Source organism: Quercus robur, chromosome 1, assembly GCF_932294415.1.
Source record: "Quercus robur chromosome 1, dhQueRobu3.1, whole genome shotgun sequence".
Taxonomy (NCBI): domain Eukaryota; kingdom Viridiplantae; phylum Streptophyta; class Magnoliopsida; order Fagales; family Fagaceae; genus Quercus; species Quercus robur.
This window is the reverse complement of record NC_065534.1, coordinates 44,253,066-44,325,154: the sequence shown is the minus strand read 5'-3', so window position 1 is coordinate 44,325,154 and position 72,089 is coordinate 44,253,066. Positions and strand designations below refer to the sequence as shown.

Below are 72,089 nucleotides of genomic sequence, written 5' to 3'. Positions count from 1 at the left end.
CCTTTTTCTTTTCTAGCTTCCCGGATTCCGCTACTAGACCGTAGCATCAACCAATGAAGATTGGTTCCTTCCTAACTGCTTCCCAGAAATCCAAACAGCCCTCTCACAGTGATGAATATGGTGAGAACAGGGTTTGGTAATATGCCTCTTAAGTATTTGACAATGGAGAGGAAGAGAGTTGAGGAATTTGAAAAGACTCTAATGTATAGATTGTGGGTGAATCAATCTTGTTTTTCTTTAGGGTTTCTCTCTTAAAATTCTCTTTGGAAGCTCTCTTACATTTGTAGGTAAAAGGGGTATTTATACTGGAGTGAGAGAGGAATGTGAAACGTTAGGATTTACAAAACAGGGGTGGCTCGCGGCTTGACCTCGCGACTTGACTGAGTCGCAAGATCCAGTCGCGAGATAACCGTATGGCCAGTTGTCCTGTTTTGTCCTGTAGTGCTCCAGCTAGCATGATTGTTCACCTTCCGGCATGCTTGGCACGTGTGCTGCGTCTGGCGGCTTGCAGCCGCGAGTCACCCGCGAGGCCAAGCCGCGAGTCTCTGTTTTCTTGCACACTCTTGAGCAAACTTCACTCTATCTCACTCACTACCCTTACAACAAGCCCACCTAAATACATGGTTACTAAATGCTGAAATACAAGCAAATTTGGCACGGAATAAAGCCAATAAAATGGTTGATTAAATTCAACCTTACACCTTTCATGGTTCAGCTACACGCCCTACGAAAATGCTTTCATTCGAGGAAGGAACATTTTTGACAATATTTTGATTGCCCATCAAATCTTCGACCTTCTTGGTAAAAAGGAATGAAGAACTATTTTAGGGCTATGAGTAAGGCCTATAACAGGATAGATTGGAAACTTTTGAAAGCGGTGCTAGTGGCTATGAATTTTAGTCCTAGGTGGATAGGTTGGATTATGGAGTGCATTTCAACTGTTCAATATACACTACTGGTGAATGGTAGTATGACTCATACCTTCAATCCTTCTAAAGGACTTAGATAAGGGGATCCTATGTCCCCACACCTCTTCCTTATGTGTTCAAATGTTTTATCCTTCTCTCTCTTAAAAGCCGAACACAATAAGGATATTCAAGGGATTAAGGTAGGTGGAAATGGTTGTTCCTTTACTCATTTAGTTTTTACTGATGACTCCCTACTTTTCTTCAAAAAAGACAACAGATCCCTCCTTAATATCCAACATATCTTGAATTGGTATTGTACCTTATCAGGGCAGAGAATTAATCTATCAAAATCCTAACCTTTTTTGTTCTCCCAAAATGCCTAGAGATGAACAAAATTCCCTTGCTAGATCCCTCAAGGTTAACTTGGTTCAAACCCCTAGTAAATAAATATCTGGGTCTCGATTTTAAGTTAAGGGGAAAGAGAGTTGTTGATTTCCAATTTTTGGTAGATAAGTTAAAATATAAGTTTCAAGGTTGGAAAGCAAGACTACTCTCCCAGGCAGGTAGAAGCACACTTATTTCCTCTATCCTCCAAACTATCCCCCTTTACACCTTCTCTTGCTTCAAAGTTCCTAAAACTACTTGCAAGAATTTCAACTCAGTAATTAGAAATTTTTGGTGGTGGCATAACCAAGGTGTTAAAAAACTGCATTTGGTTCATTGGGATAAATTGTGCCAAAGTAGAAAGGAGGGTGGTATTGGTCTCAAGAAATTCAGCTCCATGAACCAAGCAATGCTTGCAAAGAAATTTTGGAGGATAAGCAAGAATCCGCATTCCTTAATGGCTAAAACTTTCAAAGCTAAGTACTTCCTAAGATGCTTCATTCATGAATGTGAGCCTAAACCCCATCATTCTTGGTTCTAGAGGAGTATAATTAAGCAGGGTAACCCAAAGCTTAAAGAGGGAAGATGGTGGATAGGGAAAGGATGGGACATTTCTCTACAACACCCTGATTGGTTCCAATGCCCTACTCAAAACCTACAAAACCCAAATCTTGTTACTGGTACTGTTGCTGACCTCATTGACCAAAATACTGGTTTGTGGAAAGCTGATCTGGTTAGAGTCGTTTACCCAGCCCCTTAATTTTTTGAAATTTTGAGCATCCCTATATCTAAGAATGGTGCTGTATCATATAAGCTCCTCTGGAAACATTCCAACTTTGGAGAGTATAAAGTCGGGAATGCATACAACATTCTCCTTAAGGATGATGTTCTAAAGTCACCTATTCAGCTCAAACCTCCGCAAATTCCAACTGAGGTGTGGAAACTCATTTGGAAGGTGAAAGTTCCACACAAAGTTAATTTCTTTGTGTGGAAACTCATGCAAGATAGCATACCTACCTTCCTTACATTGAAAAACAGGGGAATTAGTACTACTAGCACATGCCCCTTCTGTAATGAGAAGGATGAATCTAGATTATACTTGTTTCTCTATTGCACCTTTGCTAGAGCTTGTTGGCATGGATCTGCTCTAGCCATTCATACATCAGATTTTTGCAATACAGGGTTACAGATCTGGCTTAGCAACATCACGATGAGATTCAAATAGATGGATCAAGAAAAGATGGACTATCTATAATCCATTTTCACATTCCTTTGGACAATCTGGAATCATAGGAACATGGTGACACATGATGGCTAAACCCCTAATCCCATTGAAGTCATGTAGACACCGCATTTTGTACCCTTTACGACTCGGGCCCCGTTCCCAAACTCTAAGGCCCAAAGCAAATTTAGAGCCCAATTAGATATCAAATTGACTTGAGGAGTGTTAAAATGGAATATATAATCTTTTAAATGAACAAAAATCTATTTTTGGAAATAAAATGACCAAAGTGGCCCTTGGCTCACATATGTGGGTAGTAACCTGCATACGTGGCCCAAAGCATGTGTACGCAGTTAGGGTTTCAGAGACATAAAAAGGCAAGTTTTCAGCAATAATGGTTGAGGTTTTGAATGAATCCCACATCGTCTGGGAGCCATTCCAAACTCCATTTTTTCCATTATAAAAAGCCTTACATGGTATATTTTTAAAGGAGATAGAAATCCCACAAGGAGAAATACAAGATTCACTAGAAAATAGTGACTCAAAAGGAAACTTTTCACGAAACACCCTTAAGTCAATTTTGTTTAATTGGGACCTCTTCTGGCCCCAATCCTTTTAGTTTAACGTTGCTAATCACACTTTTATTGAATTGTGATAGATTTGACTAAGGGTAACGATCAAAATCAGCTTATAAGGCTTCTCATGTGAGGTATTGAGTCTAACTCTTTCTTTTTATTCATTTTTATTTTTTGCCTTTCTTTTATGTTTTAATCTTATTTTTTTTCTTTATTTGTGCTTATATATGTTTGCTTAGGTTAGTTTTATAGTTTTCTTTATATCTTGAGCATGTTTGGTTGTTAAAATTAGGGTTTTTATTTGTGTTCTGTTTTTCGACTTTGCTATTTCTGGGTTAGGGTTCTGAGAAGACCTACGCACACATGCCTTATGCATGCATACGAGGGCCTCCTCCTGCATACGCAGGTCTTGGCTTGCGTACACAGCCTTCAATATGCTTACGTAGGCCGTTGCCTAGAAACCTTAGTTTAGTCTTCTACTTCTGTCTCATTTTATTTTCTTGTCTCACATTTTCCTATTTAAGTTTCTTTTTATGTATATGTGTATCTGATGCCATTGTTTCACATGTTATATTGTTATTTACAATTGATATGCTAGATTAGGGTTTCATCTCTTGTTTCTTATTTTGATATCATGAACATGCATTCACATGCCCATGCATGATGCCATAGGTGCTGAGTTGTTGCAAGGTGAATAAAGGTAAGTCATTCATTCACATTCATATGCATATGTGTTGTTATGTTTTGTTTGATGAACATGTACATGTGTTGTTTTGTTGGGTTTTGTGTTTAATTGATAAATGATGTACTAGTTGGCATGATTAAGTTGTTGCCTCATATATGACATGATAGGGTTTTCACATGTTAGATGAATGTTAAGGTTGTATATGTGTGGTTTGGTTTCTTATGCTTTACGGATGGATTTGTATGTGTTTTAGGATGATGATGCCATATTGTATGCTTAGATGTATGCTAGTGTGTGTGTAAGTTTAGGACTTGTTGAACATGATTTTATCGAGTTTAAGACGTAAAACACAATGATGGGAGGCCAACCTTAGGGTTGGGCGGTTTTGGGTGCCTAACACCTTCCCAAAAACGTACCTAAAATCCGAACCCATATCTCTAGTAGTAAGATCAATGGTTCTTCCTCGAAAGGATGCTATATTCTTGGTTCCTAGGCCATTGCAAAACTAGGTGGCGACTCGTTCGTTGTGTCCATAGTGGCAACTCTGTTGGGGATGATGACTTTAATTCCTATGTGTCTTATTTCTTAACCTTGATAAAAACTATTTCAATACTTGTTTGCACACACATCACTTGGTTTCTTTTGTCCCTTAACCTCGGTTGGTGATGAGTGGGAAGATGGAAGGCTCTATTCGGGCCAAAATCTTCCGGAGTTCATCCCACCAACTCACAATCGGTGCCATTGCCTATAATAGGCTTCGAGTACGTTAAATGTTTGCTACCAATCCACTATGGGGTCCATTTAGGCCTTCGGTTGGAATCATAGCCCACCAAGTTGTGAGTAACCTACTTGTCTATCCCTTTAGCCTTAGGGAGCCTAACCACACAAGAGAGATCCTAGACCCTACCACAAAGGATACCTTTTATATTTCTTGTTTGTTTAACCATATATCATGTGTTCACCTAATTCTAAAGAACAAATAAAAGATGTAAAAATGGAAGGGTGACCCTAAAGTTATGGTATACCCTAAAATGTAAAAATGGAAGCTTGTCCCTAAATCCAAAGGGCAAGCCTGCAAATGGAAACTGGACACTTTCCCCTTGACTCATTTTGAAAAAAATCCTATGAAGGATATCCTACCCTAGGCTGGGATGTTCACTCGGATTTGGCTCTTTCTAGTCCTCACGGGTTTTGACTTAGTCTAGGCCAACTATATGAGACAAAGCTTAACTGGTAAGTTGGTCCTATTCTTAGGAAGGACCTCGATCATCTAATCCATCCATTCATAAAAGTTATGGGATAGAGCGGATCAAGGGGGCCTTTTCAGCATAATCCTGTCCACCCATGGACCCAAGAAAGCCTACAATTCGGCATCTAGTAACTATCTACGGTATATGCATCCAGCATTTGCCTTCAACGCTTAGTCCAGGTTCAACCCAATATGAGGGGTGATGTCATGCATTTTGAAATGAAAGGGGAAAGACTTTCCAAGCACAACAGATATATGCACAGATAAAGGTGTAGCAGAAATTAAGTCTACTACCCTAGGTTCGCATATGTGAAGGAGAGCTGTAAAGCATGCTTTAGGAAAGCAATTAAGCTTCACACATACGAAAATACCTCAAAGCCGGTTTTTGGAAAACCATTTGAAAACAATTTTGGAAAATATTTTTGAGTTTTGAAAATAGTTTACGAGGATATAGTAAAAGCATTTTTCAAAACGGAAAGCCTCAGATGCTAATGCCAATTTCAATGTTTTTGAAAGCCAATATCCAAAGATTTTTTTTTTTTTATCAAAAGCTCAAAAGGCTAAACTCTTTAAGTATCCCGAGTCCCCAATTTGTCGATGCCTCGCAGCCGCCCCATTACGGCAATGCTTGAGCGCTTTCTCAGTGTGAGAGTATGGAGGTGTGTTGTACCTCGAGTGTGTGATTGGAATATGAGTCGATTTTAAGGAAATTACCAAGGGTACTACAAGTCGCCACCAATCATTGGGTTTTTTTAAGGTGTGATTGGTCAACCAACTCTATTTGATTTTATTGCCAATCCTAGGTTAAGAAAAATGTCATTTTTCCTAATCTAATGTGGATGGATAAAATATCTTGATTCTTGAGTTTGGAAGTCTAGTTACATGTAGGGAAGGTGTTAGGCACCCCACAACGATGCTTTCTCAGTGCGTTTGGAATCGATGCCAATTTTTGGGGTGATTTTGTTGTTGTTTTTTTTGGGATGCTTTTCTTAGGTTGAAGATGTAGGACAAAAGGGAGAAAAATGAGAGAGAGGGATAGAGAGGATTTCTCTTTTCTGCCTAAACCGTGGATCTCAAAGCCATTCTTTTTGTGTGGTCCTCCCTCTTGAAAATGAGGAATGTGTGTGGGTATAGAGCACTAAGTGATGCTGGGGAGTGAAGCTAGAGGTTTCTACTCTCCAAACATGAATTACATGTTAGCCAAGTATGAGCTAGTAGCAGATATGTCCAAAATTGGCTACTTGGGAAATACTGTAGAACCAAATACAAGCCATCTCTCATCAATCTGCCATTCATTCTTTAACAATCATCAATAATCAATGGACTTTAAGCACACTCAATAAAATGTTAGGATAGTTAGATAAATTTATCAAGAGATAAACATCATGGGACCAAATTAAAATAAATGTGAAACTGTTGGACCCAATTAAAACTAGTGACATGCATTTCTTGATAAATCTTACTAACTTCTTTCATCAAATGGTAATTTCGAGCATGTACCAAGATTAATTTCTATCCTAAATGCAACTCACTAGAGCAATCCTGCAAACTCTAGTAATATGTTAGATATGATCTTTAATGTATCTCAAGGGAAAAAAATTGTTAATTTAAGAAATAAAACACATTTTAATGGCAAACCCAAAACTAGCAAATTTCTCACTTTCACAACAATTCGATCAACTCAAGCCTGATTTCTTTTGCCTTTGGATATGAAAATAAAGAGAATTCTAATATGTTTAATGCCATGTCAACATAAACCCCTAAGACCATTGATTTAAAACTCGAGTTCCAAACCAAATATGAGGTCGGACAAAATATGGTATCTACAAGAGAGTTTGAGAGAGAAGTTGAGATTGAAGGAGATGAGGGTCAGATCGTGAGGGAATGAGAAAGAGGCAAAAGGGTTGTAAGGTTGAATTTATTCAACCATCTAATTGGCTTTATTCCGTGCCAAATTTGCTTGTAATTCAGCATTTAGTAACCCTGTATTTAGGTGGGATTGTTGTAAGGGTAGTGAGTGAGATAGTGTGAAGATTGCTCAAGAGTGTGCAAGAAAACAGAGTGTCGCGACTGGACTCGCGGCTTCAACCCGCCAGAAGATGCACACGTGCCAAGCATGCTGGAAGATGAACAGTCATGCTAGCTGGAGCACTACAGGACAAAACAGGACAACTGGCCATACGGTTAACTCGCGACTGGAACTCGCGACTTAGTCAAGCCGCGAGGTCAAGCCGCGAGCCACCCCTGTTTTGGAAAAACCTGACGTTTCGCATTCCACTCCTCTTCAGTATAAATACCCTTTTAACCCACGATTGAAAGAGAGCTTCCAGAGAGAATTTTGAGAGAGAAACCCTAAAGAAAAACCAGATTGTTTTACCCACAATCTCTACCTTAGAGTCTCATCAAAATCCCTCACTCTCTTCCTCTCCATTGTCAAATCCTTGAGAGGCCATTATACCAAACCTGGTTCTCACCATTATCATCTTTGTGAGACAGTCGTTTGGAGTTCTGGGAAGCAGTTAGGAAGGAGCCAATATTCATTGGTTGATGCTACGGTGTAGTAGCGGAATCCGGAAAGCTAGAAAAGAAAAAGGTTCGGCGCAACCTCGTTGGAGCAAGAAGCTTGGAGGGCTTAGGTGCATTGGGTAGATTAGGCTTGGAGGGTCTATTGCTGTCCTTGTATCCCAACTGTATTTTCTAGTGGATTGATTACCGCTTGGAGGGCGGCGGAGAGGTTTTTCGCCGAGGTCTTCGGTTTCCTCTTCGATAACATATCTGGTGTTATCGCTGTGTTTGCATCTTCCTTCCTCTCTATCTCTGCCTTTACATTATCTGCTGTGGTTTATTTTGTTGTGGCTTAGATAGTTGTTTAATCAATACCATGTTATAGCATATGTTATGAAAGTTCAAAAACGTGTACAAAAACACTTTTGAACGTTTAGACCCCCAAAAACCAATTTAATCAACACACGCAATATGTTAAACAATAGTGTGCGGAAACTTAACATATGCTATAACATGGTATTGATTAAACAACTATCTAAGCCACAACAAAATAAACCACAGCAGATAATGTAAAGGCAGAGATAGAGAGGAAGGAAGATGCAAACACAGCGATAACACCAGATATGTTATCGAAGAGGAAACCGAAGACCTCGGCGAAAAACCTCTCCGCCGCCCTCCAAGCGGTAATCAATCCACTAGAAAATACAGTTGGGATACAAGGACAGCAATAGACCCTCCAAGCCTAATCTACCCAATGCACCTAAGCCCTCCAAGCTTCTTGCTCCAACGAGGTTGCGCCGAACCTTTTTCTTTTCTAGCTTTCCGGATTCCGCTACTTCACCGTAGCATCAACCAATAAAGATTGGCTCCTTCCTAACTGCTTCCCAGAACTCCAAACAACTGTCTCACAGAGATGATAATGGTGAGAACCAGGTTTGGTATAAAGGCCTCTCAAGGATTTGACAATGGAGAGGAAGAGAGTGAGGGATTTTGATGAGACTCTAAGGTAGAGATTGTGGGTAAAACAATCTGGTTTTTCTTTAGGGTTTCTCTCTCAAAATTCTCTCTGGAAGCTCTCTTTCAATCGTGGGTTAAAAGGGTATTTATACTGAAGAGGAGTGGAATGCGAAACGTCAGGTTTTTCCAAAACAGGGGTGGCTCGCGGCTTGACCTCGCGGCTTGACTAAGTCGCGAGTTCCAGTCGCGAGTTAACCGTATGGCCAGTTGTCCTGTTTTGTCCTGTAGTGCTCCAGCTAGCATGACTGTTCATCTTCCAGCATGCTTGGCACGTGTGCAGATTCTGGCGGGTTGAAGCCGCGAGTCCAGTCGCGAGTCCCAGCCGCGACTCTCTGTTTTCTTGCACACTCTTGAGCAATCTTCACACTATCTCACTCACTACCCTTACAACAATCCCACCTAAATACAGGGTTACTAAATGCTGAATTACAAGCAAATTTGGCACGGAATAAAGCCAATTAGATGGTTGAATAAATTCAACCTTACATGTTAAGTTTCCGCACACTAGTTGTTTAACATATTGCTTGTGTTGATTAATTTGGTTTTTGGGGGTCTAAACGTTCAAAAGTGTTTTTGTACACGTTTTTGAACTTTCAATTGGTATCAGAGCGGGTACACATCTGTTTGGTTTCATTACCATTGTGTGATCCTTGACCCCCTTTCTTTTTGAGATGGATAGGTCTCAATCCCTTAATGCACCTCCATATTTTGATGGAAGTAATTATGCATTTTGGAAGGTTCGTATGAGAGCCTTTTTATGCTCTATTGATGAATCCGTGTGGGATGCTGTTGAGATGGGTTGGACCAAACCTGAAGCAGCCAAATCCACATGGGATAAGGCAGCACTTACTGCATCTAATGCTAACAGTAAAGCACTAAATGCTATTTTCTGTGGTGTGTCTCCAGATGAATTTCACAGGATTTCTCACATTATTATTGCCAAAGATGCATGGGAGATTCTGGAAACAACTTATGAAGGCACGAAGAAGGTGAAAGATACCAAGTTACAAATGCTGACCACTCGGTTTGAGGAGCTCAAGATGAGTGAGGATGAGTCTTTCGACTCGTTCTATGGGAAGTTAAATGAAGTAGTTGTCAGCAAGTTTAACTTGGGGGAGAAGATGGAGGATTCTAAGATTGTAAGGAAGATCCTTCGATCATTGCCGGAAAGCTTCCGTGCCAAAGTAACAGCCATTGAAGAGAGCAAGGATCTTGACGACATCAAGGTTCAGGAGCTGGTTGGTTCTCTACAAACCTATGAAATGTCGCTGCCAAATCAACGGAAGGGTAAATCCATTGCTCTAAAGACTGTTAATGAGAAGGTGGAAGATCAAGGCTCTTCGGGAGAAGATATGGTGGACAAGGATGTAGCCTATCTTGTTAAAAATTTCAAGAAGTTTTTGAAATTCAAAAACAATGGAAAATTTGATGATAAGAGAAAATTCCAAAATTCTGGAAGGGAGAAGAGGGATTTCCAAAGGAAAGATGGAAAAGAATCCCAATCCACACAAGGTGTTACTTGTTTTGAATGCAACGGGCATGGACACTTCAAGAGGGAATGTCCTAACTATTTGAAATCAAAAGGCAAGGTGTATGCCACGACCTTGAGTGATTCAGACTCGTCCGACTCAGAATCTGAAGAGAGCTGTGATGGAGAAGGGAACTACTCAGCTTTCATGACTATTGCTCATGTTGAGTCTTCGGATGAATTGAATTTGCTTGTTCAAGACCTTGGAGAACATAGTGAGGATGACTCACACTAGGAATTGTTGAAGAATCGGAAGCTGAAGAAGAAGAAAGCACAGCAACTCTTCAAGAAAATTACAACTCACTCTTGGAGAAGTCGGGTGAATACACAAGGGTAGCCAAGGCTGCTGTGAGAAAGATGAAGAAGGCTGAGGAGGACTACAAAAGTCTCCTAATCCGGTATAGGGAGGCCAAATGCGAGATTGAAACTCTTAATGGTGAGCTGTCCGAAGCCTACACTAAAGTGAGATTCCTTGAGAATGAGGTTGTTCAAGCAAATGCAAAAATAGAGAGGGTCACCACCAAGAAGCTTGATGATGTTATATCATCTCAAAAGAGCTTCTCAGACAAATCCGGACTGGGATATACCGGAGGAAGTAGCTCAACTGAAAATGTCACTAAAGAAGTGAAGTTTGTGAAGTCCAAAGATTCAGTTGTAGCTGACTCTACTAGTGTGAACCTCGATGTGGAGGAGAAGAAGAATGTGGTGGACCAACGGATGCTGAATCATCATAATCAGTATGTGGGCAGGTCTGAGTCTCGTGCCAAGTCACGTCCTCGACCACAAAGAGGTCCTAGAGGAATGTATGTGTGCCATTACTGTGGACTTCAAGGGCACACTCGACCAAATTGCCAAAAGCTGAGAGCAAAGAACAGTGCTACTCCTCAAAGGTCAGGAGGACCAAGAGTTGATAGGAGGACGTGGGCAGGGGATCAACCTAGAGAGCAAATTGGAGATCCCGGAATGGTGAACGTGATGAAGATGATTGGTGCATTCACCAACTGCTTGGAAAGCTTCTCACGAAGGTTTGAAAGCCCTAACTCACGTACCCAATCCTCTGAGGAAATCACCCCAAACGCAAGTGTCGTGTGGGTGAAAAGGGGTACTCATGCATAAGCATTACAACATGTCCATGCATTAATACTTCCTATGCTTTGTGATTATGTTTGTTTGGTATGCTTGTTGGTTTTGATTTCGTTTGTTTGTCTGTCTTTTTGTGAATATTTCTTAATTGTGTTTTATCAGTCTTTTTGTTTCTTGAGTCAAAAATCCAAAAATTACATAAAACTTTGAAAATCAAAAGGCTTGATTGACTGTGTTGAGTTCTGTCTTAAAACTCGTTTTGCCGTGTACCTTTGTGCTAATGGCTTTGTGCATTTTCGAACATTACTTGCTTTCATGCACTCATATCACTATGGGAAAAATCTTGAAATCTATGTGATTGTTGTAAATAGATCTTCAAACTTGTCATGAACGATTAGTGAATGGTTATGTTGATCTTGAAACATGCATAGACTTGTGTCTATATCTCTTCCCATTTTTTATTTTTTTTTTGCTAAAAAGAGCTCACTAAATGTAAATCTCCAAATGAAAAGAGATATTGAGCTGCAAAAGCCTGTCGCACATTCTAGTATTTGACTAGGAAAAAGGGTAAGCGACCTTATATCAAAAGTGAAATTTCTTTCAAAAAGGCCAAAGGCCTGTTCTTCAAAGAAAAATGTTGCCTATACCTCTCACAATGAGAGAGGATTGCCTCAAAAGATCAGATGTTATGGCTGAAAGTGGAGTCAAATGAAAGGCTCCAAGTTATGTTATCAAGTTGTGTGGGAAGTCATATATTCATATTTCTATAATTGAGATTGGTCACATGATCTAGTGCTAATTGTGTATGCCTTGGTTGAATTGATCATTGAAGCTTCACATTAGACAAAGGACTATTTCATTGTTGATATCCACACACAACACACAAGTTTATGTTTGATAAATGCCGTATTCATTTGTGTGATTGTACTTGATAAAATGTGTTTTCACATGCTCAATCTTTGTTAATTCGAGCACAAAAAGATTTTTGAGTGTTTTAGGTGTTTTTGGAAAGTATTTTGCTGGAAAATTCTGAAAATTTCAAAAATACAGTTTTGCCCTGTTTTGGCGGCTCAGTCGCGGGTATGTCAAGTCGCGAGCCTCAGTCGCATCTTCGCTGGTCAGTTTTGGCGACTTGTTCGCGAGTGGAAGGTCCAGTCGCGAGATTCACTCAGAGATTTTCGCGGCTCAGCTCGCGACTCACTCGCGGGTAGACCTTCCAGTCGCGAAAAACACTTAGAAAAATTTTTCAAAATTTTCTTCTTGAGTGCTTTGGCGGCTTGAGCTGGCGACTGTGTGGCGACTTGAACCAGTCGCGAAAATCGCGTGTTTTGCAGAAACAGGAGCAGTTTTTAAACCTCTTTCAGTTTTCCCTCGAACTTTTGTAACTGTTCATCTTTTCTTAAAACTGCTGTTTTCTCCCAAAACTCTTCGTGAATCCATTTTTCAAAACCTTTTGGTGCTTCATCTCTTCTCCAAATCATCAAGAAAAGGTATGGGTTTTTGCTTTCTCAATCTCAGTTTCTTTTTCCTGCATATTTCTGTTACTGTTTGGACTGGTATTATATTCTTTATTCTTTTCTCTATGTGTAATGGGTATGGAGTATCCTGTTTTTGTTATTGTTCTCACCCGTTTTCATGCTGAGCAGTCAATGTGTTTTTCATTGTTCTGAAAGTTTGCTGATTATTGAATCTGAGAATCTTTTCTGAAATGGGTTTGGTGTCCATGTGACTTACTCATTACTCTTACATGAATATTGATGTGTGAATGATTGGTTTCTTCATGATTGCAATATTTTCCCCATGTTCATGTCTCTGATGGAGTGATTCATGTTATCTGTTCTAAATGTTCATATGCTGTTTCTTATTGCATATCCTGGTCATGTTAACGTGTCTCATTGACAGTTGTGATGCCTTTCTTTGTCTTGGTGCACTTTCACCAAGTTTGATGCACGTATTAGTTTGTGCGTCTTTTGTTGGAAGGATTGTTTGGGTCTGCACTATATTCAGTTTTTTTTTATATTGACATATTGGTTATACTGACTCTTGTTGACAATCTTTTGTGGGGTATTGTTGCTTGGTTCTTTTCTGTTGGCCTGTTTTCTTGCAGATGTCTCGTCGATCTTCCAGGGGTAAAGACATTGTTTCTGACGAACCAGCAACCCCAGTTGCTAAAAGGACTCGTCTTTCATCTCAAGCATCTCAAGATCCCAATGAGGATAGATTCAGAGTTCCCCTGAACTCACACGCCTACTCAAATGTGTTTGACAAGACAACAACTATAGTGGAGCGGGTAGTAGAGTTCAACACCTTAGGGACTACTTTCATCCCTCGAATCTTTGAGAAACGAGACTGGGCAAACTTGTTCGGAAACTTTGATGATCCAATGGATGAGCTGGTCAAGGAATGCTTCTCCAATGCATCTGATCTTGGACCTATCCTCATTTTCTGGGTCAGAGGAACAGAGTTTAGTGTTACCCCAGACTCCATCGCAGATCTTCTCGGCATCACCAGACCTCAGAATGTGAACTTAACTCCCTATGATGAACGAAATCCAGAGGTTGGGGAAATTCTACAAATCCTAGGACACGATCATGAGGTGTCTAGTGCAGGAACTTCCATCAGCACCGCAAAGTTTGCACCTGAGTTGACCACACTGAAGTTGATCATGTTCACCAATCTCTACCCACTGTCCAACACTACATTCATCAATCTTGGGAGAGCTATATTTCTGTGTGATCTCATTACCGGAGCCCCCATTGATATATGTGCTCACATCTACTACAACTTGAGGAAGACCGCTTGTCGATCTACAGCTCGAGGAATCATTCCATTTTGCAGTCTCGTCATGCAACTCATCCTTAGTGCTGGCATTACTCCTCCTGCAGATGGTAAAATGTTGACTCGTCAACGTCCCATTTCTTTGTTAACTCTTCAAGCGAGCAGAAGTCACTCCTCCAAATCACTAAGACATGCTCACATCTCTCCGGGTCCTTCATTTGCTCCTGACTCAGAGACACCTGCATATACCACATCTGCATCTCGTGATGTTCCTGAAGCTTCACCGGCTGGTATTCCGCAAGCACAAACTGCTTCTCCTACTGACAGAGTTGGCAGTTTTCTTGAGCATATTCAGAAACGGGTTGATGAGCTTGTGGCACTTCTCTACTCCACAAACAACCATGTCCAAATGCGACTCGAGACTATGGAGAATCAGCTAGATGAGATTCAACGAAAGTTGGACGAGAGTCTTTAGCTATTCGTGACAAAAAGGGGGAGAGCATAGTAAGGGGGAGAAAAGTTCAAAGGGAAGTGTGCATAGTGATAGGGGGAGTACACACACACACATATTTTTGTCTTTCGTCTTATCTTCAAAACTTATGGTTATTTTGGTTTTGATACACTGTGTTTTGGTGTATAACTGTTTCTAACTTTCTTCATATACTCTTGGATAAACTTTTATATATGTTTGATGATGTTATTCAGGTATTTGTTGGTTTGTACCCATATGCTTTTGTAAGCTTTGAGGGTTTATGTTTTATGCATAGTTTGTAGGCCTTGTGGTATGTACCATGCTTAAGTGCAGCCTTTATGCTATGTGAAATCAGTATTTTAAATCTAAATGTTCTACATTGTGGTTTATGTACTGTCACTCTTGTGCCCTTGTAGGATTGTTCCTAGATGCATTTGCCATGTGTGCTATGCATTGGTTGAGTGTTGAACATACAAGTGTCTTGCTTTGTGCTTGTTAGCTTGTATGTCCTTGTGTTCATTCCAAGTGTGAATGAACACTGTGATCACTACCTTGTGGTGTTCACTTGGTTGATCAAGCCATGGTTTGTTTATTAACTCCATCTTATGCTTGATCTCATATTGCCTGTTTCATATGCATTTATAATTTTCTGCTTACAATGATCATGGTGTATTGTTGTGTTTCAGGAGTTTATGTTCATATGATTCAAGTGCTTCACAGCTTCTAGAATTAGGTGTGAGTGAGTTTTGATCAACTGTTCCCAACTCACATGTTAAGTCTAGAGTCTGTTTTAGGGTTTTGTCACGGAATAGCCAAAGGGGGAGATTGTAAGGTTGAATTTATTCAACCATCTAATTGGCTTTATTCCGTGCCAAATTTGCTTGTAATTCAGCATTTAGTAACCCTGTATTTAGGTGGGATTGTTGTAAGGGTAGTGAGTGAGATAGTGTGAAGATTGCTCAAGAGTGTGCAAGAAAACAGAGTGTCGCGGCTGGGACTCGCGACTGGACTCGCGGCTTCAACCCGCCAGAAGATGCACACGTGCCAAGCATGCTGGAAGATGAACAGTCATGCTAGCTGGAGCACTATAGGACAAAACAGGACAACTGGCCATACGGTTAACTCGCGACTGGAACTCGCGACTTAGTCAAGCCGCGAGGTCAAGCCGCGAGCCACCCCTGTTTTGGAAAAACCTGACGTTTCGCATTCCACTCCTCTTCAGTATAAATACCCTTTTAACCCACGATTGAAAGAGAGCTTCCAGAGAGAATTTTGAGAGAGAAACCCTAAAGAAAAACCAGATTGTTTTACCCACAATCTCTACCTTAGAGTCTCATCAAAATCCCTCACTCTCTTCCTCTCCATTGTCAAATCCTTGAGAGGCCATTATACCAAACCTGGTTCTCACCATTATCATCTTTGTGAGACAGTCGTTTGGAGTTCTGGGAAGCAGTTAGGAAGGAGCCAATATTCATTGGTTGATGCTACGGTGTAGTAGCGGAATCCGGAAAGCTAGAAAAGAAAAAGGTTCGGTGCAACCTCGTTGGAGCAAGAAGCTTGGAGGGCTTAGGTGCATTGGGTAGATTAGGCTTGGAGGGTTTATTGCTGTCCTTGTATCCCAACTGTATTTTCTAGTGGATTGATTACCGCTTGGAGGGCGGCGGAGAGGTTTTTCGCCGAGGTCTTCGGTTTCCTCTTCGATAACATATCTGGTGTTATCGCTGTGTTTGCATCTTCCTTCCTCTCTATCTCTGCCTTTACATTATCTGCTGTGGTTTATTTTGTTGTGGCTTAGATAGTTGTTTAATCAATACCATGTTATAGCATATGTTAAGTTTCCGCACACTAGTTGTTTAACATATTGCTTGTGTTGATTAATTTGGTTTTTGGGGGTCTAAACGTTCAAAAGTGTTTTTGTACACGTTTTTGAACTTTCAAGGGTTTTGTAGAGAGAGTTAGAGAATGTGAAGAGATGAGGGAGATGAAGAAAATGAAAATAGAAAAAAAAACATTTGGTAACTGTTGGAGAAAAAAAAAGATGAAATGGCGGGAACATACCCGATGGCTAAACTACATGACTACATGTAGTTTAGGCCTCCCAGCTAAACTATGTGTAGTTTAGCACTCAAAAAAAAAAAAAAAAATTTAGGGAGGTGCCCTCAATAGACAAAGAACACAAAGACCCTAAAAGAGCATCCCTAGTGGATCGAAAGCATTCAAAGTATCCCCAGTGGATCGAAAGCATAAAAAATGTCCCTTAGTGAATCAGAAGCTTTAAGAACATCCCTCAATGGATCAGAAATCATCATGAAAACCCCTTTGTGAGTTAAGATCATCAACCAAATACCCAAGCAAGTTTCAGTATCATAAGAGGACTCCCTTGTATGTCCAAGGCATATGAGTAACCCCTTCGAGAGTTGCAAAATTAGGTTTCCTCAACGGAGTTTGATAAAACCCCCTTGAGGGTAAAGTCAGCATCAATTCCAAGTGAGTCATAGGAAAGAAGAAGATAATTTTTCCTCAGTGAAAGAAAGTTTCCCCAATAAGCAACACACCATCAATAAAATCCCCAGTAAGCTACCCATCCCTAGTGGGTCGTACACCATCAAGACTTCATGGTAGGTTAGAATCATCACCAAAACACTTCTCAGTAGATTACACTCCCCAGTAAGTTCTTCAGCATCCCTAATGGATCTTTCATCCATTAAATAGTCAAGCAAGTCAGAATACAAAGTTTAATCACATATCTTTTAAGAATTGAACATGCAGGCACGAGCCACAAACCATACAAATCATAAAGGAACTACCCATAATCTGTGCACGTATCCCGAGGGAATTGAACATGTAGGTACACCATACAGAACTTGTGCACACATCCTGAGCGAATTGAATATTTAGGCATAGTGGAAAAGGTAGAGATAAAGATAGAGACGAAGGTCACCCCGAGGCAAAAGCCTCACTAGAACAGGTAGAGATAAAGATGGAGAAGACAAGTATTCCCAGAGGCAAGCCACTCGGAGAAGTTTGAGGCAAGAGCCCCAGATGGACACCATAGATATATATCCTTTTAAGCTCGTAAGAGCACCTTTTTTTGTTTGGTTGATGGTTGCGGCCATTAGTCATGTTTGTTTTTCTTTTTTAATGACTCTAGGATAACGAGTCACTTGCCTTTTGCTTGCAATTAGCAAAACAAGCTCTGGGATAGCGAACTTGTCATTGCTCATTTCCCGAGCAAAAAAGGTGGGAATTAGGACATATAAATCCCACGCAACTTTGCGAAGCTGCACCCCACCCCATGTATGCGTGATATGTGTTGTGTGCATGGGTTGGTCCTGAACCATATGTCGAAACAAAATGTTTTGTCTCTTATTCTTTTAATTCGATTAGTAAAGCTCATGAATCAAAAAAGGGGTCTATAGACATTGCATTTTGTACCCTTTATGACTCGGGCCCCCGTTCCCTAATGATGCTAAAATTTTGAGACCCAAGGTTGGTTTAAGGCCCAATCTGATGTTAAATTGACTTGAGAAATGTTAAATGAAAAATGTAACTTTTGAGCAAATAAATCTATTTTTGAAAAGTAAATTAAGGAAATCCTCAGTATATGCACACAAGAATCGGCCTGCGCGCGTAGCCATAATGCATGTGCACGCAAGCATGATCCTACGCATGCATGGCAGATTCCAAAAACCATGCAAGCAAATTTTTCTGCATTAAAACTGGGTTTTGGAACGAATCCCACATCATTTAGGAGTCATTCTAAACCCCTATTTTTTCAATATAAATAGCCATATATGGTAGCTTTTCAAAAAATAGTGAAATCCTAAGGGAAAACACTTAGATTTACTAGAAATAGTGAATCAAAGAGGGAGTTTTTCAAAAAACATCTTTAAGTCAATTTTCTTTCGATTAAGGTCTTTTCTGGCCTTGATCTTTGAGTTTAAGATTACTAATCACATTTTTATTGATTGTGAATGGATTTGACTAAAGGGAATGGTCAAAAATCAAGCCTAGGAGCTTTTGTTTTGAGGTATTGAGTTCTAAACTCGTTTTCTCTCTAGTCTGTTTTAATCTTGTTGTTTGTTTTGTTTCTTTGTTTGTTATATGTTTTAATATGTTTATATAGCTTAGGTCTACGTAGTTTTGTGTTTTAAAACATGCTAGGATGTTAGATTAATCGTTTTGAAGTATTGCTTTAGTTTTTGTGTTGCTAGGGTTTTTGGGTTGAAACCCGAGTGCGCATAATCTTGGCTGCATGCGTAGGCTTGATTATGCACATGAAAACTTGTTCATGTGTGCACATGATCTGCCCAGAAACTCTAACCCTAATTTTTCTGATTTTGTTTCTTGTTTCCTTGCATAAATATGCTTCTGTTTTAGTTCCTTTTTATACATATTCATGCTTTTGAGCTTCTGTGTCACATGCTTGTTTGTTTGTTTGCTTTTCACAAGTCTAAATTAGGGTTTATCTTGTGTTTCCTTACTTTAATGCCATGAATATACATTCACATGTTCATACATTTATGCCATAGGTGCTAAGTTGCTGCAAGGTAAGTGAGGTAAGTTATGCATTGGTATGAACATTCATTTTAATGATGTAATATGTTTGTTTGATGTTTTATTTCATGTCTAAAAGTTTGGAATACAAGTGATGTTCTATGTTTGCTTGCTAGGCCTATTTTTCTGCCTTGTTTTGTTGTTCCCTTGGATGATGTAATCTGTTAAGAGATGCCATGATTAGATGTATGCTAGGGTTTTTGATGTGATGATATGCATGATTAGATGAATGCTAGGTTGATGTGACATGCCATGCTAGATGAATGTTAGGCTTTAGTTGATTTCCATGATTGATGTATGCTTAGGTCTTTTTGGGATGATTGATCCCATGTTGTGTGCTTAGATGTATGCTAGTGTGTGTGTGCGAGTTAGGATACAATATTAAGTATGCCTTAAATAAGGTTAAGACATAAAATACAATGAGAGGAAGCTAACCTTAGGGTCGGGTGGTTTTGGGTACCTAACACCTTCCCAAGACCATACTTTAACTCCAAACTCATATCTCTGGTAGTAAGATCAATGGTCCTTCCTTGAGAGGACACCATATATATGGTTCTTAGACCATTGCAAAAACTAGGTGGCGAATCCAACAATCCATTGTGTCCACACTCCCCCCCCCCCCCCCCCTCTCTGTTCAAGTAAGGAATGTGTGGGAATGTAGTGTTGAGTCCTCCGTGCTGTCCAAGAATGTGCTGGCAGATATGTCCAAATCAGCTATGCTGGCAGATGTATCCAAATCTATTATTTGGAGAATACTCCAAAACTAACTACAAGCCATTTCTCATCAATCCAATTCCATCCCTTTTTGACACTCACCAATAATCATATAACCTTAAAGCTAGACCGATTCATCAAAGGATAAACATCATGACACCAAATTAAAATAAATGTGGAATTGTCAGACCCAATTAAAGCTAGTAACAAGCATTTCTTGATAAATCTAGCTAAATTCCTACATCAAGTGGTAATGTTGAGCAGTGCCAAGATTTATTTCTACCCTAAATGCGGCTCATCAAAGCAATCCTGAAAACTCCAGTAATATGTTAGACATGACCTTTAATTTATATCAAAGGAAGACAATTATCAATTTAAGAATAAAGCATATTTTAGTGGCAAACCCTTAATTGGCGAATTTCTCATTTCCACAACAATTCAATCAACTCGAGCTTGATTTTTTCCTTTGAATATTAAAATGACGAGAATTCAAATATGTTTTTATGTAATGTTAAAATGAGCCAACGAGATCCTTGATTCAAAACTCGGGTTCCCAACCAAATTTGAGGTCAGACAAACTATAGTATCCACAACTGCCCCTTCTCATAAAACATCTAGATTGCAATGAGAGGTGTTGGATAAAGAACAAAGATGTTGTATTTTGCTAGCCTCTCATTCAGGGAAAAACGTGTCTCCAATTCTTATAAAAAATTAGGCAAGTTTTGATAGAATCATCAAATGAATTTACACTCGATTGCCTCCTTTACCTCCCTTGGGATCTTTGGGCATTTAACGGCGGATTTCCAAACAGCGAATTAGCTTTAAGCTTTAGCTATTGGCTTCCTGTTTGCTTTTCACAACTCATTTCAAACTTGCAACACCTCATGGACATAGTCGCAGATGACATGACATTTTTGTTTCTTGGCTAAAATACAAAACTCACCCTCTAAATTTCACCATTTTTCATTTCAGTCCTCTAAGTTTGCATTTTGTCATTTCAGTCCTTTAAGTTTCAATCCTACTCAATTCAGTCTTCTGTTAATATTCCATCCATGCTTACCATTAACTTGTCCAAAAACAATGTCGTTTGGCTCATTATTTAATATTTCATTTTTATTTATTTCTTTCTTTCTTAATTAGAAAACGTTAATTATAAAAATAAAAATAAAATAAAATAAAATAAAATAAAATAAAATAAAAAACCCAGTCCATCCCCTATTTGAAGAACACGAAATAGAAACCCCACTACCTATTCCTGCCTAACTGCCTAACCCATCAATAATTGAGATTGAGAGGGAGAGAGCGAGATCAAGAAGGAGAAAAAGAGATCAGGAGACCAAGAGATCGAGAGGGAGAGAAGGTATTTCGACAGCTCCGCTCTTGGTGTATTTGGCATCTCGGCTCAGGCCAATCCTTGGCAGCTCCACTCCAGATGTACTTGACTCCAGCCTAAATACCTCATCTCCCTCTCGGTCTCTCAATGTGGCGCTTGTGTTCTCAGCCACTAAAGTCACGGACCATGAGGCTAGAGAACCTTGGGTGCTTGAGCATCACTGAGTTGAGTACCTGGGTTTAGTCTAGGTCTATGGGGTTCTTTAACTTGATTTCACAGTGGATTACTTGGTTTATTTCAGTTCGGAGGAAGAGCCTTTCTGCTGGGGTTAGATGCGCGTCAATTGCTCACTTTCTTCCTCACGATCTGCTGGTATTAGAGCCTTATTGGGTTCCTTTAATTTGCTTTCTGCGGAATACCTTCTCTCTCTCACAAGTGGGTAGTGAGGTTTCTATTTTGTGTTCTTCAGATGGGGGATTGACTGGGTTTTTATTTTTATTTTTTAATTAACGTTTTTTAATTAAGAAAAAAATAATTAAATAAAAATGAAATATTAAATAATGGGCAAAACGACATCGTTTTTGGACAAGTTAACAGTAGGCATGGATGGAATATTAACAAAAGACTGAATTGAGGAGGATTGAAACTTAGAGGACTGAAATGCCAAAATGCAAACTTAAAGGACTGAAATGAAAAATTGTGAAACTTAGAGAGTGAGTTTTGCATTTTAGCCTTATTTCTTCTTTTTTATTTTTTTTTTGTTTTTTGTTTTTTTTTTTCTTCTTTTGGCTATAAATGCAAACTTGTGTATATACTCACACAAATAAACATGTCCACGCACATAGAAAATTTTTATGTTTTGGGAATGCAAACAAAGGCATGAAAGAAGACAAATATGTAAAATGCTGTTAGAAAGGGTTGTGCAAACATCAGTGAAAATATGGAAACTATGCATGCTAAAACAAAGGTTGTAAATTTTAAAACATGATGCTGATGAAACTTTAATTTTAAAAGTGAAACCAAAAAGATAAGAGGGGTTTGGAAATCATACAAGAGATGGGATTAAACGAGCACGGTCAAATCAAATCCTAGAAAACATAGAGATAAAGATAACATAGGACAAGATTAAACGAGCATGGCTGAATCAAACCCTAGAAAGATGGAGATAAAGATAGGATAGGACAAGATAAAGATAAGGATAAAGATAAGATAGGACAAGATTAAATGAGCACAGCAAAATCAAACCCTAGAAAGATAGAGATAAAGATAAGATAGGATAGGATTAAACGAGCATGGCCAAATTAAACCCTGGTAGAAACTTTGATAGAGATAGAATAGGATAGGATTAAACAATCACAGCCAAATCAAACCCTTGTAAGAAAAACTTTGATAAAGATTGGATAGCATAGGATTAAACGTGCACAACTTAATCAAACCCTAGTAGAAACTTTGATAAAGATAGGATTGCATAGGATTAAACGAGCATGGCCGAATCAAACCCTAGTAGAAACTTTGATAGAGATAGGATAGCGTAGGATTAAATGAGCATGGCTGAATCAAACCCTGGTAGAAAGACTTTGATAAAGATAGGATAGGATTAAACAAGCGAGGCCCAATGAAACCCTTGTAGAAAGACTTTGATAAAGATAGGATAGCATAGGATTAAACAAGCATAGCCAAATCAAACCCTAGTAGAAATACTTTGAGAATTATGGACTACTGTCAGATAATTCTTTGAAGGTAAGCACGATGCATAGAGTGCAAAATACTCAAGCCTCGGATTAAATGAGCACGGTTGAATCCAACCTCGAACAAAGATGAAAATCAATGATAGGCATCGAGTGATTTTCAAGAACAGAATTAAACGAGCATGGCTAAATCAAGTTCTATGAAGAATTATGGACCTTTGTTAGATAATTCTTGGAAGGAAAGCATGACGCATAGGGTGCAGAATACTCAAACCCCTGATTAAATGAGCATGGTCAAATCAAACCCTCATGAGATTAAATGAGCACGGTCGAATCAAACCTCAAAAGATAGAATTTGATAAAAGATATGATTAAACGAGCATAGTCGAATCAAAATCCTAAGAGCGATACTTTGATAAAAGGTAGGATTAAACGAGCACGGTCGAATCAAACCCTAAGAGAGATATTTTGCACAATATTTTGAGATAAAAACTAGGATTAAACGAGAATGGTTTAATCAAACCCTGAGAAAGATATCTTGATAAAACACGATATTGTGAGATAAAAACTGGGATTAAATGAGCATGGTGAATCAAACCTTGAGAGAGATATTTTGATAAAACACGATATTTTTGAGATAAAAACTAGGATTAAATGAGCACGGCCAAAGTGGTAGATCGGGGTTTCCGCCCGGTTTGTCCAAGGCTGAGGCTTATATTAGAGAGATCGATAACAGTATAGCCGATAGTCAACTTCAGCATGGTCTGAAGAGGCATCCTTCTGCTCAAATTCGAAAGGCTCAGGTATGTTCCTTTTTCCCTTTCACTTGTTAGATCTAAATGTGTAGATATGAAAGTTAATTGGTATCTTTTCTAATTTCAAGTGTAGGCCACTGATAAGATTTGTGGTCAAAGAGATTGGTCTTTAGTCTTCCTTCATCTGTATGACCCTGAGATGAATGAGTGCTATCTTGGTTCTTTGGTTGAGCAAAGCTTCGAGGAGTTCTTGAGGATTCCTCCTTATTCTATGAGGCATGCGATACTGGAGACTCTGGTGCAGCGATTCCATGCAGAGACTGGCACCTTTCATTTGAGTTGTGGGGAGTATGTAGTCCTTCCCCTCGACTGGACAGCTATTCTGGGCCTTAGATTTGATAGGCATCCTATCTCGATCAATTCTATAGATTTTGCTACCGCAAGCGAGCTCTTGGGCATTCAATATCCCTATACTCCGACGAGGCGACAGTACTTTTGGCCCACCTACGAGCCTCAGATTCGCATGGAGTGGTTGAAGATTAACATACCTTGGGAGGCAAAGCCAGACGACATTGCTTTCAGGCGATTCTTTTTCTATTTCATCGGTAGTTGCTTGTTTGGCAACAACCGGTCGGTGCTGACTTGCAAGTTGCTAGAGGCCATGAAAGTAGTGTCAGATATAGGGACCTATGATTGGGAGTCCCTTTTCTTATGGATTCTTCACCGCTTTCATGAGGCCGGCTTCACGATGTGGCTTTAGGAGCCTCGAGAGTTGCTCGTAGATTTTGATATGTTGGGCATCTCTTGGCCCTGCACACACAATATTCTAGCCTTTCATCAGAGGTTTATCCTAGGGCTTATGCTTGGTTCCTCTGTGAGATCACCAGAGTTGTTTTGCACAACTATCCACCATCGGCGCTGTGTTGGATTGTGTCACTTGGGGTGAGATACTCAACCGTCCCTATAATGGGCGGTTATTAGCTAGGAGTTTGGTCGCCCAGGCTATGGTTAAGTCGCGGGTGCAGTGCTGGTTTTGGGCTTTGTCGAGCTGGGAGTTTTTCTTGGTTGAAAGGACTTATCTTTAGGTTATACTGGTCAGCTTGCATAGCATGTGCTTGTCGAGCTTCGAAGGCCTACTTGAGATTACATGTAGATACTCTACAAGCTAGGGTGAGAGATCTTAAGACCATGGTTGCCACTAGAGAGGGGTATATATAGCAGGAGATTGCCAGGTCGCTTACTCGAGAGAGGGACCTATGGTAGAAAGAGAGGGAAGCCCATGCCATAGCTATAGAGAAAGAGGGGTCAGCTTTAGGTTGAGATAGGCCTACTTCGTGGGTACGTCGGCGTTCTAATTGGTAAGATGAGGGGGCATAGGATGCTTGTACCTCATGCGCCTCATATTCCTGGTAGTGATCCTCCTATTCACTATCATGAGTCAAAGTACATGCTTGCTCCTCCTGAACCGGTTAGCAGTTGGGGATATGCCCACTTAGATTATTAGGCATGGGGCCCTGTACTAGATCAAGTACCCTTTCAAGCTCCTGGTTATGTCCTAGGTTTTCCAACAGATCGAGCCGGTCCTTCTACAAGTCCCACTGCGGGTGATGATGCCAATGACGGCAACGTTGGGCATTTTGCTGATGATGCCGTTAAAGATGATGACTCACCCTAAGCCAACCATGTATTGTTGTACCATGATATAGCCCCTGCACAGACATGTTTTCTCATTTTTCTTGTATTTTATGGATATTGCCCCTTGGTGGGCCAAACATGTATATATCAAACTGCCTCTTGGTATGCCTAGACTGTATGTATTATATCGCCACTTGGTAGGCTTTAGACATGTATGTATTATATTGCCCTATAGTGGGCCTTGATGTATGATATCACCTCTTGGTAGGCTCTCGATGTATGTATGGACATTTCCTCTTAGTAAGTCTTACATGTATGATTTTGGATTTCGCCTGTTAGTAGGCTCTTGATGTATGATGAACATTTCCTCTTGGTAGGTCTTACATGTATGTTTCTAGATTTTGCTTGTTGGCAGGCTCCTGATGTATGTATGGATATTACCTCTTGGTAGGCCTTATATGCATGTTTCTAGATTTCACCTGTTGGTAGGCTCTTGATGAATGATTCTTGAACACTACCACTTGGTAGGCCTTAGATGTATGTTTCTAGATATAGCCTATTGGTAGGCTCGAATGTATGATTGGACATCGCCTCTCGGTAGGTATTACATGTATGTTTTTGGATATCGCCTGTTGGTAGGCACTCGATGTTTATATGAACACTGCCTCTTGGTAGGTATTACATGTATGTATCTGGATTTCACCTATTGGTAGGCTCTTGATGCATGATTCTTGAACACTTTCTTTTGGTAGGCCTTACATGTATGTTTCTAGATATTGCTTGTTGTTAGGACATATGTGATTCACTTGTTAGGAATATATGTCACTATTTTATATAATTTGCTAATCCTTTGACAAAACGCATTTTACTTGTATTTGGGTAGATCTAGAATGTGTTTAATACTTCAAGAAACTATGTTTCAAGATCAAGTGTTGAAAACATGCAAGTCTGTCCAAGATTCAAGTTGAAGAAGTGTTGTTCATTAAAGCTCAACAGCTAACTATCCATCGAGCTTAAGAAGCTGTTCCAACCCTGTGGCTCGACAGCTGCACGACAGCATCTCGACAAACAGGTATCTGTCGAGTTTTATGAAAAAACAGAATTTCAGTTATGTTTTGACTCCAATCCAGTTTTATGTGTTTGGACATTCTTTTCTCACAACCCTAGATATATAAAAGGATTATTTTAAGGGTCGTCGAAGTGTTCACAAGTTGCACAAGTGTTGAGCAAAATTTATTTAAGCAAATTGTAACCGGAGACAGAATTTGCCCTAATTCATCGTTTTTGAAGAAGTTGCTGTGTTTATACACCGTAGGGTTTTGTAACCAAGCATCTTCTTGATCTTTATCGTTGGAATGAACTGAAGAACCACAAAAATACATACATACATCTAAAGGAAAGTTAAAAACTCCTCACACAAGATTAGATTTAGCAGAGTGGCAAAATCCATTCTTTGACCACCTTCCTGGAAATCTAGGGCCTGTTTGGGTAACCTTTTTTCATCACTCAATTTCCGTCACTCAATTTCCATCACTCATCACTCATCACTCATAACTCATAACTCATCACTCATCACTCATCACTCATTTTTTCACACTCATTTGGCAACATCACTTTTATTTTCATCACTCAATTTTTTCACACTATTCATGGGTCCCACACCTGTCAGCCAGTACAGTAGTTTTTTTTTAATTTTTTTTATTTTATTTTATTAATACACAACTCACCGAAGCTTAAAAAAAAAAAAAAAAAAAAAAAAAAAAAAAAAAAAAAAAAAAAAAAAACCGAATAGCCAACCCAGGAAAAGAAAAAGAAAAAGAAAAAAAAAAAAAAAAAAAGAACAACGCCAACCCAGAAAAAAAAAAAAAAAAAAAAAAAAAAAAAAAAAAAAAAAAAAAAAAAAAAAAAAACCTGAACGGCCAACCCAGGAAAAGAAAAGAAAAAAAAAAAAAAAAACAGCCAACGCCAACCCAGAAAAAAAAAAAAAAAAAAAAAAAAAAAAAAAAAAAAAAAAAGGTGGTCAAAAGTTGCGGCTGTGGATCCCTCATGTGTGTTTATTTACGGAAATGCCATTGAGTTATGAGTTATGGAAACTGAAAACAGCCTTTTGTTGTTTTCAGTTTCCATAACTCATAACTCAAAAATCAGAGAATTGAGTGATGGAAATAGAGTTATGGAAACAGAGTTATCGTTTGGCCAAACAACCTTTTTACTATGGGTCCCACCATTTTTGAGTTATGAGTTATGGAAACAGAGAATTGAGTTATCAAAAAACTCAATCCAAACGGCCCCCTAACTTGCCTATTACTATTAGAACCAAAACGCTGTCCCAAAAATCGTACTTACTAAAACCACTTTTCATTTGACTTTTCAATGATGCTCTACACCACTTGAAGCTATCCTCGTACCTGAATTTATCTTTAGAAAACTCTTTTCCCTGCTTTGCAGAGGGAGCTATTTCAAATTAGTCATCTCTCAAATAAACCCATTTTGTGAATTAAATTGTAACTAGGAATTTTTTTTTTTTTTTTTTTTAATTTAAGTAAATTGTAACTAGGAATCTTGCAACTTGAAAATCATAAATTTCTTATCCAATAGTAAAGTACATATCTGGGACTGGAATGATAACCGTACAATCTTTTAGCCCTAACTACTCAACCTCCTAAACACACTGATTCTGAGTCCACAGTATCTTCCTCAACAACCGTACTAGTGTCTTCTCTGGTTACACTCATGCTTGATGTGGATGAGCCAACAGTTTCTCTCATGGCCTCATGCAAATAGATTGCCTTTCTTTTGCTCCTTTTCCATTTTCTCAATAACTCTGAGACCTCTCTTTCATCTCTAGCTTGGGTTAGTGCCTCTGCAGGTTCTTCGGTCATCAATTCCCTCTCACTACAGTCACCACGGAAACTTGCTGCAGTTGTCATTGGGAAGATGAGTGGTTTACAGAAACAGACCAGAACTATAAGTAAAATTATGTAAATATATAAAGACGTCCACACGTATAATGTCCATTTCCAGTTGGATACCAATTGTTTTGTCCAAGGCAGCTGAGAGTGGATGAGGATTTCAGCTTCATACAACTGGGGCGGAGATAAAGTTCCAACCCTTGGAACCAAACTTACTCTGATAACCTCAGTTCTTCGCGTGCCTTCCTTGTGCTTTAACATTTCAATGCTTATCATTTGGGTCTCTTGAGAAATTCCAATCAAAAGAGGAATGCCCATAAGAAATGTCCGAGCGAGTCGAATTGGGATGCTTCTAAACTTCAACATGCATGGCTGGCTAGATTTTGCAATCACAGCTCCATTGACTGATAACAGTTCTGCAGTCAACTGACAAAATAGCCTCGAGTAAAACATAAGAATTCATAACAATCTGTATTCATAGACAACTGGTTTTTTGTGACAATCTGACCTTCCAAATTAATGTGCTTTCACTCCTTTATAATTTAATTTGTCATTTAGAAAGTGTATTTACCATTTGGTGCATGTACATGTTAATGCAGCAAATCAGAAACTCATCGGCAAGTTGAGCAGAAACTTTTCAATAAGTAACTGCTAAGAACTGTCAGAAACTAGACAACAATAACAGCCCAAAAATAGTGTAAGTATCAAATAATGGGAGATCAAGGGGATTCTAAGTAGATGTATAGCCACATATTTAATGCTCCCTATTGTTAGAAAATCCAAATCCAAATACTAATGCTACCATTTTTTGGCACATTTTCATCAGAGATAATGGTTGATAAGAAATTCTATTAGCATTTCCAACTCAGATCTGAAAGAAAACTGCTTCTTTGATTAAAATTTGAATATTAGTCTATGTTTTGGATAGTTGGGTTGGTTTCTTATGAGGTATGCCAGCTTTGTGCTTTCTTTAGCCAATTCATGAAGATGAAACACCATCTATCAAATCAACCCCATAAAGTCCTTTCTAACATATGATCTTTTCTAGTTGACACAACTAGAACTTAGGGAGAAGGGCAGAATAGAAAAAGCCTTTTAGTAAACAAAAAAAGGGAGACTACAAGTCAGAACAGAAAACAAATCTATTGAAAGAGATAAAAGACAAAGCATAACAGAGCTGTTACTTTTTTACATCAGCCTAGAATGAATCTAGGGGGATTAGAATGTGGGAAGAACAGAAATGTTGAATTTGATTTTTACACGGGGTATGACCAATCCAGGGAATGCAAAAAATGCCCCCAACTATATATATATATTGATAATCTGCAATAACATTAATTAAGAAAAGGAAATACAAGCTGGGTAATCTGCCTTACAAACAGACTCGATAACTGGCAGAAGATTACCATTATGGAAAAAGGACTGACTGGAAGAAAGAGCAAATTTGGTAACTTCATGAGCTGCCGAATTGTCTGTTCTTTGAACCCAACTAAACTTAACAGAAGAAAAACTCAAAGCTAGACCACGAATGTTGTTGATGAAGGTACTGATCAACCAGTCAGGTGTGGAATCAGATTGGGATAAATGCTCAAAACAAGCCTTAGCATCTACCTCAAAAAACACATGGTGCCAAACTTCTCGCTTCGCAATCTCAACTGCCCATAACAGAGTGGCAGCTTCAGCTTGGAGTGGGGGGCATAAAGAGCAGCATCTCCCCCAAATACCGATCACCTCTCCTTTGTGATTACAAGCAATGACTCCAAGGGCAGCAGTAGTGCTAGACAGAGCAGTGACGACATTAATTTTGATCCATCCCAGTGGAGGGGGGAGCCAAGGTATGACTGGCTTGAGGAAAGGCTTGGGGAGACCACCACCAACCAGCTTGGAGTACTCTAAGAATCTGGACATCACAGATTTGGAGGACATAGGAATATCAATGTGAGCATCTTGGAATAATATGTTGTTCCGTAGGTGCCAAATTTCCTCCAAGATGAAGGCCATGTTTAAGGTGATTAACCATCTGTCATAAGTGGGGAGAGTGGAAACTGCAGGCTCAAGAACCAGCTTTATGATGTCCTCAAAAGTTTGGACCATGTTCTGGTCAGGTCTAAAACCCCAGCAAGCCATGTACCATAAAGCTCTGGAGATATGACATTCAAAGAAAAGGTGCACACACGACTCACTTTCACTTTTACATAGTGTGCAAACAGGGTCAATGTGCTCCAGCCTACATGACAAATTTTCTTTGGTTGAGATGGAATTTGTGCCGATCCTCCAAAGCAGCATTTTAGTTCTCTCCAGCATTCTAGCCTTCCATAGCTTCATCCATGGAACATCAGAATGATCGGATTGTGACTCTTGGGCTATGGATACTCTGTATGCTGACTTGACTGAGAACCTGCCCTTGGAATCAAGGATCCAAATAAGCTTGTCCTGTTTGGGGTGGTAAGGTAGAGGGATTGACAAAATGGCTTGAGCAGAGACTTCATTAAATAACTGGTGGATGAGCCTAGCATTCCAGCAATGATTAGAAGCATTGAAAAGATGAGAGACTGAAAGAGGGGTGTAGGTTAGAGACTCATCCTTGGGCACTGGCTTGAAGCCTTGGATCCATGGAACCCACGGGTCCGTCCAAACATTAATCGAAGCACCATCTCCGATAAGATAACATGCGCCTTTAACAATCAGCTCTTTGGATATTTCGATAGCTCTCCAAGAAGGGGAGGCTTATTTGGGGGGGTCGCTGAATTGCCAATCATGCTTCACCTTGTATTTTGCTCTCAAAATACTCATACATAAGCTGTCCCTCTTGGATGCAACCATCCAGGCAAGTTTAGCAAGAAGAGCAGAGCTGAATTCTTTTCTTTTGCTTTCTTGAAGCCCAACCCCACTAGGCACTTGGGATGACACACCTTCTCCCAAGCTCTCCAAGCAATGAATCTACCCTCTATGGCTTTGGGCTTCCACTAGAATCTTCTGGTATCGGAGTCAAGTTTATCGCATATCTTGGATGGGATACTGAATGTCGACATGGTGTAGTTTGGGATTGCTTGAGCTACTGAGGTAATGAGGGCACTCCTACCTGCCCATGATAAACACTTACTTCTCCACCCAATCAGTTTGGTCTTAAGCTTATCTAGGAGGAACTTAAAGTCCTTAGAAGGGGCTCTGGATAGGAATAGGGGGGCCCCAAGGTAGATGGCATCCTTTTTTAGGCTCTTCATGTTGAGAAGGTGCTTGATCCCTCTTCTTTTATTGGGCCGAGAGTGCTTGGAGAAGAAGACTCCAGATTTGGTCTGGTTGATACTCTACCCTGACCAATTGCAATACTTCTCGACACAACTAACAATATTTGAAGCATCATTTCTGGTGGCCTTAGAGAAGAGTATAATATCATCGACATACATCACGTGGGTGATGGCTGGCCCACCTATGCTAGCTTTAACCCCACTAATGTTTTTAGAGCAAAACTCGTGATCAAGGATCCTAGACAAGATTTCTTGTCCCAAGATGAAGATATAGGAGGACAGAGGGTCTCCCTGTCTAATTCCTCGAGTAGGCTTGAATTGCTCAAGTTTTCCTCCATTCACCAGAACCTTAAAAGACACAGTAGAAATACAAGCTATAATCCAGCTTATAAAGCCCTCATCAAAACCAAACTTAAACAGAACAGCTTGGATGAAACCCCAGTTGACTCTATCATAGGCCTTTTGAAGCTCTAACTTGATGGCTATAAAACCGGTTTTAAATTTCCTCACTTCGAAACTATGAAGCATTTCCTGGATGATCAATTGATTTTCAGCAATCCATCTACTTGGGATGAAAGCGGATTGGCAGGGAGAAATGAGCTTGTGCAGGAGAGGCCGAATCTTTGCGACAAGCAACTTTGAGATAATCTTGAGATAATCTTGTAAACTACGTTGCAAAGGCTTATTAGGTGAAAGTTGTTTGTTGAGGATGGATTAGGAGTTTTGGGAATTAGAACAATAAGGGAACTATTTACTTCCTTAGGCATCCTACTTTCAACAAAGAAGGAGGTAACAGCTTGAATCACCGTGTCTCCTACAATAGGCCAGAACTCCTTATAGAAAAGAGCAGGAAATCCGTTAGGACCCGGAGCCTTTGTATCATGCATTTCAAACAATGCTCTTTTTATCTCTTTAGGGGTAGGAATTGCACGCAAGATAGAGTTATCTGCCTCGGAGATGCACGATGTAATCAAGTTGTCTAGATCAGTGGGGAAGGATACTTCTTTAAGAAGCTCTTTGAAAGAGTCTAGGAAATGCTGTCTGATCTGATTGGAGTTAGAGGCCCAAGACCCATCTTCGCATTTAATTGCATCAATTCTGTTTTGCCTTCTACAAATGATAGTGGAGAGATGAAAAAACTTGTGTTCCTATCCCCTTCTTTGAGCTACAGTTCCCTTGATTTTTGTCTCCACATAACTTCACTCCTAGCAAGCCATTCCAACAAGTCAGCGAGCAACACAGCTTCTATTCTTCCATTGTCAGCAGAGGGGGGGGGGGGACTTCAGCTATCTTGTTCATAAGTCGATTAATCCTTTCTTGGCAGTGTCCGAAGACCTCTTTATTCCACTTACGAAGTGCTTCTCTTGTGGCTGCTTGTTTCTTACATAACTTGACCATAGCTGACCCAGTTACCCTTTCATTCCAAGACTTCTCCACAATAGAATTGCAACTGTTATCCCTAATCTAGGCTGCCTCAAAGCGAAAAGGCCTATGAGTGAAGCTATCTTCAGGGTTTGTATCTAGGAGCAAAGGAGCATGATCAGAACTGATTGCCCCCAAGTGAGCAATACTGGCTCTAAGAAAGGCCAACCTCAATGATATGTTTGCAATACCCCTATCTAGCCTCCTCTTAATCGTGGAGTTACCCCAACTTCCTTTAGCCCATGAAACTTGCTGCCAGAACAGCCCAAATCAATGGCTCCAAACTCAAAAATCAAATCCTTCAGATAATTGGTGGCTGAGGAGCCACCTCTGTTACTTCTTAGGATCTTGCTATCGTTGATCGTAAAATTGAAGTCCCCCGTACAGGCCCATGGGCCTTGAAAAGATTCTAACACTGCCATAAGATTTTCCCAAGCATTTTTCTTTTTGGTTGCATAGGGTGGACCATAAAAGCCCACTAGAAACCAATTGCAAACAGCATCAGTGACCTTAACAGCAATAAGGTTTTTATTGAATTCGATCGGTTGTAGAGAAACAATGGACCTCCACATAACACAAATACCACCAACAGAACCTTTAGCATCAACTACTATCAACTTCGAAAAACCAATAGATTTTTGGACTTCCTCCAAACGACTGTTACCAGCTTTCATTTCACACAGAAAAATAACATCGGGCTTAGACCCTCTTATGTGAGCCTTTAAGGTTCAAACTGTCGCCGCGTAACAGATGCCACGACAGTTCCAACTGAGGGTTTTCATGGGGAGGTTAGGGGCATGGTAAGGCCCGCCTCCTCAGCCCAATGAACTTGAGAAGAGAAAGAAAAAACATTGCAAGTAGTTTCAGTGGAACATGAATGATGGAGAGAGTTTTTAAGAGACTCACCATGCTTTTTGTGTGCTTTTGCCTGCTTAGACCTTTGCTCTGCTTCTGGAGCAGGGAGCTTTGTCTCGGAATGAGGGAAATATGCATATTCGAATCAAACTGGGAGAATATAGTTGATTCCTGCAAAAACTTCTCAGCTAACTTTTGACTGTTGTTTCTTTTCCCCATGATCAAGTGTTAGGGTCATATTTTCTATGTATTGACTTATCCTTTGACAAAATTCACTTTACTTGTAATTGGATAAATCTAAGATGGGCTTAATGTATCAAGAAGTATGTAACTCTTACATAACAAGTGGTACCATTGAAGACATAAAAATTGAACCAAGAACCAAGTGGTTCCATTAAAGACAAAAACTTCTCAGCTAACTTTTGACTGTTGTTTCTTTTCCCCATGATCAAGTGTTAGGGTCATATTTTCTATATATTGACTTATCTTTTTACAAAATTCACTTTACTTGAAATTTGGTAGATCTAAGATGGGCTTAATGTATCAAGAAGTATGTAACTCTTACATAACGAGTGGTACCATTAAAGACATAAAAATTGAACCAAGAACCAAGTAAAGAAAAGTTGATTAAGTGAAACTCGACATTAGTCTCGACACTAGCATTTATTGATATTTAATGAAGGATTCTTGACACAAACTTGACATCTCTCGATCTATCGAGCTCTGCAATTTCATAATTCTTAAATCTAAATTTTGGCCCATAATGACTTGGATTGCTAGGGTTTTATTCACTTAACCTCTAGACCATATAAAAACTTTATTTTAAAGTCATCAAAGACACAAAGACTCAATTAGAGAATTCATATACTCTGTGAGAAGCTATTGCGTTCTTGTGCACCTTAGGGTTTTGTAACCAAGTGCTTTCAGATCTTCAACATGCTTTGAAGTAAAGAAGTTTGCATCCAACAACAATCAATCAGTTGCTGAGAAGTCAAACACGTACTAGGATTCATGCAGATAGGAAGAAGTCACCGCTTGTTCCTAATTAGTAGATTCTTTGGAGCGGTGACTTGAAATTCACCCGGTAGGGTTTTTGCCTTGCGAGAGGTTTTCCTCATTCTTCAACAAATCACCGTGCTAATTTAATTTCCACTGCACTTAGTTTGTTTGGGATGTGATGAAAAGTTCAGCTTAGTTGAGTTTTAACTTCTTTTTGATACTATTCATGAGTTTCATTACACTTTTTAGTACTATTGATAGATCTTATTATACTATTCATTAGCTTTTAATATTTTTTTTACACTTTTAATATTTTTTTTAATATTTAGTAGCTTTCAGCAAACACGGTTTTCAATTTTAACTAAATAAGATATTCCTAAACGGACTCTTAGTTTATTTGGTGATTTGTTGGTACTTCTACGATTTGCATGTAATTTGACTAAATCAATCAACTTAGGTAATTGAATTAATTAACCAAGGTCAATCTATAATACAACACGAAGAAATTTTGAGCCTTTAAGGTGTCACTTGGCCGGAAGGTCGTTAATAAAATTCAACTTTGTTGTCATATTCGAAAAATCAAATCATTTGATTCATTTCACAAATTCCGGTCGTATACATTTTTCATGAACCAGGAAATTGCCTGTCATCCATTGTTAATGTTGAGAATAAAAAGCGCCCCTTTTTTTTCTTCCTTTTTTGAGGGCCGTGATGCTTAATGTGGATTGACATACTCATGCGTCACCTCAGCATTCTTTGCGTGGTTTTGGCTTATGTTATTGTTATCATGAGGTACATGGTCAAGCTTTTAAAGCAATTTCCATGGACCGATATCATTATTACACCAAATTTTTCATGTTAACCCGTGTACCATAAATATCAATTAAGTTTCCTATGTTTTTTTTTTTTTTGGGATAATCTGCAATTTGTATTACTCAAAAGGACTTACAAAAGGGCATTCCACCTTACAAGCAAAAAGTAAAAAGGGAGGCAGATTGCCATTATTCAAACAAAAGGAAGCATTGGAATTTAAAGCAAACTTTAGCAGCTTTGTGAGCTGCAACATTGCAGTCTTTCTTAACCAAATTAAAAAGAACAATTAGAAAAAGATTCAGCTAAACATAAAGAGTTATCCAGCACGGGTTTGATTCACCAGTCAGCATATGTAGGTTTAGCAGATATGGAGTTGAAACAAATTTTAGCGTTACCCTCAACAATAATTTGGAACCATGCTTCTGATTTTGCTAACTAGACAGCCCAAAGAATTGATGATACTTCAGCTAGTAGGGGTGAGCAACTATTTTGCAACTTAACCCAAACTTTGATCACATCACCACTGTTGTTTCAAGCAACTACTGCTAAAGCTCCCTTGGTAGCGATGGGGGTGGAGGGAGGCGAGTAGATTGGTTTGTTAGAGTTGAAAACTCATCAACCTGTAGTGAATTTGATGAATGGAATCAAAAATATCAGTTGGGCCTCCTTTGTGAAAGACATGATTACGTAGGCACCATATTCCTTCTAGAGTAAAAGCCATATTTAAGGAGTAACCAGATGTCATTGACAGGACATGATGAGTTTGGAGGGTTTAGGACTAACTTGACAATGTCCTCATTGGAACTGAAATGAAATTCATCTGCCCTAGAACCCAAACAGGCTGGGTGCCAGATAGATTTGGCAACAGGGCATTCGAAAAAAATGTGGCATGTGGTTTCAACCTCTTCACTGCAGAGAACACACTTGGAATCTGTTACTTCTAATCGTCTCAACATATTTTCTTTTGTAGGAAGGACAGTTGCACCAATTCTCCATAAGAACATCCTGATTCTTTTGGGAGCATTCATCTTCCAAATCTTCTTCTAAGGAGTTTGGCATTGAGGGAGTATGCTGGTATGTTGTATGACTAAGTGATAGTCATATTTAACAGTGAAGGCTCCTTTGGAGTTGAGAACCCAAATAAGCTTGTCTTCATTGGATCTTATAGGGAGAGGGATTAATAAAATGGCTTGGACATCTTCTTGGTCAAACAACTCATGGACTAAAGCTGTGTTACAGGCATGTTGTCCTTCCAAAATGAGTTGGGGTACCATAATAAGAAGATATGAGAGTCGCTGAATTCTCAGCCTAGGCTTAAAACCTTGGAGTCAAGGCACCCACGGGTCCTTCCATACATTGATTGAAACTCCGTCTCCTATGAGATAGCATGCACCTTTTAAGATGGTAGGCTTAAAATTTTCAATTTCTCTCCAAATGGGTGAGGCTGACTTTGGTGGTCTTTGTGCGGCCAGTCATATCTAACCTTATATTTGGCCCTCAAAATTTGCATGCACAAGCTGTCCCACTTCGAGGCAATCATCTAAGCTAGCTTGGCTATTAGAGCATTATTGAAATCGTTTGCTTTTCTAAACCACAGCCCACCCTTAGCTTTCTGTTGACACAAATAATCCCATGCTTCCACCAAAATCTTCGAGATAGCACATCTAACTTGTCATAGGTTTTGTTAGGAATATTGAAAGATGACATAGTGAAACTTGGGATTGCTTAGGTGACTATTTTAATAAGGGTGCTTCTTCCAGCCCAAGATAAGCATTTACTTCTCCAACCCGTGAGCCTTGCCTCAAGCTTTTCTTGTAGAAAATTGAAATCTTTGGAAGGGGCATTAGAGAGGAAGAGAGGGGCACCTAAATACACTGCATCTTTCTTCAGACTCTTCATTTTTAGAATACTCTTAATCCATCTTCGATTATGTATGTTGGTATGCTTTGAGGAAAAACACCCCAGATTTACCTCTATTTATTTCTTGGGCCGTCCACCTGCAATATTTTTCAACACACGCAATGATTCTTGAGGATTCCTTTCTACTAGATTTTGAAAAAAAACATTATGTCATCAGCGTACATCACATGGATTGTGGCAAGGCCTCCAATGCTAGCTTTGATCCCACTGATGCTGTTTATAGAGAACTCATGCTCTAGAATTCTAGATAAGGCCTCTTGTCCCAAAATAAATAGGTATGATGACAGGGGGGGTCTCTTTGCCATGAGTCCCTACTAGGCTTGAAAATCTCAAATTTCCCTCCATTCACAAGGACCTTAAAAGACACTGGGGATATGCAAGCAAGGATCCAACCAATTAACTGTCATAAGATTTTTGGAGGTTCAACTTTATGGCCGTCAATCCAAATTTAAATTTCATGGTTTTGAAGCTGTATAGCATCTCTTGGACAAGAACCTAATTTTCAGCTATCCACCTATCCGGAATAAAAGCCAACTGACATGGAGATATGAGCCTATGAAGCAAAGGTCTCAGTTTGGCTATCAACAATTTTGAGATGATTTTTTATATTACATTGCATAAACTGCTTAGTCTATAGTGATTGATCGAAGATGGATTAGAAAATTTTGGGATGAGAATGAGGAGAGAACTATTTACCTCACTTTGCATGGTGCCGATGGTGAAGAAATAAATTACTACTTTGATCACATCATCTCCCACAATAGGCCAGTATTCTTTGTAGAAAAGCATAGAAAATCCATCTGGGCCAAGAGCTTTCAGGTCTTGCATGTGGAATAGAGTAGCTTTAATCTCCTTCGGAGAGGGGATACTACAATGAGCGAGGTTTTCTTCCTCTATAATGCATGGACTGATCAGATCATCTAAGTGTGCAGGGCAAAACAAAGACCTCTTCCTCACTAAACAAATTTTTGAAATTTTGCAAGAAAGTTTGTCGAATCTGGTTTGACCCAGTGACCCAATTCCCGTTAGCATCTTTGACTACATACACATTGTTATGTCTGTGACGGATTATGGTTGATATTTGAAAGAACTTTGAGTTTTTGTCTCCCTCTTTTAGGCATAGCTCCCTTGACTTCTGCCTCCATAGGATTTCACTTCTGAGAAGCCATTGAGCAAGCTTAGTTGTAAGGCTTACTCGGTTTTGCCATTCTCCTCCAAAGGCACATTTTTTTGGGTATCTCTTATGTTATTTAAAAAGGTGTTGATCTTGAACTGATAGTGCCCAAAAACCCCTTTGTTCATCTCTAGCGAAGTGCATCTCTAGTCGCAGCTTAATTTTTATATAGCTTTACAAAATTAGAGCCCCTGGCATCCTCATTCCAAGTCTTATCTATTATTGATCATCTCTTATCCAAGCTGCTTCAAACCTAAATGGCCTGCGAGCAAAAGAGTCTTCTATGTTTGTGTTCGAGAATGGTGCAATGATCTGATTTGATGGCTTCCAAGTGTGAGATACTCACTTCAAGAAAAGCGAGTCTCCAAGATATACTTGATCTTCCTCTATCCAGTCTTCTCTTAATTACTATGCTTCCCCATCTACCTCTAGCCCAAATGAACTTATTGCCTGAGAATCTGAAGTCTAGTGCACCAAAGTCAAGAAGAATCTCTTTGAGATAATTTAGGGCTGGGCATTCACCTTGTCTACCACCAGACCGTTCTTCATCGCTGATGGTATAATTGAGATCACCGAGACAAACCCAAGGGCCCTCAAATGAGCTGAGATGAGCGAATAAATTTTCCCATGCTTTCTCTTTTTTTTGGTAGGACAAGTTGGCCCGTAGAATCCTATAAACATCCAATTGCAAACCACATCTGAAATTCTAATTGCAATCAAATTATTATTGAACTCAACCTAATGTGGAGAGAAACCTATTTTCCAGTTCACCCAAAGGCATAAATTTTCCCATGCTTTCTTTATTTTTTTTTGGTAGGATAAGTTGGCTCATAGAATCCTACAAACATCCAATTGCAAACCACATCTAAAATTCTAATTGCAATCAAATTATTATTGAACTCAACCCAATGTGGAAAGAAACCTGTTTTCCAGTTCACCTAAAGGCCACCGGCAAAACATTTGGCCTCAACAACAATCATTTCATCAAATCCAATAGAACTTTTGACTTCCTCCATACATTCTTTTTTTGTTTTATTTTCACTTAAAAACACTAAGTCGGTCTTCGACCCTTTTATTTGAGCCCATACGCCTCAAATTATCAAGGCGTTGTAGATACCTCGACAGTTCCATTCTAAGATCCCAATGGAGAGGTTGGGGGCTTGATAAGGCCCGTCTCCTCGGCCATAGGAATAGTAGATGAGCAAGACACATAATTGGAAGTTTCATTAGGAGTAATAGCCCGTGATGAAAATTTTCTTGCGCGAGATTTTAGGGACTCACCTCGAATTTTGGTGGGATAAGTGTTACTTGATATTTTTCTTTCACCTAGAATGGAGTGCTCTAGGTGAGATTGGGATATTAGTGTAGCTGTTTCCGCTTCTAGCCCTTCGATTGATTTCCTCAACCTTTTGGCAAAAACAACTAATTCATGTTTGGTGACTTTCCTTTTAAGCGGGGTGGGTTGGTGTGTAGTTTGTTGGGGTGGAAGCAGAATAGGTGAAGAATTGAGTATAAGGGTGGGCTGGTTGTGATGGAGAGAAGAAGGGAGTTGATGATATCTAAGTGCTTTGGTGTAGATTAATTATGCCTGGCGTGGTGGGGATGTTGTTTCAGATGAAGGTAGAGGGCTTGGGCTTGGAACTGCGACTTAATTATGACCTGGAGGTCCTTGAAGCTTTTTGGAAGGGCCAGAGATTGAGGGAGATTCCAACTGTGGGCTTATTGAGTTTAAGCCCAAATTCCCTACTACTTGTCCTACTTATCTAGCAACAGCTGCTTCTCTAACTATTGGGGCATGTGGCCTTCAAATTTGTTGTGGGGCCTTGGGATGACATCTTAGTAGATAAGATCATGCTACTTGTTTTTTACTGGCCATCTTGATTTGGAGTATGATCCAACGCACTATAGCCACTGTTAGCTAAGAAGATGATAATGGAAATAGGGTCTGTGTACTAAGAGAATAAAGAGTTTGTCTCATTTATACCCGTATTCTTTTGGTTTTGTACCGTTACTAATTTGTTGTGTTCCTAGTTTGAGTTCAGACTATGGGGTACAACGTACACCTCTAGTAGGGATTCATCATTGTTTGCTCTTAACCATGGACCAAAGGCCTTAAACAGATGGCCTAAAGGATTTTGAAGGCAAGGCATGTTACCATCACAATGTCTCTCTGCATGGCTGATAAGACCACATTTGTTACAAACTTCTACAAGCTTTTCACTCTTTAAAATAATCCATAAATCATTTAAATTATCGTGGAGAAGGAAGACACCTGGGCAAAGTGGTTGTGTGATATGCACCTCGACTTTTATGCGAATGAACCCTCTCCAAACATCGCCAACAAAATCTACCTCTACAACATTTCCAGCTTTTGATCCAATTTTCCTTATATTTTCCTCCAATTTCCACCGGGAAAGGAGACTATGAACTTAAATCCAAAACGTAGCAAAGGTGAAATCCACTTCACGCCAATAAAGTTTTGGGTTCCGTAGTTTTAGCATAAGATGCCCACTGTGGATGGACCATTGTCTTCTTTGGAAAACCCTATGCAGATCTACTTCATGAAGGAAGCTAAACATGAATGCGTCTATATCCAGACGATTGACTTCAAGTGGATATACTGTCCTCTAAGCTCTAGTGACCACATCCTCGACGATGCTTGGACTCGCAAGTCTGGAGGACATAAGTTTGCCTAGTAGAAAAATTTGAGGCAATTTTATTGTGTTTTGATTTGGAAGGAGTTCTAGATGTAGGCATTGATTGGTACGGTCAGCGAGGTCGGAGACATCCATGCTCAAGAGAAGTGGAATGCAAGTTGGTCACTGGGATAAGAAAGATGGTAGGGCCGATAAAATTAAGTGATAAACATGGGAGGTGGTGAATGTGGTGGATGTAACTTTTAAAGTGTTAATGTGTAATAGGCTATGGGCCTTAGCCACCTTATTTAACTTGTATAGTGCACATATTTGTACTGCACACTCTGCCTCCTATATAAAGACACTCATGTATATTTTATTACTAGATAAATACAATACATTCACTCATTATTTCTAACATTGCAGCCACTACTCTGTCTTTTTGGTGTGCTATTTATAGTCTGGTCTTCTTAGTGTTCTCTGCTACCTCCACAATTAACGTCACCGTCATAGTTGATGTTGCCACCACCGTCACACATTGGAGACCATTGCCTTCTCATTCGCCGCAATAAGTTTTGCTCCAATCTTGTTGTTGCCGTTGCAATCAGGACTTTTTTCTCCAATCTACATGATTGGAATAGAATCGACGTCATCAAATACCCTATGTTCCGTCTGAAGCTTTTGCTTCTTCGTCTACGTACCTATTTGCCACCTATGTAGCACTTGCTGACGTCATTTGAGACGTCATCCTGTTACGTCATCCACCACGTCAATTGCCACATCAGCCCTAGCTAACTTCATTTGCCATGTCACCTGCTTATATCATTAGCTTGTGTCATCCGCTTATGTCACCCCAAGTTGACTTTGACCTCTAACAATTGGTTTTAACTCTGTAGGGTTGTTCATTAACTTTTCTACCAGAGTTGACTTTTTGCAATCTAGGTGCTCCTTACCCAATTTTTCGGGTAGATTTTATTTTTGCAGTCTATTTTTACATATTTTGCTTATAAATGAAGAACAAGGACATGTCTTCTTCTTATTGCAATAATCGTCGCTGGCAATCCAACAAACAATTTTGCAACTTTTGCAAACGTCTTGGCTAAAGTATTAAGACTTGCTATGGTCACCGATAATTTAACAAATGCTTTTGCAATTTTTTTAAACGTCTTAGCCATAATATTGAGACTTGCTATCATCGCAACAAATTAACTGTTTCCATTTCTGCTACTATTGTTGCTAACACTGAGAATATCCAACCAAAGGCTTCTATCTCCACAAAGTCCAAGTCTTCTAGATACATTATCACCATTTTCACAGTCAACTTGCAAAAAATCATTGCTAATACCATTCATATGGTTGGTAATGCATCTTTTTTTCTTCTCTCTTAGTTTTATTGTAAGGTTGAATTTTATCAACCATCTTGGTGACTTTATTCCGTACCAAATTTGCTTGTATTTTAGCAATTAGTAACCCTGTATTTAGGTGGGAATCAGGTAAGGGTAGTTTGTGAGAGAGTGTGAAGAAATGCTCAAGATTTTGCAAAGAATCAGGGACTCGCGACTGGATCTCGAGGCTTGCAAGCCGCCAGAAGATGCACACATGCCAAGCGTGCAGAGAAGCTGAACCGTCATGCCAACTGTAGCACTACAGGACAAAAATTCCAGTCTGGCCATTCAGTTACCTCGCGGCTGGAACTCGCAGCTCTCAAGTTGTGAGGCCAAGCCGCCAGCCAGTTTTGATTTAGAAAAACTGACTCTTCGCATTCCAAACACATACAAGTATAAATACCCCTTATACCTACGTATTGTAGAGAGCTTCCAAAGAGAATATTGAGAGAGAAACCCTAGAGAAAAACAAGATTGACTCATCCCTAATCTTTACATGGAGACTCTTCAAATTCCTCTACTCTCACTCTCTCTATTGTTACATCCTTGAGAGGTACATTACCAAAACCTTTTCTCACCATACCCACATCTGTGAGAAGGCCATTTGGTGTTTAAGAAGTAGTTAGGAAGGGACTAATTTCATATTAGTTGATGCTATGGGCTACAGAGGAATTTGGTAAGCTAAAGAAGAAATAGGTTTAGCTTAACCTCGTTGAAGTAGGAGCTTGGAGGGCTTAGGTACACTGGGTAGATTAGACTTAGAGGGTCTTCTGATGTTCATGTATTCCAACTACATTCTTTAGTGGATTATTTACCGCTTGGAGGGTAGCGAAGAGGTTTTACACTAAGGGCTTCGGTTTCCTCTTCGATAACACATCGCTGTGTTGTCCTTTTATTTGCATCTCTCTTCCCTTAATTTTTGCCATTTAATTTCTACTGTGGATGTGATTTTATTTGGTTTAGATTGTTTATCAACTCTATTATATACTTATGTTCATATTCCGCATATTAATTGTTTGATAATAAGCTTGAATTGATTATTTGGAAATTGGGGGTCTAAACGTTCATAGTGTTTTATACACTTTTTGAACATTCAATTAGTATCAGAGCAGGTACACTTGTTGTGGTTTAAATACCTAAGTGTGATCCTTGACCCCTAGTGTTTATTTGTCATGGATAGTGTTTTGTATGTCTCTATGCATGTTTTGGATGTTGATGATTGTAACATGCCATGTGTTTGTGAAAATGCCTCTATGAGTGATAATCCTCATGATTGTGATGCTATGTTACATGAATCTTTGGATGTTATTGATATTCCTAACATTAAACTCTTGAAGAAAAAGGCTAAGAAGTTTAATAAGGATTTAAGCAAGTTATTTTGTGAAAAGAATGATTTGATTGCTAAGCTTAATGAATCTAACAAGTTGGTTAAGAAATATAAGAAACTTGCTGAAAATTCTATTGAAAAACTGAAAGAGTTTGAATGTTTGAATATGGACTTGGATGCTAAACTTGTTTTGTCTAACAAACTTGTTGATGAGCTAACATGTGAAAATGAATTTCTTAAGATGCATGCCAAGTGTTTGATTATTGAACCTATTGCTAAAAAGGATAATAATATATGTTGCAATCATGTTGTGGTACCCAATTTCATGCCTATTGTGGGTTCTACCTCAAAGGACAAATCGATGTACATTCCTCCACATAAAAGAAATCAAAAGGTGGAGAGAAAGGCTGTTATGTCAAAGCCTCCGTTTAGGTCTCAACCTAAGGTTTTGGATAAATCTAAGTTTATTCCAACTTGCCACCATTGTGGTGTGATTGGTCATATAAGACCTTAATGTCATAAATTGAAGAGGGAACAAAACCATGTTGCTAGATCCATTCCCAAAAAGCCTAGTGGACCTAAACACATTGTTTGTCATCATTGTAGTGCCTTTGGTCACCTTTGTTTCATGTTTTTAAAAGAATCAAAAGAAAAGAGAAACTTGAGCTTCATGGAAATTGTGCTAAAAAAGGTAAACCGAATTTGAGTAAAAATAACATGTTGTTAAAGAAAGTGTTTAATGCTCTTAACTTCTTGTCTATGTGTATCTCCGGTTCTCATTCTTCCAACCCTCGTCTCATTTTTCGTGAGACACTCATTCCATTTGGATGAGGAAGGGTTCCTATGGTTGAGCTTTTGCTCTTTTGGTCCTTGATCTAATTTTTTTGATCTTTGTAGGACCCTTCATGCATTAGATGCTTCATTGTCATGCATTTGTGCATTATGCATCTCTTTATATACATTGTTTTGATTGTTTTTGCATTTGATCTTACTTTTATGCTTTCGTTTTTGTGTGTGTAAAAATCTAAAAACACATAAAAAATAGAAAATCCAAAAAGTTTGATCGACATTGTTATGTTTTGTCACAAGCATGTTTTGTCTTGTACCTTTGTGCTAATGGTCTTGTGCATCTACGAGTGTAGCTTGTTCTCTATGCACTCATATCAATGTGGGAAAACTCTTGAAATCTATGTGACTATTGTAAATAGATCTTCAAACTTGTCATGAATGATTCGTCAATGGTTTTGTTGATCTTGAGACATGCATAGACTTGTGCCTATATATCTTCTCACTCTTTATTTTAATGTTTTTACTTAAAGAGCTCAACAAATATAAATCTCCAAATGAAAAGAGATATTGAGCTGCAAAAGCATGTTATACATACTAGTATTTGACTAAGAAAAAGGGAAAGTGACGTAAAATGAAATGTATGATGCCCAAAAAGCCAAGAGCTAACTCATCAAATTAAAATATCAAAAATTTCAAGCATCGATCTCACAATGAGATGTATTGTTTCAAAAAGGATCAAATGATATGATGTATATGGAGCCAAATGAAAAGTTTCAAAGTTATGTAATCAAGTTATGTGGGAGGTCATATATGCATTTTTCTATAATTGAGATGGGTCACATTATCTAGTGCTAATTGTGTATGCCTTGGTTAAATTGATCATTGAAGCTTCACATTAGATTAAGGACTATCTCATTTTTTATATCCACACACATCACACATGTCTATGTTCAATGAATGTCATATTCATTTGTATGATTGTACTTGATTAAATGTGTTTTCACAAGCTCAATCTTTGTTGATCAAACACAAAAAGATTTTTGAGTGTTTTTGTTGTTTTTGGAAATTTTTTTTTTTTTGCAAAAATTGTCAAAATCTTCAAAAACAGTGTTGCCCTTTATTGGCGACTCAATCGCAGGTTGGTCTAGTCGCATGCCCCATTCGCGAGCCCACACAGAGATTTTTTGCGACTCATTGGTGGGTCAATGTCCCAGTCGCAAAAAATACTTAGAATATTTTTCAAAATTTGGGTTTTTAATGTTTCTCACAGCTCAGTCTGGCGACTTGTTCATGGGTGGAAGGTCTAGTCACGAGGGGTACACAAAAATTTTTGCGGCTTACCTCGCGGATGGAACTTCCAGTCGCGAAAAACACTTAGACAAATAATTTTTAAAATTTTTGTCACAGGTGTTTGGAAACTTGTCGTGGCGATTTGTTTGCGACTCGGTTCAATCGCGAAAATCGCGTGTTTTTGCACAATGAGGTTTATTTTTATTTTTACCTTATGCTTTGTAGCACTTTGTTTTGTCTAAGGTTTGAATTTCATTTTCTCATTCATCTCGCACCCTTCATACATCATTATCATTGTTCGTATCTTCATCTTTTGCCCTCTTTTCTCCTTAACCCCTTTGTTGTTCTCATCGCATTATGTTTGTATGTTGAACATGCATACATCCTTATGCTATTGTGCTTCATTGAATGCATGTTCGGATGATCATTTGCTTTGCTATGTGATCATTGTAGTCATTTCAATATGACTGTTTTGGTGTATGATCAAGTTGCTCACATGTTTCACATCATATTTACTTGATCACAATTTACTTGTTACATTATACGTGTCCTTTTATTACTTGTTTTACCTTGAGGGTCTAATGTGTTTTGTGCAAGTGTTTCAGGTTACAGGTATATATGTTCCAAGTTCATCACAGCTCCTATGATTCATGATAGGGGGAGTGATATGATAGGGGGAGAAAAAGAGTAAGAGCTTTGTGTTATATTAACTATGTTTTTGCTTTGCTCATAATTCATGTTTATGCTTAGCTATTTAAAATGTCTTAATTTGTACCCATGTTGCTTTTGTAAACTTTTAGGGTTTGTTTCCATGTGTTTGTAGGCTTTTATGGTTTGTACCATGCTTATGCAGCCTTTATGCTTTGTAGCCTAGTACTTTTAGCTAAATGTTATGCATTTTCTTTAAGTACTCTCACTCTTGTGCCCTAATAGGATCTTGTTCCTAGATGCATATACTTAATGTACAGGGCATTGGTTGAGTGTTGGACATGCAAGTGATTTGCATTGAGCTTATTAACTTGTATGTCCGGATGTTCATTCCAAGTGTAAATGAGCATTGTGGTCACTATTTTATAGTGATTACTTGTATGGTCAAGCCATGGTTTATTACTTAATTCCATTTTGCTTGATCGCATTGTGCTTGCCTCATATGCATTACAAGTTTTTCTACATACAATGATCATATTATGTTGTTGTGTTTTAGGAGATACTTGTTCATATGATTCAAGAGCTACACAAATTCTAGAGTTAGGTGTGAGTGAGTTTTTTTCAACTGTTCCCAACTCACATGTTAAGTCTAGAGTTTGTTTTAGGGTTTTGTCATGAAATAGCCAAAGCGGGAAGATTGTAAGGTTAAATTTTCTCAACCATCTTGTTGACTTTATTTTGTACCAAATTTGCTTGTATTTTAGCAATTAGTAACCCTGTATTTAGGTGGGAATCATGTAAAGGTAGTGTATGAGAGAGTGTGAAGAAATACTCAAGATTATGCAAAGAATCAAGAACTCGCAACTGGATCTCGCAGGTAGCTCGCAGCTTGCAACCCACCAAAAGTTGCACACATGTCAAGCATGCAGAGAAGCTAAACCATCATGCCAACTGTAGCACTACAGGACAAAAATTCCAGTCTGGCCGTTTAGTTACCTCGCGGCTGGAACTCGCGGCTCAATCAAGTCGCAAGGCCAAGCCATCAGCCAGCTCTGATTTGGAAAAACTGACTTTTCGCATTCCAAACACGTACAAGTATAAATACCCCTTATACCCACGTATTGTAGAGAACTTCCAGAGAGAATATTGAGAGAGAAACCTTAGAGAAAAACAAGATTGACTCATCCCCAATCTTCACATAGAGACTCTTTAAATTCCTCTACTCTCACCCTCTCTATTGTTACATCCTTGAGAGGTACATTGCCAAAACCTTTTCTCACCATACCCACATATGTGAGAAGGCCATTTGGTGCTTGGGAAGCAGTTAGGAAGGAACCAATTTCATATTGGTTGATGCTATGGGCTATAGCAGAATCTGGTAAGTTAAAGAAGAAATAGGTTTAGCATAACCTCGTTGGAGTTTTAGGTACACTGGGTAAATTAGGCTTGGAGAGTCTTCTGATGTTCATGTATCCCAACTACATTATTTAGTGGATTATTTACTGCTTGAAGGGCGGCAGAGAGGTTTTACGTTGCGGGCTTTGGTTTCCTCTTCGATAACACATCGCTGTGTTGTCCTTGTGTTTGCATCTTTCTTCCCTTAATCTTTGCCATTTAATTTCTATTGTGGATGTGATTTTATTTGGTTTAGATTGTTTATCAATTCTGTTGTATGCTTATGTTCATATTCCGTACATTAATTGTTTGATTAATAAGCTTGAATTGATTATTTGGAAATTGGGGGTCTAAACGTTCATAGTGTTTTATACACTTTTTGAACATTCATTTATCTAGTATGTCTCCTTCCTCTTGGCTTATGGATTCTGCTTGTTGCAAGCACATGACACCTCACTTGTCATTATTTTCTCAATTTGAACCTGCATCACACCCTCTTAATATTCACATAGTAAATAGTTTCACAATGTTTGTTCATAATATAGGTTCTATCTTGACCTTTAACCTCTCGATTCCTAGGGTCTTTAATGTTCCTAACCTTTCTTACAATTTTTTTTTTTTTTGGTGGGACAATTAGCTAAATTGGGTTATTGCATTACCTTTGATTATTTTAGGTGTACTGTGCTACATCCGAGGATGCGACAGGAGCTTGGGGCTAGTCCTAGAGTTGGGTATATGTTTCTCGTGGACAACCTTCGTCTTTCACCTATTGCTCCTATTTTTGTTGCTACTACAACTGCTGCAATTTCTTCTATACCTTCTTTTGCACTTTGGCCTGACCAACTCGATCACGCATATTCCTCTGGGGTACAATACTTAGCTTCTAGAGGTTTGTTATAGTGTCTAAAAAAATTTTGATTGTGTTTCATGTTAGTTAGGAAACACAATCAAAATTTTTGCCTTTCAATACTAGTGAATCATGTCTACTGATGTCTAGGGACCTTCCTCTATTTCTAGTATTGGTGAATCTTGATATTTTGTTGTCTTTGTTAATTATTATTCTTGCTATAGCTGGATTTTTCATACTTTCTATTATTTTGAATTGTTACAAGTATATTGTAACTTTGCAAAAATGGATGAAGCTCAACTTTCCAAACACATTAAAAAAATTTCAATCTAATAATGCTCTTGAATATACTCAACATGCTTTCCAAGCTATTTTGCATTCCTATGGCACTATTCATCACCTAACTTGTCCAGGTCCCTCTCAACGAAATGGTAGAACCAAACGAAAACTTCATCATATTCTTGACACCTTTCGTGCTCTCATTCTCTCTGCTAAAGTTCCTACTCCTTTTTGGGACAAAGTTGCTTTTCATGCTAAATGCTATTAATCGCATTCCCAGCACTATCGTCCAAAACCAAACTCCATATAAGTGCCTTTTTGGATCACCTCCTAACTATCACCACTTACGCTCCTTTGGCTTTGCCTGTTTCGTTCTTCTTTAGCCTCATGAGCACAATAAACTTGAGCCTCAATCCAGACTTTGTTGTTTCCTTGGCTATGGTGAAACTCAAAAGGGGTATTGGTGTTATGATCCTATCTCTTATTGTCTTCGTGTCTCCCTAAATGTTATCTTTTGTGAATATCGCTCCTTTGTTAAGCTCTCTCACTTTCGTGTCTTCCTGTCTACCTCATCTGTCTTAGAATTTTTTTCCAAATGAGCCACATATTCCTTCTATAGTTGCTCTTAATCCTCCTATATACTTCTCTGTCCAACCACCAGATAAATAGGTGGAAAATGAACAGGTCGAAGGTGAGCTACCCAAATTTGAGCTTGGGTCCCCTACTTTTGCCTTGCTTAAAGATCTTGCACAAGCCTTTCCACCTCGTCACTTAGCTCAAGTAAGATCCATTCCTGCACATTTACTTGACTATCATTGTTACACTACCCTTGCTACACTACACAAGCCTCACGCCTATTGTGAGGTCTCTCCACTAACCATTTATAGCAAATTGCAATGAAAGAGGAACTTAATGCATTATCTAAAAATCATACATGGAATTTGGTGACTCTCCCCTTGCAAAATCTGCTGGATCAAGACTTGCTCTAATTTGTCCATTAAGCGCCATAAAGCTCATCTTATTGCAAAATGTTTTACATAGAGTATGAGATTGATTGTGAAGAAACCTTTGCTCTAGTTGCTCGAATCTCATCTATTCCTGCCCTTTTAGCTATTGCCCCTACCAGTAAATGGGATCATTTTCGTATGGATATCAAAAATGTTTCCTTAATGAGAATTTAAGTGAAGAAGTTTATATGCAACCTCCTCATGGTCTCTCTATTGAATCAAACAAGGTTTGTCACCTTCGACGTGCACTTTATGGCCTTGAACAAGCTCAATGAGCTTGGTTTACCAAGTGCAACTCCACCATCTTTCTCTTGGATTACACTGCCACTCCTTATGATTCTGCATTATTTCTCCATCGCACCGACAAAAGCACTATTTTGCTTTTCCTGTATGTGGATGACATGATCATAACTGGTAATGATCTTAGTGGCATTCAAGAACTCAAGGATTTTCTCGATCAGCAATTTGAGAAGAAAGATCATGGACATCTCAGCTACTTCTTAGGTCTTGAAATCACTCATTCAACTAATGGACTTTATATTACTTAAGCTAAGTATGCTTCTAAACTTTTTTCTCGAGCTGGACTCATTGATAGTAAGATTGTTGACACTCTAGTTGAACTTAATGCACATCTAACTTCCTTAGTTGGGAAACCACTGTCTACTCCTTCTCTTTACAGACAATTGGTTGGCAACCTAGTTTATCTCACTGTCACTCATTCAGACATTTCTTATACTATTCACCAAGTGAGCTAGTTTTTGTTTGCTCCACGTTTGACTTATCATGTTGCTGTCTAGCGCATTCTTCAATACCTAAAGTGCACTCTTTTTCATGGTCTTTACTACTCTACTCAATCTCCTCTTATTATTTGTGCATTCTCTAATGCTGATTAGGTAGAAGATCCCACTAATCGTAGGTCAACCACTGGTTATTGTTTTCTTCTTATTTCTTCTCTAATCTCTTGGCAAAGAAAGAAACAAACCGTTGTGGCCCGTTTCAACATTGATGTGGAATATCGTGCCCTTGTTGATACTGCATCTAAACTCCTCTAGCTTCGATGGCTTCTTAAGGACTTAGGTGTGTTTATATCTTCTGCAGCTCCTCTTTATTGTGATAACCAGAGCGCCATTTATATTGCTCACAATGATGTCTTCCATGAAGAGACTAAACACATCGAAATTGATTGTAATTTTATCCGTTATTATCATGCCCTTGGTGCTCTCAAGCTATTCTTAGTCTCCTCTAAAGATCAACTTGTTGATATCTTCACCAAGTTAGATCAACTTGCAGATATCTTCACCAAGTTACATCCTAAGAGACACATTTGTGCTTTAGTGTACAACCTCAGGTTGGTCTCACACCCATCTTGAGTTTGAGGGGGCTATTAACGTGTAATAGGCTATAGGCCTTAAAGTCCACCTTATTTATTTTGTATAGCACACATACTTGTACTACACTCTCTATTTTCTATATGAAGTCACTCATTTATATTTTATTAGTAAAGAAATACAATAAATTTAGTATTTCTAACATAGAGGTAGGGTGAGGTTGTGGTTAGGGGAGATATAAAGGTTTAGAGAAAGGTATTAATGTGAGGTAGCAATGGGAATGAACGAGGGGAAGATTCAGGGGAGACTAGCCCCAGGTTCAGGGGAAGGGAAAAGGTACTACGGAAGCACGAAAAAATAAATAAATAAATTGAGTGTCCTATGTTCCTTTCTTTCCCAATTACCAACTTATGTCCCAAAGTGACATCTATTAACCATAAAGTAAACTTGGGTGGAATAGACTAAATGAAATAGATAAAAAATAAATAAATAAATAAAATGAATTAATATTAATTTGAAAGAACTGGGCATACCTGAAACACCCCAATGTCTCTATTGAAGTCAGATTCAGGCATCAAAAGCACCAAAGTAACATGAAATGTGTGCCCTATTGGAACACCCATCGGTTTCTTCCTCCGGTTATTCCTTTCAGCCCCAACATTACAAAAATGAAAAACAGCCTTAGGATGAGGCTCAGTATAGTCAAAATACAAGCTCTCCCTCACAAAAACAGGTTGGTCCACCCACAGTTGCAACAACCCAACACCCAAAACAACAGCTAGGACCAACACTACCATCAAAACCTTGCATACGTATGCAGCTCCTAGGAAGCCCAAACTCAGCATCTTCAACAAGAGGGTGCTACCATGGGTGATGGTGGAGGGGATTTTGTGGATTGTGGATTCCACAGTATCTTTGGTCTCCTCAGCTCGGTAATAGGACTCGTGGAGAATGGAGAGAAAGCAAGAGATAGGTGAGAAGAGAGTGGTCAAGGAGTTGTATATCAAGTCTGCTTGGAAGAGTATTAGTTTTGTGAAGCATTGTAATGGATTTGGTATGAGAGAATAGGCTTTTTCACAGCCCACCTCCACCTCCTCATCCTCCATATCTGGTGGTGGCGATGGAGGGTCGATGGTGATGACTCTGGCTATAGGATTTGCTTTCATGAGAGAGAGAGAGGCGCACAGGTGGATTGTGGAACTTTACATGTGTCTTTTGCATGAGAGGGGTGGTGAAACGTGGTGACAATGCAGTGTAATGAGATGACATTTGTTGTGGGACTAGGACAAACACATGATATTCCTGTTTCTGTTGCCATATTTGGACTGGTTAACTTAAATGTCCCTAAGATGGTCATTGTGTTTATCTACCACGACTACCCAAAACAATTTACAACTGTTCGTTTAAAAAGTAATGCAGTTGTTTAGTTGCTGTATATTACGATTCTTTAATTACAAAATTGCATTGAATTAAGTTATTTGTTAAACTAGTCACTAACCCGTGCGATGCACGGGATAATCAGTTAAATAACTATTACAAATAGTAAAAAAAAAAAAAAAAAAAAAACATGTTCTTTGATTACAAATGTAAGATATTCCACATAACACATAAAGGCCACACCTTGTTTGCTTTATGGCAATGAAAACATTATTACAAACATTCCAAAAGCTCATAAGTCGTAGCTTCAAACACAGATTTGGGCACAAGATGAGAGTAGGACCTGTAAAATAAGCATTATTAAGTTATTAATATGTAAAGGGAATAATTTATAACAATAATAGTTTTATACTGATTTTTTTTTTTTTTTTTGGTTTAGCAGTTATTAGTGGAACGTAACATTGAAAGCAAATTTTTACATTGCAAATACTTTGAAGGGATAAGCATAAGTTTAAACGTGATAACTGATAAGCTTAAATAGAACAAAATTTAAAATAAGAACAATAGTGAAAGCCTTAATATTGTTTACATTTATTTCTTTTCCAGTACAATTCTAGCAACAAATGAAGCATCAAATTAATAACCTTTCCACACATTTTTTACCATTTAGTTTGATCCTAAAAAAAAGGTGGAGTAACATTGAAAGCAAATTTTTACATTGCAAATACTTTGAAGGGATAAGCATAAGTTTAAACGTGATAACTGATAAGCTTACCAAGCATAAAATTTAAAATAAGAACAATAGTAAAAGCCTTAATATTGTTCACATTTATTTCTTTTCCAGTGCAATTCCAGCAACAAATGAAGCATCAAATTAATAAGGTTAACAGTTTTATTGATCAGGATAGGGGGCTAAACTTGTTGCAAAGTAGTTTGATCAGGTCAGTCACCTTGTTCACGATAAGAATGGCTACTATCCGAAGCCAAAATAAAATAAACTCATCATTGCATCATCACATCATGTTCACAATAAAAATTACTACTACCCTAAGCTAAAATAAAGATACTTATCACCTATCATGACATTATCATAAAGATGAGGGGTGATGTCATGCATTTTGAAATGAAAGGGGAAAGACTTTCCAAGCACAACAGATAAGTGAATAGAAGGAAAAAAAGAATAATTGTTTATAATATTTTGTTTTCTGCATCAAATAGGGAAATAAACACCAAACATCAAATTTATTTTAGAAAACAACAAAGCTTTCTGCATCAAATAGGGAAATTAACACCAAACAACAAATTTATTTTAGAAAACAACAAAAGTAATGTGAAAAATGTTAAGGAAGTTTATATATGTTATTAAAAAAAAAAAAAAAAACTCACATAAACAAAGAGGGAAAGGCTTACCTAACACCAATATGCAGGATTTGTTACAGAAAGAAGACTCTCATTGGAGTTCTCTTTGAGAAATCTTCTCTTAAGGTATTCTTTACTTGATCTTCAAGATGCAGAACTTACATGAGGTTTGTTTGAAGCAACAACAGTAATAGCATAATTTCAAAATTGTTTAAATGCTTACATGCCAGTTTGGTAAAGTTTATTTTTCAGCTTTTGGAAAATGGGGTTATTTGAAAAGGCTGTTCCTAAAGAAAAAGTATTCTGAAAAGGTTATCGCACAGGCACATGGCTGTTCCAACATACATTATATGTTGCTCTCATTTAAATTCACACAATCACCATTGCAGCTTTCTTTGGTTGACTACAAAGGCATGAAACATTACTTTGATTTAGAAAGATTTAATTCAAATTAAAAGATGATCTATATGCTAGCTTAGGTATGTGCAGTAGAATGAACAAAACAAATGAAGCAAGATGAGATGTGGCATACCTTATGGAGTTCATCTAATATAAGTATCAACTGTCTGAATGAGATTCTTGAATTATCATCAACAAAATCATCCGTTTTTCGGTTCCCAGGCACGTCCCTGATAAAATGTTGAAATGCAAATCTTTAATTTGAATACAAATAGAAATCTAAAAACATTAAGATTAGAAGATTGCATTTTCCTTTGCCTATTCTGAGACTTAACAGAACAAATAAATTTCTACCACAAACCTTAACAATAAATGTAGAAAGTTTGCAAATTAGTGTATATGTGATTTGATAGACCTATTGCAAGGTATTCATTTAGTTTTCATGTTTTTGTTTCAGGTGCTAATGAAGATGAGTTAAAGAAAGTGAAGCATGCGGTTCAATATGGAGTTTCATCATGTATTACTTGGCCATAGAGACTTATTTTCTTCAGTGAACCGTGAAGATCCAAAAAATGTCCCTATTTTAGATTTGCCTTCATCACTCAGCTACACACAAACTTGCTTACAAAATGGTTTCTAAAAATAAATAAATAAATTGCTAACTGAATTATACCCTCATATTCAAATTCAACTCTAGCTGCATTACCTGCATCAAAACCAAGCTTGGCTCAATAGACAAATAACATAATATGTTACACATTGACTAAAGGAACTTTCAAAATAGGCCAACTAACACAATAGAGTTTGGTCAGTATAAGTAAAGCAGCAAATAATTTTAAGTTCCTACCAAGTGAGCAAAAACAACCTTACCATGTGGCTGAGGACCATTCTAAGCAATAGGAAGTAAAAAGAAATAAACAAACTAAAAATTAATGGTCTTTTTGTAAAAGAATCAAGATGCAAACAAACACCAAAGTTGACATTCATTAGGTTTTAGTGTGTGAACTGTACAAACCTTACCATAACTTACAAATAAAATTCGTAGATTTAAAATCAAGATTAGAATTACCATAACTTGCTTCTCAAAAAAAAAAAAAAGAATTACCATAAGTTACAGTGGTGTACCTATTTCCATTTTTGACATTCATCAGGTCTTTTCCATTTATATCCTATGGGTTTTTTAATAAGATTTAAGATATCACTCTCCTCTCATTCACCAGGGGCTATTGAACCACTAAGCTATCCTTAGCAATGGGTTTGAAATTATGACCATGATATCCAGGAGCCTTCCCATATATATATATATATATATATATATATATATATATATATTAAAAAGACAGTTTTATATATGATCCCAATTAAGCACTTTAAGATACATGATGCACAAATTATTCTTGATAGTTAAAAACCAATCAAATTAGACCCAAATTCACAAACTCTAATCTCAACACACAAACTTACCGTGAAATAAATCTATAAAAAATCAAACCCACTTCTCAATATCCCTTAAACTTTCAAATTGATAATCTCAGATACCATTGTGATTCAATTAATCTCCTTTCTACTATATAAACCTATCTCACCATCAATATCAATCCCAATATCTAACATATAAATCATAAAAAATTCAAACCCATAGCTCAATTTCCACTAAAGTTTCAAATACACAATCTCAAAGAATCAGAATTTAAAATTCCTAATGAATTTCGAATTTATATCTAGAATTAAAAGGCTCATAGATCAATGCCTACAGAGAAAATATACACTAAAATCAAGTTTCTAAGTGGTAGCCACATGAACCTAGATAAGAATTCACAAAATTGAATCAAAAAAAAAAAAAAAAAAAAAAAAAACCTAACAATACCCAACAACAGTATTAGCAAAAGAACTGAATAGAAAATCAAAATATTACTTACGCAACAACAGTAATTCAGTCTAGGAATCAACAAAAAGAAGCAAAGCCAATGAACATTAAAAAAACAAATATTTAGAAAGAGAAAGAGAGAGGGAAAGATTAGATACATGATATTAAGAGCATCTCACCTGCGTAACTGGGCCTACAACATTGGAGATTTTGCGATGGCTATGATGGGTAACGGCTCAGTCATGGGTGGGAGAGATGGCTATGGTTGACTATCAGGGATATAGAGAGAACGGCTTAGAAAGGCAGAGAGAATGGTTGGTTTCAGACTTTTAGGGTTTTGATAATTGAGAGAGGCAAAGGCAAAGAGGCTTATCGGGAAAACCTGACAGAAGTATACAGAGAGAGCGAGTGAGGGGCAGCCTGAATACTGAAGAAAGCGAGAACAGGGAGAGCAAGAACAGGGATGCTCTGTGTTTAAGCCAAAGAGAAACAAAAGAGGGGCAGCGTGAAACAAAAGAGGGGCAGCGTGAAGACTGAAGAGAGATAAGTATTAGGTTTCAAATTTAAATATAAAAAAAAAATAAAAAATAAAAATAAATAAATAAGGAGATAAGAATTAGGTTTTGAAAATAGTGTTTTTAATTTAATTTTTAATTTTTTAAATATTGTGTTGTGCTGACGTGGAAAATTGTGGTGCTAGCAGAGGCTTCGGTTTTATATATATATATAGATTAGTTGCTAACTTGTGCGATGCATAAAAAAACTATTATCTCTGAAAAAAAAAATCTAACAATGAGTAAATAGACATTTTGGTAGTTAGTATTTTTTTTTTTTAAAATGAAGAAATATTTAACTTCTATACTTTTCCATAGTTTAGAAGTGTTGTCTAACATTGAACATTATTGAGTTGCAAGTACATAGTTACTGAAACCTACAAAGTAATTTATAATTCTTAAATTAATAAAGCAAAACTCTCAATAATTATATATACACACACTCAAAACTAATATAAACTGTAAATATATAAACAAAGACCATGATATGAGGAAGACACACCAAGTTTCAAATTTGCGTAGCAATATGACTTTCTCGTAGTAATAACAATATAGACAATTCAAAACATGGAACAATATCAAAATTATAATACCTAATTCCATTATCTTTTATGTTGAATCCAAACAAATAATTAATCAACCAAAAATCATAGCTTTTAATAAGAAAACTGATTTGAGACCCAACAAATAATATTGGAATAATTGCCCAAGAAAGCTAAAATTCAAATTTTGATAGAACCCTGGCCCAACGTTTATAAGTGAAACGTGAACCAAAAGCATAAGTAACAGACCTTGACCCAATGATTATAATTGAATCACGAACTGAAGGTATAAAGTTTGAACATCACAAGGAAGAATCCCTAATAAGTTCACAATTCTTGAAGAACCAAAAGAAGAGGAAAGCCTTACCTTTTTTTGATTTTTATTCAATAATCCTCTATTACAATGAGTGCATGCTATTTATAAGACATAACTAAAAATAGAAAATATAAAAAATGTACTAAATAATAAAATCCTAAATAAAAGTTGATTTGGTCTGAAATTAGCAAATCCAAAATAGGAAAATAGCTAAAAAAATGTTCTAAATAATAAAAGCCTAAAATTAAGGTAGATCTGGTCTGAAATTGGAAACTCCAGAATAGGGAAAATGTCTATTAACTGATATGGAGCTGGAAAGTCAATCGGTCATTAATCCACGCCATAAATCATGCCCAATTAAGCCAGATCAGCCCTCAATAGCTTGGATTAAATTTATTATGCCTTCATCTTCCTTTGGGCCAAGCTTTGAATATCCTGCGTTAGAATCAACCCAAATCTCTTGAATCAGCGCATTAAGTGCTTCTTTGATATTCTTGGATCTTGCTCTAGTAATAGGCCCAACTGGAACATGCAATGAATCCTTAAATGCTTGTTGATTCCCATCAAAAACAAAAAATCACATGAACCTAAATAAAAAGCATTTACTGCAGAATAAACCACCATGTCATCCTAGGTTACGGCTTGCTGAGCAACCTCATGGGGTATGGTGGTCTCCTCGAGTACAATTTCTCCTTGGGCACTTTTGCCTTTTCTCGTTCTAACAACCCTGCTACGTCTTCCATTGTCATAAAGCGTTGTTTTGTATTTTGTGGGCATCCGCCCTCTGGGGTTTCCTCTTTGTCAATTGCATTTTGAAGGTCGTGCTAACTACCCTTTTCTTTTGTCTTGTCAGCTTTTAGTAGACGAATTTCCTCTACCAGCTATTATTGGGTATGCTGCATTGATTGCATCATCTCAATGAAAAGTTTGGCGTTTTCTCCTGGGTTCTTTTGCTACTGTTGTGGCTTAGCCCTTGTACCAACATCACCTTTCTAGTTAGGTTAGTGTGGGGTGGTTGGCAGAGACTATCTCTCCCCTCCTCAAAGTCCTAACAATTACCACCTTAAAACCCTAAACTTAACTTCACTTTAGGATTCAAAAAGAGAGAGAGAGAGAGAGAGACTCACGTAACCAAAAAAAAAAAAAGTTAGGATTATGTAAAAAAAGAGAGAAGGACCCTTGTTAGGAGTCTCTTTTCCCTTCTTAAAACCTTAGCAATTACCACCTCAAAACCCTAAACTTAACTTCACTTTAGGATTTTTTTTTTTTTTTTTTTAAATGCAAGCAATCTGATTCAACTTTCTTCTTTGATTAATGAATTTTATCTTGAATTTGTTTATATTGTTATTATTAATAAAATTTCAATTCAACATATGTGGATATTTGTTTATATTGTTATTAATGAATTTTATCTTTTATGTCGAATTTTTTATTTGCTTTCACATATGCCTGAGATTTTCTTTCTATCAGTAAACCTCATACCACTCAGCACATTGCAAGCAACAGGAATACCAGAAAACAAGATCTTAGGTCACCCAATGGAAGTGATAGGATTTAGAGGAAGGGGCGAATATACAGAGAGACACATACAACTTTGGCTGAAAATAGGTCCCATAGCCTTTCATACTCGCTTCCACGTAGTAAAGATAGAGGTCTTGTATCACATACTGTTGGGACAGCCATGGTTGCATAAGCATCGTCTCGTCCCATCAATGTACCATCAGTGTGTGAAGGGAAGACTCAATGGCAGGACAAACTGAATTGCAGCACCCCCATCCCCCTTTGAGCAAGCAAAATCTCATTTGGTGGAAACCATGTTTTATGATGAATGGGCTCCGTCAGGAGAGAGTTCGATGTCCAAACCATTGGGTATCTTCGTGCCTAGATGGGAAGACGTCAAAGATGACCTAGAGCCTAATTTGAGGGAGTTACTAAAGCGAAAAAGGAAAAGGAAACAGGCACCAACTGCATAATCAGAAAATTTGTCGCGCTGCATCAGGGTCAAAACACTTGACGGTAGAATAGTGTACAAGTTATGAAATTGCACGGGGCCTACTTGCAGTATGCGAGAGTGCCAAAGGAAGGCCCACGCATGGGTCCCTAATATGCTGTGTGGCCCAAGAATACTCTGAAGAAAAGAATGGCAAGAAAGTGGAGGAAAGGACAGGCACAAGAGAAGAAACGCAAGTGATGGCTGAAGAGGAGTTAGAAGAAATAGACTTGGGCATAGATCCGCTGAAACCGAAACCCATTTCAATCAATTCAAAATTGTCAGAGGAAGAAAAATTGGACCTTATTCAGTTATTAAGAGATTTCAGAAACATATTTGCATGGGAATACAACGAAATGCTTGGGTTAGATCCAAGCCTAGTTGTACATACACTCAATGTAGAGCTTGGAACTAGACCCATGGCCCAACCAGCCAACATATTTCATACCGATACAGAGGCACAGATAATACAGGAGGTGCAGAAGTTGCTCACGACAGGATTCATCAAACCAATCCAACACCCAAAGTGGCTATCCAACATTGTACCTATCAAGAAAAAGAATGGGTAAATCAGATGCTATGTAGATTTTAGAAATCTCAATCAAGCCTGCCCAAATGATGAATTTCCCTTACCAAACATGGACCTGTTGATAGATTATGTTGCTAGGCACACCATGTTCTCTTTCATGGATGGGTTTAGTGGCTACAACTAGATTCGAATGGCACCAAGGGATGTAGAGAAGATTGCTTTCAGAACACCCATCAGGAATTTCTATTACATGGTGATGCCCTTCGGATTGAAAAATGCAAGCGCAACTTATCAACGTACCATGACTGCGATCTTCCATGACATGATGCACCATGAAATGGAGGATCATGTGGACAACATTGTGGTAAAGTCAAGAAAGCACAAGGATCACGTCAAAATACTGAAGGTGTTAGAGTGGTGTAGGCTTTTCAAACTAATTATGAATCTGTTAAAATGCACTTTTGGAGTTTTTGTCCATAAGTTCCTGGGGTTCTTGGTCCATCGCAGAAAAATAGATGTTGACCCAGCAAAAGCTACAGTAATAGTGACCATGAAGCCACCAGCCATTGTTTAAGAGTTAAAGAGCTTCTTAGGCAAGATCTCCTACATTAGACAGTTCATACCAGGCCTAGCATCAATTATCTTAGCCTTTGCAAAGTTGCTAAAGAAAGGATAGAGTTTTGAATGGGGGGGGCAAACAGCATAAAGCTTTCCAGTTCACAGAAAGCCATTGTTGCTCTACTTGGACTTAAGCTCATCTACTATTGGGGCATTAATAGCTCAGAAGGATGGAGGGGGCATTGAGCAGCCAATGTACTACGTCAGCCGCGCTTTAAAAGATGCTAAAAAACACTATCCTCAAGCGGAAAGAGTGTGCTTAGCAATTATCTACGCATCATAAAGGTTACGTCATTACTTCTTAGCCTACGAGGTACATCTCATGACAAAGTCCCACGCAATCAAGGCACTTCCATGACAACTCATTCTATCCGGCAGAATATTGCAGTGGTTATTACAACTATTACAATATGATTTGAAAGCAGGAACACCCAAAGAGGTGAAAAGCCAGGCCATAGCAAACTTGTTGGCCCAATTTCCCGATGAAGAGGAATTCCTGCTAGATTGCAAAGTACCAAGAGAAGTGGCTACGGTAGAAGTGGCAGTAGATGAGTGGGTTATGAAGTTCGATGGCTCCTCTACGGCAAGCTCAGGAGGCATAAGGGTGGTCCTCTATCATAGAGGAGAGACCATAACGCTATCATTTAAGTTGGAATTTCCATGCTCAAACAACAAAGTAGAATACGAGGCGTACCTGACAAGACTAGCAACAGCCCTCAAAATGGGGGTCCAACACTTAAAGGTGGTGGGCAATTTCAACTTGGTGGTCTGCCAAGCGAAGAGGAGTTTTTCCCTAAGGGAGCCATCCTTGGCCCTTATAGGATGCTGGCTCAGAGGATGGAAGAAAAGTTTTACACGTTCAAGATAAAGCATGCCTAAAGGAGCGAGATTAGATATGCAGAGGTGTTGGCTGTATTAGGCTCATAAATAGTCTTTAAAGGAAGTAGTACCACAGTAGAGGTTAAGAAGCAAAAGGAGTTTATAATCGAAGTACTCAAGGAAAGGTTCCCAGAAAAGGAGGAATATGAGAAAGATTGGAGGGCTCCCATAAAAAAAGCCCTATTGAAAGAGGAAGATGTGGCAGAATTGAAGACCGTAAAGGATTAGTCCTGATGAAAGAAGAGCTGTATCGCAGAATTCCAAGAGGGATCCTATCAAGATGTGTAGGGAGCGAAGAGGTCCAGAGGAAATTGGAAGAAGTGCACAACAAAACTTGTGGGTTCTACAAAGAAGTTAGCTTGTACCACAAGTTGTAGAGAACGAGCTCCTATTGGCCAAACATACGAAAGCGGATCAGATTCAGAGCTAATGTAAGGCCTACCAGCTTGCCATAGTCTAAGAAGAGAGTTATGCCATGTTTACTGTAGAAGATTGGAGGAGCCCGTTTGTGGGATACTTGGCAGAAGGAATTTTACCGTAGAAGCATAACGAAAGGTATAAGCTTAGAAATTAATGACCCGTTATTTCCTGCACGAAGGACTCTTGTTTAAGAAAGGGTATGATGGAGACCCATTATGGTGTCAAGGACCAGAAGAGGCCAAGGAAATGCTAAAAGAGGTACACTCAGGCAATGTGGGGAATATCAAGGGAGAAAGAAACTGTACAAGTGCATCTTGCAGATGGGCCATTACTGGCCTACTATGAATAGGGATGCAGTAGAATTTGTGAAAAAGTGTCATGGCTGCCAAGTGCAAGCCAATTTGATCCACACCCATCCACAGAACTTGCAAACCATGGTTACTTCATGGCCTTTCCATATATAAGGGCTCGACTTTGTGGGACCAATCAATCCCCCCACTAATGGATACATTTGGATCCTCGTGGCCACATAATATTTTACCAAGTGGGTGGAAGCCGTGCCACTTCACAAAGCCACCAGAGGAGCCATGGAAAACTTTATCAAGGAAAATATAATTACAAGGTTTGGAGTACCCGCACAAAATTATAAGTGATAACGGCACGCTTTTTGTAAATAGGGAGGTTAGGGAAATGTTGGAGTATTATCAGGTAAAGCATTACCTATCATCACTGTATTACCCACAAGGGAATGGGCAAGCTAAAGCAACGAACAAGACCCTCATCAAAATCATCATAAAAATGAGTCAAGAGTACAGTGGAGGCTAGGTAACACACCTGGCAAACGCGTTATGGGCTTACTGTGGTTCACCTATGTCTGCCATAGGATTTTCTCCTTTCTCCTTAGTATACGAGACAGAGGCTATCAACCTAGCAAATGCAAAAGGAAGAAAAGGAAAAAAGAGGTCTTCGTAGCATAAAGGTGTGAGGATTTGGAGGTACTACATGAAAGAAGGGAAGAATCCTAAGAATACAACCGCAGATACAAGCAGAGGATGACAGAGGCTTATGGAAGAACCATAAAAGAAAGAGTATTTGCATAAGGCCAACTGGAATTAAGGATAGCAAACCATGTCAGAAGAGGATTGGTAGGACCATCTAAGTTCTCACCAAAGTGGGAGGGACCCTTCATGATAACGGAAGCTAATGCAAGTGGGAATTATTGCTTGGCCCAAAAGGATGGAAAAGATCTTATAGATCCCATTAATGGCAAATGGCTCAAGCATTATTACACATAAGAAATGCCATGTGTTTTTTTTTTTTTTTTTCCTCTCTCTTTTGTATTTCCTTCAAGTGACCACCCTTGCAAGGGATGTTATGTCACAAGAAAGTAATGTGCTTTCCTTCTCTATTTTTTTTTCCTTTGTAATCATGTTGAAAGAAAAAGGGCAGAAAGTAATTAAAACTATACATGAGGTATTAGCAAAAATACGCGGTATTATAAAGCATGATAATTGTTGTAGTAGAAGTAGCAATAGATTCCAAACTAAAGGCATAAGTCATACTGGACTTATCAAAATAGTTATAAGTGCCAAGTGAAATAAGTGTATTGTAAAAGGAAGAAAGAAAAGGGAGAGATGATAAGCTACAAAATAATAATAAGTGGCTAGCTGAGTACATGACGAATAATCAAAGGCCAGTAATAAGGGTCTCGCCTTAGAAGCGGTCAGGGGTAGTCACATCGGAGAGAAGACGCTCACTCCAAGTCTACTATCTCCTTCTTCAAACTCTCGATGTGAGTGTCAATAATATTAACAACAGGTTGAACCCTCCACCTGAAGAAGACTCAAGCAATCTCTCATAAGTGCTCCAACAAGAATACCCTATCAAAATCAACACGGATCAACTCCTGAACCGCAACCCTCCATTGTAGAATCCTCTTGGTAGAAACTGTGTCCACAAAGTTATGCTCAATGTCGTTCATCACACACCCCAGTAGCTTGAGAAAGTGTTCCCTAGCAGAACGAACAAGAGGAAACCTCTAAACGAAGTCTCCTATTGACACCTCATTTTGCAACCCACATTTAACCTCACATGGAGGGTAAAAGAGTAATTTCACCTTAGAAATTGGCATCTTAATTATGGCCACTATATCCTTCATTTCATTTCATCAAAATGATCTTGATGTTGTAACGATCAAATTGACTAGTCATAAGCCTTAATTGGACCATCAGATTGAAAGTTATCATCAAATCAAGTTTTAATGGCTGAAATGCACTATCACAAATTGAGTCCAACTATATGTGATTATGAACAATTGATTCCAATTGGTTATAATTATAATCAATTTGAAATTAATAATGTGTCACAATTTGATTGGCTTGGACTACATATTTATGATAAGGTTGCACACACTTAATTAATTAGATAATCAAACATTAATTATTCAATGAGTAATTTGTGTAATTATCCTTTTAATTATGGTAAATTTGGAATTGATCAAATCTAAAATGGAAGTGATTGGAGCCTATTAATGTTAATTGAAAACTAATTTGGGGCCTATTAATGCTAATTGTGCATGACCTCTACTCACCATTTCGTTAATATCTCTCAGAATATTTTAAATCTGTGAGTGAGGTTAATTTTTTTAGAAACTAGACATCTGGGGCTTTAATTTGAGCACAAGAATAAGCACAATTCATATTAGAATTGAGTAAGATATGGTTTTTTGAATTTGTTTCTGCGTGCTGTTACAATAATTACAGGAAAACTGAATTTTGCTTGCTCATCACTCCTACCAATCCCTACATTTAATGCATCAGCTTTCCCCAAAGTTTAAAATATGGTCTAGGTTAATGATTCTTTTTTATCCTTTGTCAACCCCTCATTAAATGACCTTCTATTCATATTTTTTCCACTACTATTATATAAACCTCCCTTCTCCTCCATTCTAAGACACAAAAAACCCCCCTCTCTTCTCCTCTCTTTAATTCTAGTGAAGTAAAGTAGTCTTGTCATATCTTAGTCCTCCTAAGACTCAAGGGTGAAAAGAGCCCACAAGAGGTAAAAGTAAAGCAAATGGGTTAAGTAAGCCTAAGGAAAGAGGTAATAAGCCCAATAGGCCAACATGGCAGGAACGACAACTAACAGGCTCATAGGCACGACAAGAGGTAAAAGTAAAGCAAATGGGCTTGGAAAGCCCAAGGAAAGAGGTAATAAGCCCAATGTGTCAACATGGCATGTGTCAACGCCTTGCCTTGCGGCTTTCATGTTAACCACCCATCATGGCGACACTCACGCGCATATGTGGAGGAGGTGTGTCGTACCTTGGGTGTGTGACTGGAATATGAATTGATTTTATGGAAATTACCAAGGGTAAGTGAAGTCGCCACCAATCATTGGGTTTTTTCTAAGGTGTGATTGGTCACCTGACTCTATTTGATTTTATTACCAATCCTAGGTTAAGAAAAATGGTATTTTTCCTAATCTAATATGGATGGGAAAAAAAATCTTGACTCTTGAGTTTGGAAGTCTGGTTATGTGTGGGGAAGATGTTAGGCACCCCACAATGCTTGCCCATAGACATTCCTTTGTTATGGTAAAATCATAATTTTCGGACATTGGCAATTGAAAACAAGCTATTGACATTAGCTTTCAAGGCTTTAATTGTGTTGGGCTTTGAGGTTTGGTTTTGGAATAGGTGTGGTCCCGATCGATGCTTTCTAGGTGTGTTTGAAGTTGTTACCAAATTTCCACGGTGAAAATCCGGCAGCATTTCGCCTTATTTTCGTGGAAGAAATTCGGCAATGCTTCGCCTCAGATGCGTCATAGCACGCCAAACGCTATTCTCACCAAGCTTTTGACATGAGAATACGGCAATAGGGATGCCCCATTTTCACGACAAAAATCCGGTAGAATTTCATGTTTGGTACGCTATGGCGCACCGGCAAAGTTTCGCGTCTGTGTATACGGTATGTATCGACATGCTCGCACCATGACAAGCCAAAACCCTCCAAAGTTTTAGAACATGCTGATATGTGTCGTATACATAGGGAAACAAATGTCACTTGGTGACATGGATCAAGCCAATCCTACCGCAATGATTGTGCACACAATATAGCATGAATATGCACCTACAACAATCACCTCGAGCACATACCCATACTACGAGGTCAAAAGCTCTCATGACTAAAAAGGGTCGCTCATGTTGCCATAAGAGTCCAACATACAAAGTGCACAATCACCCATACACGCAGGCAGATATATATATATATATATATATACATATGCATCTTGCACAATGCTATCACATAGAGCGAGAAAATAAACCAGACATTGCTAACGTTCCAAGGGTATGGTCCAACAAAGTACAAGAAAAGTAAACAGACATTGCCATACCCAGGGAATACGGCCCAAGCAAGGAGTAGGAAAATAAAAGGGGATACATGGATGGGGACCCTAATAGATGCTCTAGAGAAAAGGCTTAAAGAGAGGGAAGAGAAGACCGCTCTGGAGAGTCTAAGCCCCCTAATCTACTGATCATTGCCCTTTGTGGGCTTGCATCCTTGCCCTTTTTGCCCACGCCTAGGAAGTCACACCCTTACTCCAAGTATCCTCGCTCCATGTGTGTACATGCGAAGACAAAAGAAACAAGCCAGTAGACAAGCAAAGAAACAAATGAAAGGAAAAGCACGCTAAAGACAAGCTAGAAAAAGATTCCAAACAAGGGCAAGCAAACATGTGACACACACGAAGAGGAAAACAAGCATGTTATTAAACAAAAAAGGGGGTATCCTAGGAGGACAAATGTAGGTTTGGATCGAGTGTCCATAGCTTCATTGGATTTTAGTATGGACGACACACAAACTCATGCATGAACATGTAAGCAAGCGTGCAACAAGAAAGCATAGAAGCAAAGAAAGCCAAACAGATGGCACAAAGCAAGCAAGGCAAGCATATCAACATTGCATGGGGCAGAGAAAGGTGTGAATGTGTCACATCAACACCACAGAGGTGTATCTCATAGGTGGTCACATCCAAACAAACCCTAGGAGGGACGGATGTAGTCATCTAAGCACAAACCCACGACGGGCACAAAGCACATAGCAAAGCCTTGATCTAGAGAGGCTAACACATAGATATAAAGCATAGAAGCAAGCAAGCAAACATGTATATACATAAAGGAAAAGATCCAAACCATTTAATATAGGCCTAGGTGTACGGATGTAGGATTAGACCACAGGATCTAGATGTACACCCCACCGAAATGGCCAAAAAGCAAGAAATGGAGATAAGATGGGACAAAAGGGCTAAAGTAGCACATGGCATAGCAACCAACATAGATCCAAGCACACAAGCATGGCACGGTGCACATAAACACATAGATCTAAGCATATGAATATAGATCTAAACTCTAACATGTAGATCTATGCACAAACAAGGCAAAGAACATAAAAGGCATGTAGATCTAAGCATATGAACACAGATCCAAGCATAAACATGGCAAGGAGCTTAAAAACATGTGGATCTAAGCACAAACATGAAAAAGAGCCTAAAAAACTGTGGATCAAAGAAAAAATTTGAAGTCCACCTCGACGATGCATTTAGGGCCCATCTCATGCTATAAAGCACATGAGGTTGGATACCTAAGGGCTCGTCATGAGCATGCCTACCCATGGCCAAGCTCAAGAGGGGTCGCCCCTATGCATTGTCGAATACTTCCTCCCCCTTAAAGAGCGCTTAGGAAAAAATCCGCTTTGGCACCAGGAAACATTAATTTGTTTTGGAGGAATAATAGGTCTTTTTTAGAGTAATTCTTGGAGTCTTGCCTTGATTTTTTGCACACATGCTAAGAAAAATCTAACCTTCAACCTGTCAAAATTTGGAGGGCAAATTCAACAAATTTTATTTTTTATGATTTTTGGAAGTCAGAAAATAGGAAAAATAATAAAAAATTAAAAAACACTCAGAACGCCGAACCGCTTGCTAGAAACTTCCTATAAAATCATGAAATGAATTTTGGGAAACAAAAATGGAAAAGGACATGAGCCAATTTTGCTAGAGTGTGGGACAATGAGGGCGATGCAACGCGATGTGCACGCGAGCATGCCCCTAGAATGCCCACTGCCTGCCTCCTTGGTTCAAGTAACCTCTTTTTCCAAAAAAACCCTCATTTTTAGGAAATCACTCCAAATATGTGGGCAAGTAGAAGCCAAGGCCAAGGCATCCCCCCATGGGCATGCTACCAAAAGACTAGGGCATGCAACAACCAAGGCACATGCAGTCAAGGTCAAGGCAGCCCCATGGGCATGCAGCCAAGGCCAAGGCAGCCCCCATGGGCATGCTGCCAAGGCCAGGGCATGCAACAACCAAGGCCAAGGTAGCCCCCCATGGGTAGGCCACCAAGGCCAAGGCATGCAACTACCAAGGCTAGTATTGATACCATATTTTGTCTGTCCTTGATTTGCGTACCGAACCCCAAAAAATCCAAAAATATTATTTCCTCCCCATGGGGTCGTGAGAACATCTAGAATGACATAGCGCAACCCATTCGGACACCAGAGCACCCAATGTTCCTTTTTCAGCTAAAATGACCAAAATGCTTCTGGCTAACCTAGGGTCGACCGAAGGTCAAACAAGGTCTAAATCCACACAAAATTACACCTTTCATATTTTTTTTCATCAAACCCAAGCTTCTCGAATATTTTTAGCCGCTTTGACCAAGTTTGACTCGAAGTTGACTCTAGGTGGGCCCAAAAACCCTAATTTTGATCCGACCATTGGAACGGGTTAAAACCAACCTCATTGCGACTATTATCAAATTCTCATTCCAAAGATTATTCATGGGTCGAAATCAGAGTTAGAATGGCCGAGATATCACAAAAACTGGGATAATGCATCAATCGATGCACCTTAAACTTCTGAGAGCCATAACTTTTAATCCGACCGTTGGATTTTCAAGATCCATGCCTTTTTGGAAATAGGAAGTCAATATCTTTCCAAAGGTGGCTAGATCAACACATTTGTTGGCTTGTAATGCATGTCGGGGCTATAAATAGCCCCAGGCACCCCTCGGACTAGGAGAGACCACATTTTTTTTTCCTGATTTTCTACTCTCTGCCCAGCTACTTTACATGTTTTTCTCCCTTCCAAAAACCAAAAAACACATCAAAGCCTCTTGATTCTTCTCTCTTCACCAACAATACAAGGTATTGTTCTTATACCTAATCTTCCTTTCCTTGGTTCTACGCATTGGATTTAGGGCTTAGGGGTGTGGATGTAGCTTTTCTAGCTATCATCCACACCCCTAACCTTCTAAATCTTTTTCTAGCATTTATCTTGCTATTTTTGCTTGAATAATATGTTTTATTGCTTTCCTTAGCATATTTGTTGTTATATTTGTGCTTCTAGCTTAGATCTCTAGGTTGTTATGTCTTGTGCCACGTTGTTGTGCTTAGATCTATGTTTCTACATGCTTGTATGTTTAGATCTACATGCTTAGGGTTTTATGACATGCTTTCCTTTATTTCGTTCCTCTTTTTACTCTATGTTGATGTTAGGGTTACATGCTCACATGCTTGATATCATGTTTATGGTTATGTCTTGCTTAGATCTACATGTTTGTATGCACGTTCTATGCTCCTATGCCTATATCTGAATCTTCACATGCTTGTATGCTTGGATTCATGTCATTCCATGTCTATGCGCTAAATTTCTATATGTTTACATGCATGTTTCTATGCCTATATGCCTATATCTATGCTTCCACATGCCTATGTGCTTGGATCTACATTCTCTATATACTTTTAGCTATATTCCATGTGCTTGTGCGCTCCATGCCACGTTTGTGTGCCTAGACCTAGGCTATGCTTGTCATTCCATGTGCTATTGTAGCCCTTTTGTTGCTTTATATTTCTTTCTTGTATTTTGGCCTAGTGGTTGGGAACCGATTTAGACCCTATAGTCTTTCTCATCGTCCGTACACCTTGGCCCACATCAAAGGGTTTGGATCACCCCTATTTGCATGTCTATGCTTGCTTACTTCTATGCATTTATGCTTGTGTTAGCCTCTCTTGTTCTAGGCTTTGCCACGCTTGATGCCCTTAGCAGGCGTGTGGTTGTGTGGTTACATTCGACGCCCATGAGGCCCTGTTTGGATGTAACCACTTGGGACGCATTGCCATGATGCTGGTTGCTTCATGCATACCTTTCCCCTTTTTCACTCCGTGCGATGATATACTTGTCATGCTTGTTTGTGCCGCCTGTTGGCTTTATATGCATCTCTACACGCTTGCTTACATGTCCATGCATGAGTCTTGCTTGCTAGTGTGTCGCCTATGCTTCAACACAATGAAGTTATGGACATTTGATCCAAACCTACATTTGTCCCTCGTAAACACCACCTTTTGTTCGTTTCCTTGCTTATTTGCTTTTTTGCTTGTTTGCTTGCTTTCCTGTTATGCTTGCCATGTCTATCACGCTTATCTGTTTTATGCCTTTTTATATACTCTTTGCATCTTTCCTTCCATTGCTTGTCTGTTGGTTTCTTGTCTTTGCCTTTGCATGTACACACATGGAGCGAGGATGCATGGAGCTAGGGCATGGTCTCCCAAGCGCAAGCAAAAAGGGCACAGACACAAGCATATAGATAAAAGCCAAGCGACTATGTTCAGTAGGTTTAGGAGTTTAGCATTTCCCTTTGGTTATGTACTCTTTTAAACCCCTCCCTTCCTCCTCCCTTTCTCTCTTAAATGGTTTGTATTAGGTATATCATGCCTTGTACCATTCATCCTCATTTCTAGAGTATGGCATACACCTATATTTTAGGCCATGCTCTAGGGATGTAGGTATTTACTTTCCTACTCTGTGTGCTTGCATTGTGCATGATGTATGTATATATATATACCTGCTTGCCCCTTTCGGTGTGATTGTCATAGTCCATGTCACCTAAGGCAAAAAGATGCCTAATTTCCACCGCGAAAATAAGGTGACTTGTCGCCGGATTTTCGCCATGAAAATCTACTTTCCTCGAACGCCTTAGGAAAGCATAGATTGGGAATCCAGAATGACATTTTTTTTTTTTAATTTTTTGAATTTCTTTTTACTATTTTTTTGAGAATGCTCCAGCCCAGGTCAAGTAGAAACGGTACTTAGAACGAAATATTTTTTTTTATCTTTTTCAGCCTGTCTTGGCCCGGATTCGCTTTTAATGATGCTAGAATGACATTTTTTATTTTTTTGCTATTTTTTTGGGAATTTTTCAGCATAGGTCCGGTAGAAATGATGCCAGAATAACATTTTTTTTATTTTTTATTTTTTATTTTTTATTTTTTTGGGAATGCTCCAGCTTGGGTTGGATCGACATGGTACTCGGAACAAATTTTTTTTTTTTTATCTCTTTTTCAGACTTTCCCATTATAGTTTGGCTAGAAACGAAGCTAGAATGGGGTTTTATTAATTTTTTGAATTTTTTTACTACGTTTTTGGGAATGCTTTTGCTTGGATCGAGAGAACTGGTACCCAGAAGAACGAAATTTTTTATATCTCTTTTTCTGCATGTCCTAGCCCGCTTTGGCTAGAAATGAAGCCAAAATTATGTTTTTTTTTTAAAATTTTTTTACTATTTTTTGGGGAATGATCCAGCCCGAGTCAAGTAGAAACGGTACTGGAACGAAAAAAAAAAAAAAAAAAAAAAAAAAAAAAAAAAAAAAAAACTCTCTTTTTCAGACTGTCCTGGCCCGGATTGTCTAAAAATGAAGCCAGAATGACCTCTCCTTTTTTTTTTTTTTTTTTTTTTTGGGAATGCTCAAACCTAGGTCGGGTAGAAACAATATTGGTAACAAAAAAATTTTATCTCTATTTCGGCCTCTCTTGGCCTAGT

General features: G+C 38.6%; 1 protein-coding gene and 1 long non-coding RNA gene across 5 annotated transcripts; both read right to left on the bottom strand.

Moving 5' to 3' along the window:
• Window positions 1-27,693: 27,693 nt before the first annotated feature.
• Window positions 27,694-52,468, bottom strand: LOC126690532 (seipin-1). Its single transcript, XM_050385725.1, has 2 exons — window positions 51,896-52,468; window positions 27,694-28,426 (listed from the first exon to the last, which is right to left on the bottom strand). The coding sequence occupies exons 1-2, from the start codon at window positions 52,466-52,468 to the stop codon at window positions 27,743-27,745; spliced, it is 1,257 nt and encodes a 418-aa protein (XP_050241682.1). The 3' UTR covers window positions 27,694-27,742.
• Window positions 52,469-52,855: 387 nt separating this feature from the next.
• On the bottom strand, window positions 52,856-56,885 carry LOC126690516 (uncharacterized). 4 transcript variants are annotated; one of them, XR_007644650.1, is made up of 5 exons: window positions 56,544-56,885; window positions 55,171-55,203; window positions 54,631-54,727; window positions 54,150-54,255; window positions 52,856-53,082 (listed from the first exon to the last, which is right to left on the bottom strand). It is a non-coding gene; the product is annotated as an uncharacterized LOC126690516 (long non-coding RNA). The 4 variants fall into 4 exon arrangements; XR_007644649.1 differs by having other exon boundaries at window positions 52,858-53,082; window positions 54,150-54,240; XR_007644652.1 differs by lacking the exon at window positions 55,171-55,203 and having other exon boundaries at window positions 52,857-53,082.
• Window positions 56,886-72,089: the final 15,204 nt, after the last annotated feature.

Bases quoted from the DNA above. Each gene is read 5' to 3' on its own strand.
- LOC126690532 (XM_050385725.1), bottom strand. From the start codon at position 52,468: ATGGAGGATGAGGAGGTGGAGGTGGGCTGTGAAAAAGCCTATTCTCTC. The intron at 28,427-51,895 runs GTATGCCCAGTT...CTATTTTGTCAG, and splicing joins GAGACATTGGGGTGTTTCAG to TTGACTGCAGAACTGTTATC.